The sequence below is a fragment of the Mchenga conophoros genome, linkage group LG14, assembly GCF_057382185.1.
Source record: "Mchenga conophoros isolate Kocher_MC1m ecotype Shallow Benthic linkage group LG14, M_conophoros_male_GT1.1, whole genome shotgun sequence".
NCBI classification, from domain to species: Eukaryota; Metazoa; Chordata; class Actinopteri; order Cichliformes; family Cichlidae; genus Mchenga; species Mchenga conophoros.
The window spans coordinates 8,503,093-8,564,040 of NC_140539.1; the positions used below are offsets into that span (position 1 = coordinate 8,503,093).

A 60,948-nucleotide genomic window follows, 5' to 3' on the forward strand; every position below is an offset into this window, starting at 1 on the left:
GCATGAAGGCAGACGGCAGCTGCCCAGTGAAAACATACAGTTGCACATATCAAACACACATCTCAAATACAGGGTCTGCATAACATCACAGCCCAGCCGCTTAAATGAAGCAATGTTGGGAAAAGTAAGTGCAAAGCAGAGCGGTGATGTTTCTTTTGTGGGAAAATGCCATGTCATTATCACATTACCAAGGCCACTGTCTGTGAATGAATGTCCTAATGCGGTTGTGTTTACACACATCTGATAGGACGGGAGGCGTGCATGCATGGGTTATCGGCATGTGTCTTGCAGGGAGGGAGGGGTGTCCCCGTTTTCTCCCAGTTTGACTCCCACATGACAGACTTTCCATCTCCTGCTTCTGCTTTTTGTCTCTCCGCCGCACTCTGACATATTTAGGCAAAGGCGTGACGAATCGTCTGCTTGAGACATCAGCTGAAAGGGTGTAAAAGCTCAATATCGAAAAACAAAGAGGCGGGGTGGGTGGTGGGGGGACGACCCACCAAAACAGCAGCAACAGAGTTATATTTGGATTTAGTGTTAAGACAGGCTGAGTGTTCTTACCCTCCCTGCTGTAAGTGCTCCATAAGTATGTAGATGTCATATTGGAAATTGTTTCCATTTATAAGACGTGAGCTTTAGCAGAGATAGTTCCTGTAAAGACAGATAATCTGCTTCTATATTGGGCAAAAGGGGTCTTTTTCTTGGCTCTCTCTTGACTTTTTATTAAATTGTGTTAAATGGACCTTTAAAATGTACTCACATTTTTTCCTCTTTTTTATTCAGAGCACTCATTCATTCAAAAGCAATAATAAGCAGATCTTAGCAGTGGCTCTTATTAAGCTGTGTGTGTTAAGAGTTTGAGACACCAGAGATCTGACGTGTTCTGCCCTATTCTACACCAGCACTCGAACCACTCTGATTCATGAGGCGTAGCTCCTTGAGCAACAGAGTAAATGCTCACCTTTGCTGACAAGAGTGCCCACAAGCCCTGTCAGATATACTCTGAATAAGAACAGCACTCAGTGTTTGCCACCATTCTCAGGTCTGCCTGAATCCTGACATACCAAATGATACATCCCATCAATTTTATTTACCTTCTCGGTTAGCGGATAACGTTTTGGCTCATGGTTTGGTTTGTAGCTTTTGGGCACAAGTTTTGGGAGCTCAAAAGATGAAATCCCTTAACCTCAGATTCAGCTGATTGGGGTGACCGTGGTTGAGGTGGTTGGGAAGCTCATCTTGTAACAGGAAGGTTGCCGGTTTGATCCCCACCTCTGCCTGTCTTGGTTGTTGTGTCCTTGGGCAAGACTCTTCACCTACTGGTGAGGGGCTGATGGTGTGATATGGCAGCCTCGCTTCTGTCAGTCTGCCCCAGGGCAGCTGTGGCTTGCCTCCACCAGTGTGTGAGAGTAAATGAATAGTGGAATTGTAAAGTCTCAAACAGTGCTTTATAAATGCAATCTGTTATTATTATTTTTCACTAAGAGTGACCTCCACATGCACTTGTGGATCATTTTTAGAACATCTGCTATTTAAAGTCCAGTTACATCGTCTTTTATTTGTGCCTCTGTGATGGGATCTCATCCAGTGTGTCAAAATGGTGATGCTGTAAGTTGTTTTCACAAAGCATTAAACAAAGTCTAACCCTGTCAATATTGCTTAAACTACTCCTTGGGAAACTGTGGACTGCTTGATTGTACCTACTCAGCTCTCACCATCAGTCATGATGCTTCCAAAAAGTGAAGTTGATTACAGCAAACGTGTCAGATCTTTGATAAAATTGCACATCGCGAGTGGTAAATGGACAGGAATCGTAGGTCTATTGAGCTTTTGTAAGCACTTCAAACTTTTTTTTTTACTGAAAGCCTTATTCACCCTTTCACACGCACATTCATGCAGTGGCTTTTTATCGTATGCCTTTGAGCTCTTTGTAACTGTCACACACATTCACACAGGAGTGCATCAGGAGTTCAGTAATTTGCCCAAGGATGGTTCAACGTGTACCCACATAGCAGACAGGTCGACGCCGGATTTCTGGCATACTAAGTGGTATGTCATCCAGATATGGGCCAGGTCTGGCAATGGTGACATTGTTTATGTGATGGCATGCCACATCTGGTCCGATTGTGGTTTGGTTTATGTGGCCCAGGCCCATAGAAAACAGGTCTGGCCCAGATCGGGCATCAAGCTGGCACTTCTGACTGACTGGTGTCATGGGAGGGTGTATGTCAACCAGATGTGGGCCAGGTCTGGAAGTGATGACCCTGTTTATGTGTTTATGTGATGGTATGCCACATCTGGCCAAATTGTGGTTTGGTTTATTCATCTCAGATCTGTTGCCTAAGCTCCCTAAAAATACCAGCTGTGCTGAAAGCAACGAGACCACGGCTGAGAAGATGACCCCGAACAGGAGATCACCTCATACCTACTGCATATATATTATCACAGGCATTTAAAGTAAAATTAAATGATTCATTTATGTGTTTATGCAGCATGACTAATTACCAAATATTTCATAATTTTCATATGTTATGATTTTCTTTTTTTACATTAACGCAGCAAGAAATATGATAGCAGTGTTCAGAGTATTTCAATTAGGCTTGCACAGGTGTTTCAGAAAGAAAAATGTTGCAAATCTTTTATTATATCTGGATATAACCGCTTGAGATCCAACATCCCTTCTGGAGGGGATTCCAAAAATCAAAAGCTGGGAGTTAGTCTTTCTTAATTCCTGAGATTATACATAAATTAGGTCAAAACGGAAAAAACGCATATTTGATCTATTTGAATGTTATTTTAAAAGAACACTGCAAAAGCAGGTGGGCAGGTAATAGGTAGGATTTCCTTAAGTAGACATTACAGAATAACATTGACTGATGTAGAAAGATCATTAGACTCCGCTTTGAAATACATAAAAAAAACAATTAATGTTCCATCAGGGAATACAGTTCATGTTTATGTTTATTAATTGAAGATTTCTATCCATGCTTTTATTTCACTAGAGCTCCTCCAATAGTGTAATGGCAAACATATTTGCTTTGCAAGCAAAAGGCTGATGGCTCAGTCCCCTTCAAGTTCCTTTTGCAAGTGTGTCAGCAAGTGTATCTGGTGCACAACTTAGCAGCTTCCATGGCATTCAGATTATTGGTGTTCACTTGGAGCCTCAGAGCGCTGCCACATGACCCCTAACACTCTCTTTCACATGTCACGCTGATGTTTTTTATGGTGCATTTTAGCATTCTGATTCTGACTTTTAGAGCCCTGCATGTACATCTGTGAACTTTTACATCCATACATCTCCAGCAGGATCCTAAGGTCATGTGACCAGGACCTGCTGGCTCTATGGACTCTGTGGTCTTTAAACAGAACTTCTCTTTTTAAGCTTGCTTTTGGGAAACTTTGCGCCTTTATGATTTTAGGATGTAGGTTGCAAAGTATTTTGTGATATTTACATTAAAATGTTATATATATGTTTTTTTATTTTCACCCTGTCATTAAGTGTATGTAATTAACTTCTACTTTTTTGGCTGCTTCTTTTAGGGCTCGCCACATTGGCTCATCTCCCTCTATCTCACCTGTCACACCATGTCTCTGCATGTCCTCTGACTACACCACAGCTTTTCTTGACTTTTTCCGTAATCAGACAGTAATTTTGATGATCTCAGGTCTGTTCTTTCATTAATTATAAATGAAATTAATGGGATGGTGTGATAAGAAAAATGTAATAGCATGTTGTGGCTTTCCGCCTTCATTATCGTGGTTTAGACATCATTTTGTGTCTGAAATTTTAGTCATGTGATTTCAGGTGGGCTCATGAGCCTGAATTGCGCAGTTACAAAAGGTGAACAGTCCTTAAATGCTGCTCTCAATAACCTCATGTCATCATTTTATCCACCTTTTATCACAAAAAATATTGTTGACATCAAAGAACGCTGTGAACACATGAAGTTCTGAAGAAGAACAGACAAGTGCTAAAAAAAGGCTCCGAAGTTGAGCTCTGATGAATGCAAATTATCCCCCCGACACACACTCCTTAATTGAGTCTTCACGTCCATTTTACCTGTGACACATCTTCATGACAGTAAACCCCAGGATGGGGCAAGTCAGAGGTGTGAGGCGGGAACACCCTTGAAGCACACTTCCAGCAGCCTGGAATGAGCAGATAAGGCAAAGTAAGTCGGCTAAAAGTGAAATATGGGAAGAGCTGACATGTAACCTGAGCGCGCCTCGCTCTCAAGAGCCCTGCTGGATCACTGCCCCAGGGCTGCATCCAACAAGGTGAATGGGAGAATCCTAATGAAGCTGTGAAGGCTCAATCAATACCAACTCGGTACGGGGGGAGGGGGGCATTTGCAGAGCACAACACAGGAAAAGTGAAGTACAAAGAAGGAGAAGATGGATGAATGAAGGCAGAAGAGGAGAGTTGAGAGGAGGGGAAGATCACGACATGAAGAGGGGGAAATAAAGAGAAAAAAGATGATAAAGGGAAATGGAAAGAAAGAAAAAAGATAAGAAGAGAGACAAAGAGACTGAAATAAAGTCATATCATGTAGGGGAGGAAAAGGGAAGAAGGTAAGGATACAGAATGGAAAAGTTGGTGAAAATGAGTGAAGTATATGGCCATATATATATATATATAGATATATAGATATATTTAAAGAGAGAGATAGAAAGAAAGATGGAGAATGAGATTGCCTTGGAGAGAGGAGTGTGAGTCTAAATCGAAGACACTTAGAAAAAGCTCATTGATTGTGGTCATGGCTGGCTGGGCCCTCCTATTTGGTTAGTCATCTATTTCTCATGTATGCTGAGATCAAGCCCTCCTCCTTCTCCTCCTCCTCTTTTATCTCTCCATCAGAGATGACTGGACCAACTAGACCTGCAACTTTCTTATGGAGAGGAGGGCAAACTTATAATTACTCCCTCCAACTTTCTGTAAGCATTTCTCCCGAGATCAGCACGGGTGCATCAAAGTGAACAACTCAGTCAACATTATAGCTGTCGAACAAGCACACTCACGAACTCGAAGAGACGTGCCGTTTGATGGAATATCGGCCGTTCTGACACAAATGTAGTCAGCTGTTAAAGGGGGAGTTCAACCCAAAACAAAAATCAGGAATTTTTTTTCATTAGTACTATTTACCCATCTAGACTCGACCCATGTAACTAGTAGCTGAATGTGGGGCTATTGTAGTACTGCAGGATTACTATTGCCATATTACTACATATTTACCCTGTATTAACCAGCTAATTAATATATAAATACTTTTCAGTTAAACTGAATTATTTCCACCTGGAAGACAAGTAAAAAAAAGTCAGCCAGGTTAACCACATGTAACAGTTTTACCCACGACTACATGAGCAGTCAGCTGGGCAAAAGTGGATAATTCTGGAATTATATTTGTGTCAAAAGTGGTCTGTGAGATAAAAACGTACCCAAGCACAGATAATTAGATTTCACAGGCACGACTATTCACCAACACTGGTGTGAGGAATTCAACAATCCATGTCTTTAGAGCTCAGCACCCAGGTACATGTAGATACCTCCTTTCGCTCACACATTTAACCTGCTGAAGCTTTTATTGATTTTTGGTTTTTTTCTTTTAGGACATCAGGAGCAGTATGTTTCCCATGTGTGTGTACTGTGCAATCCACTGACTGCTTAGCTACTCTTTTTAACATTTGTTTTTAACACATGGACTGTATTAAAACGCTGAATAAAACTGCCAAACATGGAAACATTTGAGCAAGAAAGCAAGCAATTTATTTATATAGCACTTTCAGATCAGCCACCAGCTGAACACAAAGTGCTGTACACTTGACATGCCAAAAATGATACATTGAACATGTTAAAAAATAAGAAAATAATATAATAATAAAATAATAATAATAATATAAGATAAGTAAAATATATATATAAAAAATGGTTATTAAAATGACATTTAAAATAATAAAATTAGCACAAATAGCAAAAACAATAATAAAATAGTATTAAAAAATGATGATGTGAATTACATTTAAAACAATAAAATCAGCACATTAGATTTGAAAACTATCTATGAGTGTTATCATTTACTTATTCATAGCCATCAATAAAATGGGCTATGAATATTCTAGTATGGGTTTCCCAGTTTGGAAGCATGAGAAATGTCTGCCAGTTCTTAAAGATAATTGTGGCAGGGCGTGGTCTGTGGTGCCGCTCCAGGGGAGGTGAACGCACCCGGGCGGCATCCGGAATCACACCTCGCCAGCTTAAAGTGTGGGCTAACTCCTGGGTTATTGTTGCTGTTTGTGTGTATGTTCAGTTGCGAGCTGGAAAGCTGCAGCCGTGCGTTTGTAGCAGCAACCGGAGTGTTAATAAAGATACTGAAAAGCATAAAAACCGCATCGGGTCTGCTGTGGTTATGTTGCAATAATGAAACCAGGTAGCATTTGTTTGATATTGCTCAAAAGTAATGATGTAAGCAGTAATGTAATGTACGCAGGTTAAAGGATTGCACCTGCTAGTTGGTTAGCTAAACAGATAATGCTAACAGATATTGTTTCATTATGTAGCCAACCCAAAGCTAAAGATGGCAGAGAAGAAGAGAATTTGGGACTGAAAGCAGCTGCTGCAGATCAAAAGCTCACCATAAAAATGTCAAATCTAACGATATCTTCACTGATAGTGAAAGACATTTTTTATGACTCTACTACCACGAGAAGCTAGCAGCAGCAGTCTAACGACATAGCATTACAAAGAAATGTAAGCACAGAAGTGGCCTAGGTAGTGTTTTCCTGGACATTTTAAGTTAAGGTATACTATAACTGCTTAAAACTTTAGATTAACAATAACATGAGTCATTTAACCTTGTAGTTCATCAGGAGGCACACAATAAAGCTGAAAATGACATTTTCTACCTGGAATGTTCTATCTTTGGTGGAGTTTTTCTAATGAGCTGCTTTACTGCCATGTAACTGTATCAGCAAGTTTTCCAGCAATGCTCAGTCGGCTCATTTGTTTACTTTTAGCTTACAGGTCATCAGCTGCTAGCGCCGTACTCCTTTTGCATGGCTTCGTAGCCTGGCCTCAAGTTTGTTGTTTCTACCTGTAGTGGGAACAGTTTTCCTATATATTTTACAAAGTATTGTGCTTTGAAGATGATCCGAGCTTCTTGTTGGAGGCTGACAAGGCTCGAGCTCTTGGACATGTTTGGGCTTATGTCACTGTTGGACCTGGTGAGGAACGTGGTATGGTATGATGTCGCACATCCCTATGGTTTCGCACCATCACAACATCACCTGCTCATCTGGTCTTGCCAAGATTTTCCTGCAAAACAATGTAATTTGAGACAGAAGAAGTGGGTAGATAATATCTCTGAATGGATCGTACTCTAGCTGAGCGAGATGCTACAAATAGCTAAAGATCAGGAGGGACGGAGAGCAGTGGTTTATTAAAGATTTCTAATGCTTATCTTTTGTTCACAAAGCTGCCACTGAAACTACATGAATGATATCCAAGCATTGGTGAAACTTTTTATGGGACCCAAGTGTTTGGCTCACCACCAGACGTCCTAAGATGGACGTTTCTGCAGCGCAAGCATGAGCACACACAAAGTAGGACAAAGAAAGGAAATCAATTATGAAGCAGAGAACATTTCAAAACATCTACGGACCCTGGAGGGAACATAATCAGTGTTTTCCTCCTACCGTTCAGCAAAAGTTCATAAAAACAAATTGGGATCAAAGCAGCATGGTTGGCTATTTCCCATCACGAAATCATCCAATTAGCACCAAAGACTTGGTGATCATGACAACAGGAGGAATATACATGTTGGGGATGGGGGCTGGAACAATGGAAATAAAGCTGTGTAATGAGAAAAGACAAGAATTGTTAACTGTGTAAATACAGCAATGGAAACCTGTCAGCAGATGAAGTTAGATCAGATGTGGCACAATGGGAGAAAGAAATCGAATGAGAGAGACGATCAATAGAGAGAGAAGCTGCCAGATTAGGGAAGAGACGGAATCAGGGGAGGAGGGAATTCAGCAAGGTCAACGAAGACGAGGGAGAGAGAGTGAGCTACAGACTGAGAGAGAAATAGAAAGAGGGTGGGCGAGCAAAGAGTATCAGCCAAAAAACGAAATCTGTACTTTCAGATATGAGGACAGAAAAAAAAAGAAATTCACTATTGGTTTTTACTGCAAAAGAAAATTGAAGCGGCAACTATTGGGGTCTATCAATTACAGATTCCATCATGACTTGACAAGGTTGAGGCACCCCAGGCGCTTCAACATACTAACACACACTCACACTGTACGCTGGCTGGATGAGCTTGACACCTTACCGCTGCCGCCCTCTGCCCCGTCACACTAATAAACCTGTTGATCCCAGCTGAATAGATACGTGTTCATAAACCCATCATACTGTGTCATGTGATTACAGAGGAACTTAACCTCCTGAGCCATGACTAAATCAAGCCTCACAGGTCTGTGGAAAATATGCGGACAAAACATTTGAAGCCCTTCCTTCCGGTCTCCATGACTACGCAGTTAAACTGATACCACGGCACTCTTTGGTAGTTTTTGTACATCCTGTAACTCATGCGGACATGTCTCAGTGACTGTAACCATTAAACGTCGTCACTTAAAACTGCGTTCACCACAGTGCATTAGCACGGCTTGTGGTGGGTTAACACCCGGCGCTGTGGCATTAAGTGTCGATGAGAGATCATACGACTAATACGTGTTTATATTCTGTCGGCCAGCTTGCTCTGTGAAAGAGAGCGAATGGGAGGGGCGTGAAAGTGCTCCATCAAAACTATGTCAACTATTTAATTCCGCGCATTTGAGAGCTGCGGCAGCTGTCAAACAGAGACTTCAGCTGTCCTCTGCTTCTCAGGCTCTCCCAGAGTCCCCATCTGTGGCTCTCTGTATGCTGTCAGAGCTGCAGTTAGGCAGTATCCCCTTACTCAGTAACACATTAGACTAATGAGGGTTTTTTTGTTTTCTTTTTTTTTTTTTTGATTAATTAAGTATTTGAAAGTCATTAACTGCACTTACAAACCTTGGTATTGCCTTTCTTTTACATGTTCATGGTTTTAGACCAGGAAAGGGGTATTAGTGTTGATACTGCTTCCCTTAAACCAGGGGTGTCCAACTCCAGGCCTCAAGGGCTGGTGTCCTGCAGGATTTAGATGTGTCCTTGATCCAACACGGCTGATTTAAATGGCTAAATCAACTTGTCTTGAAGTTATCCAGGGGCCTGGTGATGAAGTAATCATGTCATTCAGGTTTGTTGACCCTGGATGATATCTAAAATCTGCAGGACACTGGCCCTTGAGTCCTGGAGTTGGACACCCCTGCCATAAACCAACCTTACCCCGTCCCAAATGCCTCCTCTTGTGACCATCTTGTGTTGTTCGAGGCCATGATGGTCTAAGTTGCTATTTCCCTTTAAAAGATGTTCATTTACAACTAAGATGTCATAATTAATGTAATGTTAAAAAAAATATCATTGGTTAACTCCAATTAAGTTTAACTCATTCTTTTTGCTTCTTGGCAGAGAAGAACTGGGCAAAACGTCTGCCAGAGAATCACGAATGAATTTGCCAAAGCCAACGTAAGCTTAAACAGACAAACATCTCTGTCCAGAAGAGCGCAGTCCTGGGAACAGCTAAGATACTGCGCAGGACCCTCAAGCTCCCAGGCCTCTGGTAGAGGACCCAAGCTTGAAGTATAAACCACCAGCAGGGGCGTGCTGGGTGTTTTTTATATATATATATATATATCTTGGCATCTGTAGTAGATGAACATGATTTGAAAGTTACTTCCTGAAAAGTGATGGGAAAAACATTCAGCAAACACCTGACACAGGAGCTGAGAAACATATCAGGTCCTTATGATGATCCATCCACTGTTCCCCAAACCATCAGAAATGGGCTCAGTTGAAGGGTTGCTGTCAAGAAGCTGTTCTTAAGAAAGGGGTGAGGTGTATCAAATTACACAAAAACTAGCCTTAAAATTAATGGTAACAAATCTATTAGAGCAATGAATCGAAATGTGAAAAATGTGGTTTAAAACATTATCAGTATGTAAGCAGGAGGTCACAAGATATATAGAATAATGAGTATCTACACTTGTATGTAAAACATGACACATGCTCTTACAGGGTTTGGAGATCCAAGCATACTCCCAATGCAGCAAAATCATACTGGGATAGAAAAATAGAGTGAAACCCTATCATTCATGTATTGGTATCCCCAGTATTTCCAAGGATGCTTGTCCACGTTTCAAGTCACTGCAACTCTTTCCCAAATGAGGGGTGGCTCGAGACTTTTGCACAGAAATGTATGAGTTAATATAAGAGATTTAAATCATGAAGCTTTATCATGAGTAATACATTTCCCATTCCACAGAGAAACAGGCATTAAGTAAATAAAGATTTCTCCAGGAAACATGGTTCTGGTTCATATTCCCCATGTTAGTGTCAAAAATGTGCAACACCACATATCTACATGTACAGCATGCTGATAGTGTGCACATGTACAGTGTTAATCTAGGGTGGCCATCTAAATGACCATAATTCCTTCAAGTCAGCTAAGTTTACACAGAGATCAAATCATGTCATGTTTCCATTGTCAGGGCAACATGTGCGCAGTATTAACTCCTCTGTGTTTGGACGTTTACGTTCAACATCACCTTCCTATACGCTTAATTCACCCCTAATGTTACTGATGTGTGTATATCTGTGTTAATGGTGTTATGTCGAATATCGGTGATTTGTTATGATGGGGCTGTAAACCAGACGAGGACAGAACGGGAGGAGGGAAGTGGAAGCATGGTGTTGAGAGAGGCTTTGAGCATGTGCTGAGAAAAATCTGCCTATGTGTGTGCAGTCTGTGACCAGAGTGACAGGCGGATGACTCACCATCAGGACACAACGGGGTCAGGACACATCTACCGGGAGATGATGACTTCATTACCTCTTGAAAGATAGATAGAAACATCCCTCCATTTCCCCTCAAGCCACTCGGAGTGTAAACTACTCAGAGGAGCCAACGGAGGAAGAACTATTGAATCATACTAATCATAATACAGCAGTTCTTTTTGGTTTTTTTGGGGCTTGACCTATGCTGGGGGCTCCACGGGATGTGCTTTGTTTGCAATAGCCATTGATCTACTCTCATTGTTTCAACAAACTCCCACCCCTTTTAGCAGGGAAAGGGAAAAACAAGAGCAATGGATTTGTAATAATAGTTCAAAACAGTGCTATAGATTTATGCTGTAAAGCCATGCTCACTAGCAGAATTGAGACTTATTGATCTTACACCCATGGCGCTTCTTATCGGCAGAAAAGAGCATCAGAATTTATTTGGTAGCGGGAGGGGGGGGGCAAGCCATGCAGAGCAGTGCCATTATTTCATATTTTTAATTCTCATTTTTCCTTTCTTTCCATGTGCCTCCTTTTCTTTTTGACATTTGCTTCTCTACGCATAAATTACCCTGACATTTCTATCTGGACAAATTAAAACTGGTGTAATGCTTTTTTTCCTTATTCCTAACAGAGAAATATTACTGATTGTAATTCTATTAAATTAATAGCACTTTCCATGGAAAACACGGGTATATTCTACATTCAGTTCAATTCAATGTAATTTTATTAAGATAGAGCCAAATCCCAAAAACAGCTGACTCGAGGCCTGTTATGTTGTGGAGGGCTTTAGGGTTTTTTCCTACTATATTACAGAGAAAACCTCAAGAATGAGCAAGCACTTGTTGGCAACAGTTGGAAGAAAAAACTCCCTTTTAACCGGAAGAAACAGCCGGTGGAACCAAGCTCAGGGAGGGGCAGCCATCTGCCGCAACCAGTTTAGACTATGGAGAGGAAGACTGCATAAGATAAGATAAGAAACACCGTGCAAGCCAGAGTTTAATCATTAAATGCAAAGTGGTGTATAACCACATAGAGAGTAAGCATTTTTGCCATCATCATCTTAGTCTTTTGAAAGTGTGGCACTGACATAGGTTGCATTGCACTATGTAGGCTACATCAGCTTGATAAGAACGATCTAAAATCCTCATTATCTACCAATCTGTAGCACTTCGTGACAAAAGAAGCTAAAACCCATGTGCCCCTTTGATGCTAGCATACCTAACAAGACATGCACGCCAAACACATAAAATCTGCGAGAATATTTCATGCATTAAAAATATTTTATGAACTCACCTATTAATGAAGCACATTTTTTGAGGACGAAAATGAACCAAAAAGGCAACATTTTTGGTATTTCTATACGTTACATGACAAGTCTGCATCTGAAAAAAATCACAATTTTGTGTCAATGTGTAATGGCCCTAGAAGTCTAAATCGTAGGTAATAGTAAAGGGCTTAATCCTAGCCTTATAAACACACATCATAGATCAAAAACCTGATGGAACAAAACAATACAATGTTGTACACACCCTGACTTGCTAACACATTAGCCATTAGCTCACCAAGCAGTTCACAAACCAGCCCCGAAGTCACGATATCACAAAACTTTGAGAAACATACATTTCATGATGACCTGCAGAGTTTTTTCTTTTTTTTGTCTCTTCACCAATATGATTCATCTTCCCTTGTTGTCATATGACTGAAGCAATGATTGTTACTCAAGCTTCATAAAGCACAGAAACAGAATAAATTGAGGAATTGAGACAGAGACAATAAACAGTGATTACATCGCCTGAGTTCAAGGTGAGTCTCACACAGCTGAACTATCAAGCATGTAGCTCGGAAATGATTTCAGAGTGAAGGGGCTGTTGTCTCTTGGTGAGTGGCAGACTCATTAAAGCGCTGTCTCTCTTTTGTTTAGTCAAGACTGAAATAGTTTGGGCCCCATTAGCCTGCTGGTTTGACGGGAGATTATTGCTTTGGAGTTTTCACTTTGTTCTCTCTTTTATTTGACCTTGAATTGATTTTTACTTACCTAATTCTCCTTTTTCATTTGTGCCTTTCTATTTAAGCGTTACACTATTTAGCAATTTGATGCAAAAAGCTAAACAAGATTACAGACGTTGGATAAAAATGCAGATATCAAAGTCTAACAGTTCGTCTTCACTACCACCTCCCTTTCTTGTTCCAATGCAGTAATCTTGGTCTTCTGAGGCTTTGTTACACTGCTGATGCATTCATCCTCCTCACTCCACCCACAGTGGTAGAAGTGAACTTTTGTTTCAGTGCGCTGCTGGTGAGAAAGCCATCTGCGGGGAGGCTGTTCCTCACCAGGGTGGGAGTTCTTCTGATGTGTTTTTGTAAGGCCACGTCGGTGTGAAAATACCACAGTAGCCTCATGTGTCACAGTCTCTGTTCTTTGTATTTTGAATGCTTAAAAGGCATACTGTGATTGAAACAAAGTGTTATTAAATCACATCTGAAAGCAAACATGTCTTCTGCTGTTAGGCGTGGAAAGTCTGTTGTCTGTTATATTTGTAGAAGTTGGATAAAGATGGACATTAATTTTAAAAACATAAACTGTATATAAAAGATTTTTGAGTGTCCAGCTATCAGCTAGTGTGAGCTGACTTAGTTAGAAAGCTGTATCCACAGTTATGCACTGTTACACTTTCACAGTTGTTGATACAATGAAACATACAATGAAATAAATAATTAATCACTGCCTTTTTTGGGTACCTGTTGAAATCCAGGCTCTGGCTGCTGAGCTGGGGTCGCCATTCACTCAGCTTTAACATGACTCCGGGTTCTTGGCTAGCTTTGTGTTAGCATGTTGTTGTTTCTGTCCTACCTGCGGTTTGCATTACACCAGCAACATCCAGCTGTAGGATGCTCCACCATTTATCTCCTCGCACACACGAAATGAAATTATTACAGTAACATGTTCACATAAGTGAAAATAGCGCATTACTTTGGAAGCTCTTAGAGACTTTTACCCACACACAAAGAGAAGATGTTGTATTCTTTTCCCAGATTAAATATAAATTAATTAATTTCCATGTAACACGTGGATAATATCTAATAACCCACGAGAGTCCGTTCAGAATTGACCAGCTCCTCTGGGCCACCTTCTATAATCATATACAAGGTCAGAAAGTATGAGGCTCCTTGCTCCCCCCTGTCTCTTGGATCTCTCTCCCTGCTTGTCACCGGCTGGCTGCATGAGAATGAAATCACGGTGGCTGTATTGGCTTTCTGGAACATTCCTCAGCTCTGAATGGGAAGGTCACCCACAGCGCGGACAAGAGAGATTCAATTTAAAATCTGTGCAGCTCGCCTGTGCAAATGTGTGTGTGTGTGAGAGGGGGAGATACTGACATGAATCCTTCCCCACGACAAAGTGATTGCCACCTCACACCAAAATATAACACCACTGTTGAATTTCTGCTATTACACCAGCAGGAGTGCAAATAATGAAATAATGTTAGCAAGAGTTCTATTTCAGGCCACAGAAAACAAACTGCAACTTCCTTTTTGCACCATTTTAACAAACACACACACACACACACCCTTCCACCAGCCCCACAGTGGCGCCATCCAGGGCCGTGGCAGAACAGGTAGTGTCACCCAAGGGCTGCATGCTCAATTCGCCAGGGGCCAGTGGGGAGATTGTCCCTCTCGGCCAGGAACCTGCCCACAAAGACAGGAAGTGGAACTCTTCCACCTGATACCGCAGCACCGCAGGGCCCTGCGGGAGAGAAACTTTTCAGCGTGACGGCCGTGATGGATTAACTGATATTCACAAAACGTGTTTACCTAGGCACATACAGACGGTACGCAGCACGCTGCTGTGCATACAATGGAGACAAACAAGGCAGAGTGTAGCAGAAGCAGTACGGCAAATAAAGCCACGCATCAGGAAAAAAGAAAAAAAGTGAAACAGCGTGAAGGTATGGAGGGGAGTGGGAGGCTTTGGAGTCATTACTCATTGTTGAGTGTTGTCAAATGATATTAACCCTTTCATCTGTTCAAGCCAAGCAGCCGCGGAGCAGTTCTCACTTCAGTGACAGCCTGGCTCGTTTTCCTTTCTTCTCTCTCTTTTCTTTGATGCAGTTCCAGTCCACCAAACAAACTCGCCCGCGTCCTTTCATCAGGCGAGCAGCGTACCATAAAAAATGACTGGCGCGGCCTGAACAGCAGCCGGCAGAACCTCATTCAGCATCGCGGGTCAGAGTCTAACGCGAGGCTCTTTTAGTCACAGGTCAAAACCAACTTCCTCCTCGTCCCGTCAGACCCGTCATTCGGAAATTTAATGACAACACATGAATGAAAAAGAACTGTGGTGTGATCTTGAAGCTAAAAGCTAAGGTTGTCTTTTTTTAAAATACTGTCCAGCAGATAAAGAAGCAGGTACACTGCTTTAGTAAGAACAGATTTCATCTTCTTGTACCTTTGCCCATGAAAGAATACCTGTCATCAAAATTAATCCAACTAATTTAAATCTGCAAGAAAGTAAAAATCACAGTGGTCATTAAAATGTGTTCAGAATTTGCAAACTGATAATAATTAACCTTATAACTCATTATATAAGCTGCCTTTATATGTTAAAAGTATTGATATCAATATTAGTATCGGCAATAATGCCCTGCCCTTGGTATTGGATTGATACCCAGATGTACAGTATCACACAGTCACCTGACATCTCCACCATCCCCGCTTCCCACGACTATACAACTGCCAAAAAGGTGAAAACTGAGAGTTTGCTGAAAAATCACACAGCCAGTGCACAGTGAATACAGCAAAGCTGCAGTTCATCAGCTTTCAGTCATTTGAAACCTCCTGCTTCGCCTCATCAAAATGACTGAGTGCTTTCCTGTGTTAACGTCCTTAACCTGAGTCCTGCGAGGGTGCCACTTCTGAATTGAAGTACTTTGTTTTCCTGGGAAGACGTTGTTCTTGGTGTAAACGGAAATCTCAGAGATCTCAACGTGCACAACAGATAAACAGAATCACTTTAGCCTATAGCGCTATAGGAAGGCACGTAAGAACATATTTTTGTGTGATTTGAGTGAACTGCAACTTTCATATCTGAGCTCATCTCTGTTTCCATGTCTGTTTTTCTGTGATCCTTCTACTTCTCCCTCCCCTCCTGCCGTCTCTCCTCTCGGCAGCATGTTGTACAGTCTGGGTCTCTCTCTCGGGGTTGCACACTGTGTGTATGTGCCTGGTATGGCAGACAGGCCTGACCCATTTTACTGAACGCTTTTATCCCCACCATCCCATCCCCTCCTCCTCCTTCACTCTGTCTCTGAGTCCCTCGCCGTTGACTTGCTGTATATTTGTATGCGTGTCTATCACTCGACTGTGTTTGGTGGTCATTCGTCTGCCTGTCTCATTTCCCTTCTCTTCCTGCTTTTCCTTCTTGAAAGATGCAGAGGGGGGTTGTTAGCCATTTACATTCGAGAGGGTGTTTCCAGGGATCTTAGACACACACATGTAGTTCACGATTTTTTTGGCCTCATGGTAACATAATGCATTGCTTCATAACTAAAAGTCTAACCCCACACCTAACCTACACCTGACTTTAACCTGAACTGTAAAATGCGAGCATGACCTTGAAATTTTTTGTCTCTAAAAGCACTAAAACACAGAGTACTTTCCAAAAAGTCCCATCATACGAGAGCTGTACCAATAGACTGTATATAAAAGATGGAAGTTGTTACTGTGACATCACATTGGTTTCTGAAAGTCTGAAGAATACTGAAGTTGGAACTAAGAGTTTTAGTCGCTGCTGTGGTAGGTTTTTTTTAGCACTATAACTGGAAAAGAAGGGGGAGTGTTTAGTTAGCAGCTAATGCTAGCAAACTTGGTTAGGCAAACTTCCACGTTCACCTTGGCTGGAGATTGCTGCCTATCACCTGGTGAAATTGTACACATAAAGTGTGCCAACCCAAAAATCTCCTTGTAAAAGCTTTGGTTGCTAGCAGATTAACCCAGTCACCTATAGTCTGCATGAAAGATGCTGCTTTGTCTGCAAACACCTGTCTTCAAATTGAAAGCTGTGCCTTACTGCTCGTTTTTAAAAATTGTGTCACATTTTTCAGTTTCACTACCATTTGGTGAGCAGTTTGCAAATCTTTGCAGACAAATCAGCATGTGCCATGTAAACTACCGCAGCAACCTGCTAGCGAACAATGCAATCGCAAGGAGGTTTTTGGTAGAGCACGGTATCAACCACTTGCCAACCAGTTGTGGAATACACTTTTCTCCAGCAACCTGCAGTTCCCAGTGTCTATGACATGTCTTTAGGCCTGAGTAAATGAAGGTTTCATAGTCAGCGACAGGAGTGACAGCTGCCTCCAGCAACCACTCACCAACTGATGAGAGAAATCACGTTTTGGCCTACTGGTTGTGCCTGGACTAAATCTCAAATTGGTCGTTATAGAAAAAGAAATACTACACCTACCCTCCACACACAAACACACACACAATGACCTGGTTTGAGTAACAGCTAACAGTGGAAGACGATACAGACAAATACAGGAGAAGATAATAAAGTTGCAAACATCACAGACGGGCAAATGATGTCAGCATGGACATCAGGGGAAGACTAGCGCGAAGACAAACTGCTCATGCGGAAGCCGGGAACACTTTAGACATGCTCAAAGAATGTGTGTAGAGAGAGAAAAAGTAAAAAAGCACAAATTACTCTAAAGTGTGCGTAACTGATGAATGATTGACTGAATGAGCCTCGATGGAGGAGCGAGACAGTGATGAGCAAACTCGGTTAGCCGGGCTGTGTGCGCCAGTGTGGGGAGCAGCCTCCGGCCTGTCGCTTACAGCGCAGAGAGACTCATAAATCCTGATTATTTTAGCTAATGAGAACTCGCTCCCATCTCAATAAATCACAAACAGGTAAAGTGCACACACAAGGAGCATAAAATACAACGTGCATTTAAACTGTACAAAGACTACACACACTCCCCTCCCATGGACAAATACTTCGTTGCTGTGTTGTTTGCGTATCTAAAGGGCGTAACACAGCCTCCCATCTGAGAAAACATGGAGGTGGCACAGTCTAGACAGTGACAGACAAACCACACAGACTGCAAATTAGCTAACTTTTAGCCCAACACACAAACTCTTTTCACCTTACCCCCCCCCCCCCCCCCCCCACCAATAATACCTTTTATACTCTGCACAATGCTGTAATTTTCTTTGTGTGTATTTTATGAAGAATTTAAAAGGAATATAATTTCTCTTCGCCAGGAGATATAGCTCCCTAACACTTATCTTAGATTAGCACAAAGACTATAAATCCTGTGTGTTTACTGTGCAACTTTTGCTAGCTTAGTGGGTATGCATAGCATCAATATAACTTAAAAGGGGGTGAGGATTTCCACAAGAAATCCTTCAATTCCAAGATCTATTTTTTTTACAAGAAAGGTTGCTGCTTGACTGCAAAACCCTTTTTTTTTTAGAAAACCCTTTAATATTCTCTTTTCTCAGTGGCTTTAACATGCTGATAGTGTGGAGTTTGACTAGCTTGTACATTAGCACACTACACTACGTTATAAAACTACCACCTTATGTAGCGTACCTCATAATAACCATTAAGAGATTATTTAGATGTTTGGGGAAATCTATTCACTTCCTTTAAAAGAGTTATATTGTTTTCAAACCAAATCGTGCTAGAGTTTTTGGACCCTAACCCCCAAGAGAAAGCGGAGTATAACCTCAACCTGAAGTAACAGCAACATGGTAAATTGACTAATTTGTATATAGCACTTTTCTACTCTCTCAGAGTACTCGAAGCACTCTATACAACATGACATAGTCACCCAATCACTGTGTTCTATGTTTCGTAGTGCTTCCTAACTACCATTCATACTCCAATGGACGCATCAGAGCGCAATTTGGAGTTAGGATCCTGCCCAAGGATACTTGCAGACTGGAGGAGCCAGGGATCGAACCACTAACCTTCCATCAGCAGGGGTGGGCAACTCCAGGCCTCGAGGGCCGGTGTCCCTGCAGGTTTTAGATGTGTCCTTGAACCACCACAGCTGATTTAAATGGCTAAATTAGCTCCTCAACATGTCCTGAAGTTCTCCAGAGGCCTGGTAAAGAACTAATCATGTGATTCAGATATGTTGACCCAAGGTGAGATCTAAAACCTGCAGGACACCGGCCCTCGGGGCCTGGAATTGCCCACCCCTGCATCAGTAGCTCACTGCGCTATCTCCTGAGCTACAGCCACCCCAACACGTTAGCACAACTTAGGACATCCTATAGTTTCTTTTTTTCCTCCAGCTGCCTATAGAGAGAAAGCTAGCAGCCAATTTCCCAGTGTGTCTTTTTTCCTGTCTTCCTTGATTCAGCCCCCAGCCAGTTGCAGCAGATGGCAGTCCCTCCCCGAGCCTGGTTCTGCTGCAGGGTTTCTTCCTGTTAAAATGCAGTTTCTTCTTCCTACTGTTGCCAAGTGCTTGGTCACAGGCGGTCATTAGATTATTGGGGTTTTCGCTATATATATAGTGACTTGAGGTTGTTGTTGTCTTGTGCTATATAAATTTAAATCAGCTGAACTGAGTTGAATTTCTGATTGCTAGTGTTGTTAGAAAAATCAACCGTTTATGAAAGAATCTCCCCCTGTTAGACTTTCTAAGTAACCTTGCCACATAAAACTCCACTTTCTGGTTGTTCTGAACAAACTGTTAGAGTAAAAAGCTCAATACTGCTCTTAGTCATTTCTTTACAGAAAAAGCTACAACTACAGTGGGGCTAAAAAGTATTTAGTCAGCCACCGATTGTGCAAGTTCCCCCACCTAAAATGATGACAGAGGTCAGTAATTTGCACCAGAGGTACACTTCAACTGTGAGAGACAGAATGTGAAAAAAAAAAAAAAAAAAAAAAAAAATCCATGAATCCACATGGTAGGATTTGTAAAGAATTTATTCGTAAATCAGGGTGGAAAATAAGTATTTGGTCAATAACAAAAATACAACTCAATACTTTGTAACATAACCTTTGTTGGCAATAACAGAGGTCAAACGTTTACTATAGGTCTTTACCAGGTTTGCACACACAGTAGCTGGTATTTTGGCCCATTCCTCCATGCAGATCTTCTCGAGAGCAGTGATGTTTTGGGGCTGTCGCCGAGCAACACGGACTTTCAACTCCCGCCACAGATTTTCTATGGGGTTGAGGTCTGGAGACTGGCTAGGCCACTCCAGGACTTTCAAATGCTTCTTACGGAGCCACTCCTTTGTTGCCCGGGCGGTGTGTTTTGGATCATTGTCATGTTGGAAGACCCAGCCTCGTTTCATCTTCAAAGTTCTCACTGATGGAAGGAGGTTTTGGCTCAAACTCTCACGATACATGGCCCCATTCATTCTGTCCTCAACACGGATCAGTCGTCCTGTCCCCTTGGCAGAAAAACAGCCCCATAGCATGATGTTTCCACCCCCATGCTTCACAGTAGGTATGGTGTTCTTGGGATGCAACTCAGTATTCGTCTTCCTCCAAACACGACGAGTTGAGTTTATACCAAAAAGTTCTACTTTGGTTTCATCTGACCACATGACATTCTCCCAATCCTCTGCTGTATCATCCATGTGCTCTCTGGCAAACTTCAGACGGGCCTGGACATGCACTGGCTTCAGCAGCGGAACACGTCTGGCACTGCGGGATTTGATTCCCTGCCGTTGTAGTGTGTTACTGATGGTGACCTTTGTTACTTTGGTCCCAGCTCTCTGCAGGTCATTCACCAGGTCCCCCCGTGTGGTTCTGGGATCTTTGCTCACCGTTCTCATGATCATTTTGACCCCACGGGATGAGATCTTGCGTGGAGCCCCAGATCGAGGGAGATTATCAGTGGTCTTGTATGTCTTCCATTTTCTGATGATTGCTCCCACAGTTGATTTTTTTCACACCAAGCTGCTTGCCTATTGTAGATTCACTCTTCCCAGTCTGGTGCAGGTCTACAATACTTTTCCTGGTGTCCTTCGAAAGCTCTTTGGTCTTGGCCATGGCGGCGTTTGGAGTGTGACTGTTTGAGGCTGTGGACAGGTGTCTTTTATACAGATGATGAGTTCAAACAGGTGCCATTCATACAGGTAACGAGTGGGGGACAGAAAAGCTTCTTACAGAAGACGTTACAGGTCTGTGAGAGCCAGAGATTTTCCTTGTTTGAGGTGACCAAATACTTATTTTCCACCCTAATTTACGAATAAATTCTTTACAAATCCTACCATGTGAATTCATGGATTTTTTTTTCACATTCTGTCTCTCACAGTTGAAGTGTACCTCTGGTGCAAATTACTGACCTCTGTCATCATTTTAAGTGGGGGAACTTGCACAATCGGTGGCTGACTAAATACTTTTTTGCCCCACTGTAGGAGATAGCTTGCTTAGCATAGCACACAGGCAAACAGCAAGCTGGCTCTGGCCATATATTATAAAGCATAGATGTAGCCAGCATGGTATCATCCACTAATAAGTGAAGTCCTGTTGTAAACCTTTGATATGAGCATTTTTGTCATTGCTATATTCGTGTTTTGAAACCAGATATTAACCTAAAGACGCTGCACACTCATTTGTTTACCCAATTCCTTTCTGACGCTAATAAGGACCATCACTGAAAAAAATTATGTTTTCATCAGTATGGCCTTATCCATAAACTCATCAGTTAAATGTCCACCAACATCACAGAGAAACTGAAAAGTTACCCCATTTAAAAAAATGCGCATTTAAGGCACTCTACTTTTATAACACATACCAGCGACTCCAAAAATGTAGCCTGGGTTTGGGTGAGGGGGGTTTACAGTAACGGAGCACTTTGTAAAATGTCAGACTTTTCTTTTGAAAAGTCTTTATCTCAGCATCAGGACAGTATAGCATCACAGCTTCCCAAATCACAATCTCCCCCCGATTTACAGTAAATTGTTAAACTGTCCACAATGAAACATGTAAAGATAATATCCTTGAGAGCATGGGACATTTATTTCTCTTATGTATTCTTAGTGGCTCATTTCTTATGAGTTACAGTGAATGAAACCGTGGGAAGACAGAGGAAGTTGCTCCCTTCGGTCTGCACTAGGCCTCCTTCAGCCCTGAGCCTGGTAGCTGTTGTTCCCGCTCTGAAACCTCTTCACAACATGAAATTTAATATCTCTCTTTAATTCCTCCAACCAGTGGCTGGTAAACTGTGGTTTTGGGAGCGAGCAGAGTCCGGGGATAATTCCATGAGGTTAATATCTAACCATGACCACAGCCTCTCCCTCTCTTCCATCTTCCCTTCTCCTTGGCGTTGACCGCAATGCTCCTCTCCTACTGTCTGAGCTGTCAGTCAGCTGCTTTGCCCTCATCTATCCAAAACAACACACACACATCCCAGTTTTCAGCAGCCTCTGTTACTGTTCTGGGTCTGTTTGGAAATCTATACAGCAGCTTTTGTGTCAAGTGGACATTGTTGGTAGGTCAACACACACACACACAAGGTTGGAACTGAGATACATTCACCGTGATCTGTCTATGCGTGCGCGCACACACACACACACACACAGAAGGGTGATAGACACCGGTGTATAACCCAAAGCCGGAGGCAGCGTAGCAACATCAAAGATTAAGCAAGTTGTGGCAGGAGGAAATTGCTGCTCCACCTCGCTGTGGCAGGATGACATCAGTGGCGTGGGTGGCAGAGGGGTGTCAGGGCCTGGAGGGAAAGGCGTCGGTGAGAGAGGGCAGGACAAAAGAGGGAGGAATCAAGCCGTCCAGAGGAGGTTAGCTCCTATCATTAACAGCCCTGACGTCATGGTATAAAATGGGAAATGGCCTCGGAGGCTTGGGGAAACGTTTGGGAATAAATTTGCATAGACTTTTGCAGTTTGCCTGAACTTTGGGATTGAGACACGAAGTGCCAGGATGCAATTTGAGTGATTTTTAATCCGGCGTTGCTGTTCAAATGCCGGAGTGACTCCTGTCTGACAATAAGATTCAGCGACTCAATGAAACTGTTCAATACGCTTTGAGAAACTCAGCACAAACTCGCACGGCTCCTGAAAACGACAGCAAGCCCTCCTCCCCTCAGACTGCAGCGTGGCTAAATAAAAAACTCCTGCTAGAGCACATGACATTTGTAATCTGTCCTCAGCATCAATTGTGCACGCTTTTATTCACTACCAAATAGCCCTCTACCGCCAGGACAAATATCACATCCATATACTGCAAATGTAATTTACCGACTCATTCATGTTATTGCATTTTTCCAGTCAATACTCTCCTGATTCAGAGGATTCGGAAAAGACTAAAAAAAACACAGCGAACAAGCTGAGGCACTTTTGAAAATGAGCTGTACAATAGATACCTTGTCATCAATGTATTATGCTCCTAATGATGATGACACATGACTCGTCCGGTGGTGAGGAATAGGCACACATTTATATAAATGGATTGCCTCTGTGGTGTGGCCCTGCAGCTCTGCTGACAAAGTGGATAACTGATAGCAGCAGATGGGTCAGACTGCATAGGTATGCATGGTCTGTGGAGCTAATACGCCACCTAGTGGTGTCATTTTACTGTCTATGCAGTACAACCCGCTCTTATCACTTCAGTACTGAGCAAATTAGGCACAGAGTGAAGGAAAGCACCTTCAGTTCAGTTACTTTTCCTACATGTGAAAGTGTTTACTCCAGATTTCTCTGACGGTAGTAATTTCAACTTTATAAAGCAACAAGGTTACAGGGCAGATATTTTCAAACTAAAGCCACCCAAAAGTATCTAAAATAGCTATAATTAGCACTTGTAATTCAGTACAGATATGTAGGAAACCAACAGAGCCACACATAGAGGGAGATAAAAAGAATTTAAACAAGACAGCAGATCAGTCAAGACACACTTTTTACACGACTTTAGGTTCAAAACAATAATAATCAGGTTTTATAGGTTAGGCGTGAATGATAGAAAACTTCCTTATTTCTCTTTTGATATCCATGAGGTCGTCACCCATGTAGGGATGGAACTGGGTTTTATTTTAGCTTCATGTTGTAGAGGCACACCTTCACTCCATCCATCCATCTTCTTCTGCTTATCCGAGGCCGGGTCGCAGGCGCAGCCCAAGCAGAGAAGCCCAGACCTCCCTCTCCCCAGCTACCTTCTCCAGCTTGTCCGGGGGAACAACAAGGCGTTCCCAGGACAGCCGAGAAATAGAATCTCTCTTCACACTTTACATTTCAATACATTCATACATTTATTTTGCCTTTATTGTTAGTTTATTTTGTCAAAAGCCTTTTCATGTGGGAATTACAAATAGGAAACTCTGTAAGTGGTTGAAGATTAAGCCAAAATAAAACCCAATCCCAACCCTAGATGGGCAACTTGTGACCTGGTGAATGTCAAATATAGCGACTGTTGTCTCTTCACTGTCAGTGTGGGGCATAATCGTGCCAAGATCCAAAGCATTATCTAATGTTTGTAGATGTTCATGTCTGACAAGCAATTTTAGAAGATCTAATACAGACTGTCCATCCCAGAATCAAAGGGAAACTCCTGGAACTGTCTTTATCTAAACGTGTAGAAAGAAAGAGGTTTGAGCTTTGTGAACTGTGTGCCATCCACACACATTCATGCTCCATAAAGACTTTAAAGCAACAATTTGCCTTTTGGGAGGATCTACTCTCACAGATGAAACAAAGAGCCGTTTGGCTTCATTAACACAGGACACATTTGGCAGCTTGAAGCATATGCTTGAAGATAATTCAAGTTATCAGTCAGAAAGTTGGACCTGAGGGAGCCATTTCAACAGAATAATGATCCTAAACAACAGAAAATCCACCAAGTAATGGGCCGAGAAGTGGAAATCCAGGGTGTTGAAATGGCTTAGTCAAAATCAGAGACAGTATTTTTTTTTTTTAAAAAGAGTGAGTTGAAATGGAAGATGGTGGTAGAAGGATCAGCTAACACCTAAAGCAAGACATTTTTACAAGGGTGACAAAACAGGTGTATGAAACGACATCTGTTGATATTCTTGCAGAAATGTTTTTAACGACTTTTAATATAACTGGGTACATTTTAGATGCAATGATTTTATATCATCGCTTTACAAAAAATCACCAGTAAGACAAAGTAAGATTAGAAACAGCTTTTATTTGTTTATTCAGTATTTAAAATCCAAACCAAATGGGTCATAGCTGAAAAAAAAAAAAAAACACTAAGAACAGAGCATTAAAACATGACGGCATTTATTTTACTGTTTTACAGTAACGTACGTCTGTTCGGAAAAATGTTTATTAGACTCAGTAGAAAGACCAAAATGAGAAGAGGGGCGTGATTACTAATAGCACCAAACTGTCACTATTAGAGTATCGCAAACAATTTGAATGAAGCCAAGAATAAAAAGACACACGGCAACGTGTGAGAATGTTACTGCTAAAAACAAAGCCTGCTGCAAAGATTAAATGTTAAAACAAAACTTGGTCATCTTGAGTTCTACAGCTCAAACTGGCCCAAAGTTTTGACTGAAATACATTATTATACACAAAATATTCCCATCATAGTATTTCCAGCTTCAATATTCCTCTTTCTTACAGGCATTTGGAAATAATGAAATGTTGCAGTTTCAAGTTGTCATGGAATGTTGGAATAAAGTGGCTGAGTGCTGTTCAACTTCCCTTGAATTGTTTGTGTTGTACAGATAGAGTCGAGAACAGATCTTTATAAAATGATCGTACGCTTGTAGAAAGGTTATAAAGTGAAGGTCATGTTGTGTGTGATTGTGTCACACTTCATGCTCAGAAATGTAAAAGGACTATGTTATAAAATGTGGAGACACTACGAGCAGAGTAAGAGTACACCGTCTTCAAAAACATTCTAAATGAAAGTACAACCATCTGCCATCAAGCTTTACTCAGTCGCCCTCCTCTCAGTCTGTCAACCAGGGCGCCTGTAGCAGGCCTCCTTGTAGGAGGTGGCATTGACAACGCTGAACATGTCTCTCCTAACAAAAGACAGGAAATTTTTCAGAGGGCAGAGAGGCTGGCTGACGTGGCGGTCGTGTGGGCGACAGAAGGAGGTGTGAAATGTCACGTCCTCGCCGTTGTACAGCACCCGGATGAATGTTTCGCCGTATTTGGCCTTTGACTTCTCACCTTTTCCACCTCTCTTTTTTACTTGGCCTTGTATCATCGAGGGACTTTTCCACAGTTCAAAGACAATTCTTGCTGCAAACCTTGGGAACCGGGCTTCTTCGAGACCCAGGGCACTTAGCAATGGAGCCACTGTGACATCATGGGCTGAAGAGAGAGTGAAGACCTCCTCGCCCCCGGAACGAGGCTCACGACCAGCCTCGATGCTCTTAGCGATCCGCTCCATCTTGGCGGCGGTTCGGTTGAGGTAGGGATACATCGCCAGGATGGCGTATTTGTGGTACAGCCCCGCTCTCCTCCGGTGCACCTCATCGTCCAGCTGCTGCCGTCGGATCACGGCAAACTGTTCCATAGTCAGGCATCCGCCGGCGCCACTATCCCCTATGGGAACACATGGGAACGAAAGGCCATGGCACAGGTGGCACAGCAGGGAGTCTATGGGGTTTGCAGCTCGGAGCTGCCGAGTGGGAAGACCCAAAGTTCGTGCCATATCCATGTAAGTTCTCTCCAGTTCAGTATCGGCCGCTCTGAGCTGATACTGCCTCCTCTGCTCCTCCTCCAGGTACCTGTTCCTGGCAGGGCAGTCGCAGGCCGAGCTGCAGAACAGCGTGCTCCACTGGTGACGCACGGTCAGCTTCGTCCAATCAAAGTCCGGAAGGAAACCGTAGAGGAAGGCCAGCCCGCTCTGAAGAGTGCGACTCTTCCCTGTGGTCTCCACCCAGATCTGACGGGGCGCCCAATCAGAAGGGAAGAGACTGTGTTGTTTGTAGGCGTGGTGGAGGAGCTGCCCATTGCGAAGGTGCTGCACCACACCTGGACAACGATGGGAAAATGAAACGTGGCATGAATGATGTAGAATAAATTATGTGAGTACTCAACACATAACAATGTCTGTAAGAGTTCGGTTCAACTGCTCTTGTCACCTGTCTGCGTGAGTTCTCCCATCTCACAGGCACTGTGGCTGGGCAGACGAGGAACCGAGCCCAGAGGTGACTCCCAGTGGCCGCGACCCCCCAGGCCCATGTGATGGATGAAGGGGTCCAGCAGGGGGTGGGAGGGTTTCCTGAGGGTTAGTAGAAAAGACAAGAGGAGTTAAAGATGTAATCCATGGTCTCATGTTCACATAACACAGACTTAAGCCTCCGTTGCTGCTCAGGTGGATGTGGTTTCCCCACACAGCTGAAATACGTGACAGTTTAAAAGCTGCTCTTTGTTTCTGAACGGAGATCAGCTTTTTGATCTTAAAGACATCGTTAAATTGATCAGAAGTGTCACAGTTGACAAATGATGATAAATGAGTTTAAATCATTTAAAATGACTTAAAAAGTCCAATTACAATATTTCAAACTAATCATAATATTTTCAATCATAAGTGACTTCAATGTAACATCTAAATAACCAAGCAGAGCTTCATTCTCAGCAACTCTACACAATACCCGAATCAAGTTCAGTAAAGGGTGACAAACAGAGTATTTGAATGCGATTAATTGTTTCAAATAGTTCTGTTTATAGGTACTTTCGGCTGCTGCCACAAGGGGTCGCCACAGTGGGCAGTGCTGCATGTTTGGATGCCCTTCCTGACACAGCCCCACAGGGGATTTGTGTCTCCAGCTGGAACTGAACCAACAACCTTCCACTTACCAAGCAAATGTGTACAGCAATATTTGTGAGGACAGATTAATTAAACTGTGCTCAATCTTAAACATTTACTCAGCGTTTTCTTACTAAAGCTGCTTTAATGTACACACTTTCTTTCTTTCTTTCTTCTTTCTTTAAAAAAAAAAAGTCATCCAGTAGATCCACACATGGAATAACCTTTAGCTCATGTCATTACACCATATAACGCAGCATTGCAAAGGCAAACATTAACTCTCTAAACTGCTTCTAACCTTTCAACAGAACTTCCTGTTCATATTTCAGCTTTAACCATTGGCAGGCAGCTGTGTGACCCCTGAGTGTCTAACCTTTTTGCTAACATGATGCTTGCTCATTTTAATCCTGCTAATAATACAAATTAATACAAATACTCCCTTTTAAATCTTAATGGAAAATCTGACTTACATAATGAATTGTTTATAAAATCCTCAAGGTTAATAAATTAGTAGGAATAATACAATAACTAAAGAAAGGTATTAATATAATAATGCTTTTTCCCCCTCAAAACATGAAACACTCGTAAAGCTGAAACATCCATCATTGTTCTCTTTATCAAATTCACAGTCACAGGGTCTCCCTCAGGTGTCATGGGACAAAAAGTTAAGTACACTCTGGACAGGTTGCCAGTCTACCACAGGACCAACACACATCTACGGCTAATTTAGAATCACCAGTTAACCTAACGCGTCTTTGGACTGTGGGAGTCTCCCTGTGGACCGGAGAGAACCAAAGCTGCCATAAGGAGAACATGCAGACTCCACACAGATGGTCCCAGAGGGCCAGTGAATTCAGACCATGGACCTTCTTGGTGTGCAGTAAAGCTAAAACAGCAAGCCAATGCATCACTTAAGTCTATGTATTGAGGCTTTGCAGTAATTTTTATGAAGCCTGCTAGTATTATCCATCCTCTTACACTTATTCAAGTCAGATCCACACCATGGACAGACTCCCACACAGGGCCAACAGAGAGACAGACAACCATTCACACTCACATTCACACCTAACCCCACTAACTGCATGTTAGGAACCTAGAGTACCCGGAGAGAGCCCACTCAGAAACGGGGAACAAATGCAAACTCCACACAGAAAGGATGGTGGATTCAAACCAGGCCCTTCTCACTGCCTTGCCAGTATTATGTTTGCATTATATTTAAAAAATAATAAAATAAAATGTACAGCGCGCTTCCAAAATGTGAGGATGTTTTTGTATTATACAATTTCCATAATCTTATAACATCACACTGGGGTATGAAAAAATTATGAAATTGTCATTTGCCATCTTAGAAATCTTAACAAAGCTGATAAGATAACCTGTAATGAAAATAATCATCAGTCGCAGCATGTGGTGCCACTCCCCACATTCACCACCAGGTGTCTCTCCAGCACAACACTGCTCTGCAGCAGCAGCACTGTTCAATATGTGTGGGAGGCAATACGGGAAATGGAGATATAAAAAGATGAAAGAATTTGTTGCCTTGGGAGAAATGCACACATGTACACACGCACAAAGCCTAACACCCACTCGAGCACGCATACAAGCACGCACAAACACGTAGGGATGAGGGCAGCGAGAGGAGCAATCCAAATTGTAGTAGATTAGAGATGATTGAAGATTACAGTTCAATATAACAAATCTGAGGGAGCTGCAGTTCAGCTCACTCAGATTAAAACGGGTCATGCGCACATACACAGTTTCCATAGTGATTACATACTGGTTCGGGAATGAGCAGTTTTAGAAAAAAACAAAAAAACAACACGCACACAGAGCCGTCATTACCCTTAAATCATGCCTGTGATTGTGACGCAGCTCTACAGCTAGCAGCTACATTACAAAGGACAATTGCATGATGACAATGGGTAGTTTGTGCTTTTTATGCCAAAACAAAGGCTTCACAGCACTAAACTCTTAGTTTTTTAATCATTATTGCCTTTTCCTATCATGCTGCATCAGCAGCTGTTGTCACCATTTAACCAAACCTTTCTCTGCATTATCACAAGTTAATACTCCCTTAAACGACACTGAATATGTGCTATTCAGTGCCCACAAGTGCTCCAGTTCGGTGCCATCAACTGATGACTTTGCTTTAGGGAGTTTGAGACAATTCACATTTTAATTGGCTACACTGGGAGACTGGATGTCAGCGGATGGGGACACTAGTGCAGACAAAGAGCCAGCCAGGCTGTCTATTAGGCTGATTGTTGCTAACCAAAGATTACACAGCCCAATTACATTAAGCAGGGATTATTATCACTGAATGGGATGGGGGGAAAGATTAGTGTGGCGGGAGGAAGGGATGGAGAGATGAGGAAAGAAGAGGTAGCATGAGTGGAGGGGGTGGGGTAAATAAAAAAGGGAAAGAGATGGTGTGGTCAAAGCTGGGATGAAAGCAAATCGGATGACTGGTTCAGGGAGACAAAAACCTGGACAAAGACTGCATTGGTAGAAGAAGAAAAAGCAGAAGAAGAAGAGAAGAGATGTTCCCCGATGAAAGAGCTCAGTTAACCACAGACGGAGACAGTGGGTCGACAAGCTGGTGCCAGGGTACACACACAGAGGCGCACACACACAAGGACACACACTGCTGAGCTCTCTGTAAGGATCCTGCCCAGGGCATATGCTAGTTGAGATCCCTGTAATTACATGCTGGTCTAAATAAAAACAGAACTACCTATGTTATTACCAGAATAAACCAAGACATACAACAGACTCACCAAAGCAAGACAAATGCATTTCAGCTGGGTTATGAATCTTTCTGAGATCTACACCTGAAAAGAATTTTGAAGTGGTGACCAAGCAAGCAGCAATGTTTGGGACCGAAGCCAACAAGGAAGTGTCCAACCCCCCTTGAAACAAAGCTGAAGTTTGCTTCACAAGTGGATCATCCCCATGACCTCTTAGGTTAAAAATGCCAAAATTCAGCCATAAAAATGTCATGTTTACAACGTGGTTTTAATTTAAACCATGTTGTAAACGTGAGAAAATGTTAGCGTGACTATGAGTGCGAATGGTTTTCTGTGTCTACGTGTTAGCCCTGCGACAGACTGGCGACCTGTACCCCGCCTCTGGCCCTAAGACAGCTGGGATAGGCTCCAGCGCACCCCGCGACCCTGAAAAGGATAAGCAAATGGATGGATGGAGTATTTATTCATAAATCTTTAACAGATGAGATATTTCAGTTGGGACTAAATAGACTGAGGACTGACACTGAAAACATGGCCATCAAAAATGAAACACACTGTCATGATGGTCATTTAGTTACAGCCAAAAATGAAAAGAGGTGAGTGTTTATACAGAATATTAACGGGGAGATGCAAAATGTGTGGCGACAGAAGAGCAAGTTGATGGTTCAGCTAAATATATATAAGCATTAAAATGCCCCTTATAATGCTGAACTTTGCACAGAACGAGCTATTTCCCCACAAACTAATCCTGCATAAATAAAACTGAGGAAACTCATATTATTGTAGCATTTTAGTGTCTAGACCTTTTAAATAATGCCCACTCTCAATCAAAGGGTTGTTATCAGCAAACTCAGCATGGTTAGGAAACCTGTCCATTCTCAGCTTATCAGGTTTCACATGCTGGACTTTATCATATTCTGTGGTGTTCCTGGGCAGCCTGAGCGGCACCGTGGAATTATGGTCATAAGAGAGAAGCACTGCATCCATAAGAAGTTGTTCCTGGGCCTGTAAAGTGTTGTCACTGGCTGCTATATCACACTGGGCGAAGATAAGAACCAGGCAGTTTTGTGCAGGCTTCTCTGTACATAACTTTACATTTAAAGAGCTTCTATCTCAGTCTGCTGGTATGTATACATGTGTGCATGAAGCTTTTTCTGCTTTTTAGTTGCTCCTCTGTGAATATGTATTTGCAAAGTAGCTTTGATGATTCCGTAGCAAAGAACCAGTCGTCCTGCTTAGAGTGGTCGTGCAGCTCACAAGATCAGAAGGACTAACCATCTGCAATCCAAGACGGTGGAGGTGGAGAAAAATCAAGAGAGATCCACTCAGAGGGGTGTATCTGAATGATACAGAGGGCCTCAAAACAGCAAAACGCACAGCACTGCAGCCAGCAGGGAGAATGTGACGTGATGTAATGAGACGGGAAGAGTCAGGATTAGTCAGGACCAGTTGGTCAGCAGCAAAACAAGAAGAGTGGGGATGCTCTCAGACCGATAAACACGAAGATAATGGGACACTTCTGTGTTGGTAGTAGTATTATAGTACAAGACTGAGTATTGAGACTTTTTACACAATACGCAGTCTTTTGCACATTTCTAATTACACTGTTGTGACTGCACTGTCTTGTGTCTGTATCGCTCTGTTCTGTCTGATGTTGCACCATCTTTGGGGTTTTTTTTGCAATTTTTGAACATTGCACTTTATGTAGTCCTGTGTTGACTGTCTGTTATATGTCATGTGTAGCACCATGGTCACTGTGTACTGTACCACTGCAGACGGTTGGACTAACAATGAACGGAAGTTAGGGTAGTGGTGCAACTTGAGATATTTAGCAAGTTGAGTCTTGAATACAAATAACACTAAATTCTTCCACAGTGAAGGCAGTTCAACACCAAACAACAAGACAACGCATCAAATCCAAAATCTGCTGCTATATGCTAGCTTTGCTATGGGCATGGCCATATTACTAAGTTGATGTGACAGTGCTTTTTAAATATATTTTTACTTTTCTGTCACAACTAGTCATGGATTACTGTTTATGCTCTGCCCGACTCTGCTTAGATCAGCTGGTTGTTGATTTTGTAGAGTTGCCAACAGGGAAGTCCTGCCTCTGAAGAACAAACTCCAATAACCTGGTGGAAGGTGTTTCCTCCATCTCTTCTTTACTCATTTTAAATTTCACTTTAGACACAAATATATAATCAAATAACAAACATTGGCTCATATATGTGGATCTACATATCTTTGTGAATGAATTTATGTGGTAAAAATACAATCCAAGTAGAGAACTACTTTATTAAAGACAAAACAAAAATCTTTGAAAGTCAATATTCAGTAATAAGCACTAAAAACAAATTGCCACTCCGCCTGATGGGAACGCTGTTATTCTGTATCTCATTGTACAACCGTATAGTCACAATAAAGGCATTCTATTCTATTCTATTCCTGCAGGTACTTGATCATAAACCGCCTAAACCAGAGCGACGCTTTATATTTAATAATCAAATGTTCATTGCATATCAGCTGCAACTAACTAATCTGAAATGCAACCCTTTGTTTCAGCCTGAGAGATTGGCATGTGGCCTGCACTGTCCAGATGTGCAGAGCTGATGTTGCTGCTTTAAAGCTTGGTGCAGAATTAAGTTAAGAAGTGACTGAATCTGAAGCCAGGTACACAGCCCAAACACACGACCGGTCACAGAGAATTTATTGACCATATGGTCCAAAATCCCACAGAGTGTGAGTGCACAAAACCCATCTGACCGAATAACAAGAAAAACTGCCATAGCAACGTGCATTTGCAATAACTGAAGTGAACACAACCACACAGAAGCAGACCTCTTCTGAAGCTCAAGCACAGGGGAAAGCTGGCTTTTAATAACTTCCTATCAGGAAGCCTTGTCTAGCCCCCTCTTGACTGAGCTGCAGAGCCGGGAAGAGCAGACGCACTGTAAAGTCTGGAGAATGGAGCATAATGAATAAAGGAAGATAACAATATTAATTTCTGCGTGTGTGTGTGTGTGTGTGTGTGTGTGTGTGTGTGTGTGCTTCCACGCATTTCTATAGGGAGTTTCTGTCCTGCCGCCTGCAATCGCTGGAAAACCAAGCGACTGTCTGGGGTATTCATATGTTTAATGCTTATACAGGTCCTGATTTACCAACTGTGATGCAAATTAATTGCTGTGAGGCTCTTGAACATCACACAAAAAAAAAAATCTAAAGCTGCTTTCTCATTGAGCTCATTTTCTGACAGCTGTTATCTAGCCAGCAGTTTTTGTAGGAGGATATCAAAGCCTGGTTCAGTAATTGGTGTCTCACTCTCACCCACTTCCCATCAGGTCTTCCTGCCAACCATTAGACAAAGGGGGCCAGAGTTCATAGCTGGGAGATTACTGCTAAGGAAGCACTATTCTCCAATCTGGTTTAATTAAAACAGTGGGCACAAAGCCTTCATTTTCACACTGTAGAAACCACTGTAACACTTTAGTTATGCCACTCATGCTCTTGCCCTTCTGTTAAAAGAGTAAAACACCACACTAATCAGCTTCCGCTACACTTTTAGATCAGTCCAGAAAACATTTCTTGAGGTTTATTGTAGCATCATGTTAGAATAAGAATGTGATTAATAAAAAATGCTGCAGGTTGTATTTGTTCATCTAATGGGAAACGTGAGTGTACCTGCTAGTGGACAGGGTGCAGTCAATGGCGGGTCGCTTGGTCCTGGGAATGGAATAAAGCGGATAGCGATCACCATGGCGAATCATCACATGGACAGACAGCAGCTTGTAGTCAGCAGGACTGTGACCTGTCAGAGGAGACCATCTTCAGCAATTTTCCAATGCATGCGGTGGAAAAAGGCACCATTATTCGCCATTATTCTCCCTTTTGTTAGCAGATATCAGATTACTTATCCAAGCATCAAGACTGTGGTTAGATTAGGATGTAGCAGGAATATGATGATAAGAAATTAGAGCAGGTATGTTCATTTCTTTCTATCAACAATTCAATCACTTTACAAAGTGTGACTCTTAGCGACAAGTACATCGAATTATCTCCCGTAGAGTTTCTGGCAATCTCCACAGAGCTGTTTCCCCAACTATCACTGTTGTTTTTGTTACATAGTCCAACATGTACTCATTCTGACACACAAGGGAGAAATATTTTCAGTTTTAAAGTTCTCATAAATTCACTGTTTTAACCTAGTACCAAATTGAAGGCAGAGATAGTTAGCATATAGTGCACTATACAAAAAATATCACAAGATTTGAGACAATTTGAAGCAAAAGTGCTCTGCTCGGGGCATCAACTAAGGCTGGAGTTGGCAGCAACACGAGACACATCAAAGAAATTGGAGCACTGTCTGTGAGTGTATGACTGTGAGTGTAAGTGAGTTATTTAAAAGTCAAATCAGAAGATAGGAGATGCAGGGAAATGAGTGTGTGTCCTTGGGAACATTTCACCACCTTAAAACAAAAAAAACACCACTGCGCATGTTAATAACTTTGGATGCACAGTGTCTGTCAAATCTAGCTTTATGCCACAGATGCTATAAATCAACACAAGTAGCAAAAATACTTTTTATGTTTCCGTAATGGTTGATCCACAAGTATGTGTGGAAAAAAGAAAAATATAAAAAAGAACATTAATTTTTGATTAAGATGCAAAATGACACTTATTTACTTGCATAGCCAAACAGGAAAATCAGTATTTAGTGATTTATTGTCCAGTGTCTGAAACTGTCTAAAAAAATATATGATTATTTATTATTTCTTGTTCTTATGACAGGTGGTCTAATAAATCTAAATGATGAACGTGATTTATTTTCCTCCGGTGAGAGAAACTACCACGCAGTGAATTAGCGGTTGCTTGTGTAACTCATCTCAAGCAGTGCAGAATATTTGTATAATTGCCTCAGGCTAGAAACAGAGCTGTGCTGTAGTGAGATGGAGCTGCAGCATTACAGATGATGCAGTCCAGGAGAAGTGACGTCTCCAAAATTAACACATCCCTCGTGCCCTGACACACTAAAGCTGACATTATTACTAAATTAAGCATTTTTTGTGCTGTCCATCAAATCTGCTTCTGACTCGTGCAAAGAGAGAGCCGGCCTCAACAATATGTCTCTCACATAACCAAACTCACAATCACACACAGCATTAAGGTTTTTTTCAGATTTTGCTTAAATCAGATTTTGTGTCACTGTGCAGGTCTCACCCTCCCAGGCCTGTTCAGTGCGGTTGGGAATGTTGCAGTACCCATAAGCCTCAAATATGGGGTTGGGCTCCTGGGTGTGAGGCTGTGGGAACACTCGCTTTCTGCTCTTCCCCACAGCCACCCCGATACCTCCATCCGCAGCATGGAAAGGGCGCTCCTCCACTATCGGTGTGGTGGGGATCAGGTTCACTGTGGAGAAACAAAGTGGCATGAGAACAGGTAGAAATACAGTATATATATGTTTTTTAAGTTAAAAGTAAAGGTAGAAAGAGAAATGAAAGAATTAGGAAAACTGAAAAACATCAATCTAAAGCATCATAGTGAGCAGCTTCACTGGCTTAGAACTCTAAATAGTACTGTTTTGTCTTCTGCCCAGGGATCAACATGGGACTTTACTATTTCATTAATCTGTGTACAACATTTAAAGTGTTTTCCATAAAACTGGATTCTATTTTTGGCAGTAGCTTACGTGGGTCCCTGCAGGATGTTGTAAAGCCAACTTTATGATATCAATTATGCTCACAACAGTAACCTGGTCCTGCCAGCTGACAGGGAAATATATAGTGCTGAACATGGTGCCATCATGGTACCTTCTTATAATAGTAATAATAATAAGATGGAGTCTAAAACCTGGCAGCACGAGTTTCAAAAGGTTTTCATCTAATGGTAAATAGAGGAGAAAAGTAAAACCACAAAATAATGGAGTAGCAAGACACAGACATCTGAGAAAACCATTTCCATCTCAGTTCATCTCCATGTCAACAGCTCTGTATCCTAAAACCCCCTCACTGCCACCACAGTGTTGCCTAGGCACTGGCTGACCTGTGAACCCGAGGAGAAATGGTCCAAAGAGAGTGGAGCGGCAGTGGGAACTGGAAGGATCATTTAAATGGATCCAACCCTGAAGAAAAAGAGGCTGAACCCACCCCCACCCTCACACACACACACACACACACACACACAATCCAGGCTGGCAAGTCAACTGTGTAAACATTACATCCTGCTGCAGAGAAGAAAAAGAGAGGCCCACTGTCTGCCTCATCATAAAAGACCTAATGAGTTTTCATTTCTCAGAGTGAAATGACTGAAAACAACAACAGAGTGTAAATAATGTTACACAGCGCCGTGTCTCCAGCGGGGCTCATCAAGACCGTACAGTTTGCTCAAATATATACTTCTGTTTGTACTTCACACTAGTATTTACACCTTTTTTATACAGTAACTTCAGATTGCCTTATGCCTGCTTTATATTTTACCATAATGCCTTTAAACCCTGAGAAAGCCCTCTGAATTTCCACTTTATTGAAATGTACTACACAAATGAACTGCCTTGCAGTTTTGCTCCAAGGATCGTGTTTTCCATTTGTTTAACTGCCACATGCATTGTGAGCTGTCTGTGAAAGACTCCATACTTTCTAATGTCCCGCTCTGAAAGGACATTAAATATCCTCATGGCCCATCAATGTAACCATTGTGCATATGTGCAAAATTAAATCTTGCCTATTACCTTAACCCGATTTAAATAATCCTTTAAAGGCATTTATCAATTGGAAAACCCAGACTGTTGCTGCTTCCAGCTATTCAAATGTGAGCTTTGGCTGCTGTTTTTAAAGCGCATGAGCTTTTGCTTTTAGGATCCTTGGTTTTAGAACAAACTGACTCGCAACATCAGTATCTTTTAAATCCCTTTTTTTCTGTTTTACTTTGGTGCATGTGCATTATGAGTTTTCCACTCAGTTAGGTTTAGAAGTAAATATTATCAAAAGGAAAACACAATAGTTCACTCAATAAATATTTAAAAAGTGAGACAAACAGCTCTGCTTTTAGTAAAAGTAGCTGAATGGAGCCATATCTCACATCTCCCTCAGCAGCACAACAATATTATCACACACAATCTGTGCAGCTGATGTACGTAAAGCACAACCTGTCACAGGTGTTTGTCAATGCTTCTTAACAGGTTTGTCATGATAATCCTCGTCTAAGAATTGTAGTACACAAATACTAGAAAAGCTGGTAGACTTTTAGAACATAGAACAAGCAAGAACATCTAAGAACAGTTATTTACCAAGACAAAGCCTGATGTCTTTGTCTTGGTAAATAAAAAATGAAAGTCTTCATGAAAAGTTTTGAATTTGGACATAAACTCACCACAAATGAGAAAAACGACAAGCTCAGCGACACGAGTGGAGAGCATTTTGACGACCGCTCAGTAGCTCGAGGTCTGACTGCACACACTGGAGCTCATTCATTACCATAACTTGTCCTCCTCCACTCACTGTGCCCCATACACTGCTACCCCCCACCACCACCACCACCACCTCCCAGCAACACACACACACACACACACACACACACACACACACACAGTCTGCCTGGACAAACCAAACGTTTGGAGGCCAGTTCAGTCACAGTTGCCTCCACAATGGGGCTTTTGTTACTCCCTGCCCGACACTGTCACGTGCATACACAGAAACGGCAAACAGAGCATTACGCACACGGGACACAACAAATTCATGCAGACATGCTAAATGTGGCTCGATTAACATGCCTTCCAAGTATCCTTCCACCTCCGTCAGACCTGAGAAGAGGGCTACCTGAGTGTTTTCAGCAAAGGTGACAGCATGCAAACATACACGCATCCTGACTCACAAACTCAAAGCTAAACAGTCTGCCCTGTTAATTCTCCCACCTCTGAGTATGTGTGAGGCCATCATTATAAACACGCAGCCTGATTTTTACCTCAAGGCAAACAGGCGGCTCTGCCTCAGAAATGCACACAAACACATCTGTGTCAAGTAGAGCACCGCTGTGATTATGGAAGTATAAAGATACTCAGAGAATGTGGCTTGGCCTCAAATCAAGAAGGTGGGTGCCCACTTATAGTACCCAATTTGAGAGCACACTGTACTGTCAGCACTGCTGTAACCAAAGCCCAGTGGAAAAGATGGAGCAAATATTGACTCATAGTACAGACATAATGAGCAGCTGGAGGCAGCCAGGACTTGTTGCATCCTCACCTTATGTCTAGTGAACGTGAATGGAACAACTCGTGACAGAAAAGCTCATCAAGAATGAAATCATTCACAGCTGGAGGAGGCAGCGCTATGGGGCTTTACAAACAATCCACAGGGACGAAACAGATTAACATCCTCGTGGTTCGCATTTCATTAATCACTAATGGTCAGTGTTACAGCAAAAGCACCCATAAGCTCCTGATTGCCCCCGATATAGATCTGAGTCTTTTAATACCCGGTATCTGGTCGGATTTATTTTGTCATTAGGGTGGCAAAGCAGCTCTTTGGTTAGAATTATTATATAAATGTTAGTGGAAACTGAACCATCTGGAGAAAACAAACAGAAAACATGGAAATGCTAAATCATCGTTAAATGCAAATATGAGTGTTGGGTTTCTACTCCACCTACGGTCTGGTTTAGCTGGCCTTGGGGATGCAAGACCCCAAGGCCAATTATCAAAATCATCAGGATACCTCATTTGATCTCTTACATCCAGCTCTGTCATCTAAGTCCTAGAAAGAGTTCAGGGCTGCAGGACAAAATGCATGTCCATGTCTACAGCATCTATATTAAACATCAATACCAACAACCTAATCAGCTTAGTTTTGTACTTAGGTTATGCCATTATCATGCCATGCACAGCTGCCATGTCCTAGCAACTGAACCACACTGATGATTTGCATGACCGTCACAGTTCAAAAGCTCTAAATGAATCTGTATGGTTAAAAGATTTACCAGAAAAAAAATTAGGCTATGCATGCACAAGACTCTGATTTTTCTGTATTTACAATTTATGATAAAACTCACATGTAATCTATACTACTCACTGAGATTGGACTACTTTGACTTCACAGGACAATAACTGCAGCACCTGTGGCAATTTTTACTCTTCCTTGCTTGACTAAGTGTGTTAACGCTGGGCCAAACAAACAACACCACATGGGCAAAAAGCCCCACAGGTCATAAACCATATGAAACACACAGGTAATGTAAAGCGTGGTAGTCTGTCAGTGTGTTACGCCTATGACAGACTGGCACCGTTCCAGAAGCCTGCATTTGGCAAAATGCATGCTGGGATGCATTTCAGCTCATACATCCTGGCATAAAGTAAGCACTAGAGAAAGCTGATGGATAGAGTGAGGGAATATTCTCAATCTATATTCCAGCTAATATGTCTGAACAGTGCAGACAGTTAGTCTACAACAGGCCACTTTAATAATTAGTGAAGCCATTTAATTTAGTATGCTTGACAGTTGAATAGCTTTGCATTAAAAATGTAGGCCGCACCACAATTTGTCTTTAATGCATATCTATACTACACTAGGTCTATTCGTATCGTGCTCTGCAGTATTTTGAGCTGTTTTGTTGAGGATGAGTAATAGCATCGAAATGTTGGCAGGAAAGGCTGAACATCTTCTCTAAAGTCATATTTTCAATACCCGTCTAAATGTTGTTTGTCATGCATTTGCAGCAAGCTGACTCTTACTCTGAAATCCAATCTCATCAAAATACATCAGCCTGTTTTACTTCAAGCGACTAAACAGCCCCACAGCAAACACTCACAAACACCACATCCGTATGTTCCGTATTTTCTATCCACCCAATGTAATGAATGTTTTTTAAGCGCAACACCTGTATTTGATGGGCTCTTACTATCAGTAAAGGCTAGTCTCAGTTGAGCCTTGTGAGATTATTATATTATCTTATGCCACATTATACCCCTAATTAAAGATTGTGAAATCGTTATGTAGTTTTACGTTGCATTTAACTCTTGACTTAGAAGAAGGTGACAACTATTAGATTTATTAGACCGATTTGTATTACGTTAGACTGCTGATTTATTGTGAATGAATTGCATTGTTTTATGATGCATTACACTGCTGATTTATAAGAAATACTGTTTTCAGAGAATAATGGCCTTATTTGTCTGATTAGAAAAGAACAGAACATACTACACAGGAAGCCATGGTCATAACTTAGGCTCACTGAGAGAGAAAGAATGTGGATGTTTAGGTTTTATGACTTTGGAGGGAGGCTGAAGCTATAAGAATGTGAGAAACTGTCAGACATTTCAAGATCTGGCGGACCCTCCTGTTCGGACGCTTTATGCTCAAAGTGTTGTATGGAATAAAGAGATTGTTGATTGAGTATTTAGACACCGAGTGTTGTTCTTCCTTCAGCCCAAAGATGAAAGAATTGGGGTATTTAACAGCCTATAGAAGAGGGGAGTCAAACGTAAGGCCTGGGGGCCAGAATTGGCCTGACAAGACTGGACTGCTTTGAAAAATGTGAAGGAGGCTCAGATGACCATACTACACCAAAGTAATTAATAAACAATTAAATGACATAAAAGTTCCTGTTTTTTCAGTCTATATTTTATAACACGTATATACTACTATGTTATATTAACACATCACTAGGATTAAATTGCAGAGAAACCTCTGTAGAATGACAGAAAGGGAAGTTTCACTGGGCTGACCCACTTAAGATTAAAGTGGGTAACGTAAAAGCAGTTTGACATTCCTGCTACAGAGGGATGATGCCTACTCTGTCCACGGTCTACCAATGCTGGGAGTTTTGGACACTCGGGTAGGATACACTCTAAGAGAGTGACTTTTGCTGTAACAATTTTTGTACTTTGGCATAAAAAGTCAGCGTCTATATGCCCCCAGACGTCTATAGATACGTTCAGTTACGCACCTTGTGGTCATGTCCGATGACTTCTTTAGAATACATGTTGAAAGCCTATAACCAATTGACAATAATGAATATAAAGGGCAGGTGAACAAGCTGTTATAAAAGGGAAAACTATTCAAAGAGGCTAAAATGTTTCATATACCAGTCTGTTAACTTGCTTTTATTTTTTCTTCTGCGTTAGCTTCATTTTTCAGCTCTGTAGGGCGTCACTTATTGTAAACCAATAACAGAACTGTGTCTAGAATAAGTAGAAGAAAAGTGTGGAATGTGTGTCTTCAGAGATGCCCGTACTGTAAGATATCATCATGTGGATGCAAATGATATGGTCCGAGACTTTAGCTGCATTGTGTTCAGTCATAGTGTAACGTGATATCACAGAGATGGTATCGCTATACAGGCTTCATTCATAAAATGTGTGCAAAAATAGCAGGTGAAGAGAAACTATGGGCAGCTTCTTTACATGATAATAAAAATGACAATGTTGCTAACAGCTGTCTTTGGTCTACTAATAAAAGTGCCAGCTTTACAGATGCTGCTGTTAGTAATGTACAATTACTGACTCCATTACTGATGTTTGTTTTGTTTTTTGTTTTTTTTTGGGGGGGGGGGTTGCATTTCAATTATGATTTCCAGCAGAAGAAAGACTTTTACTTGTTTGCACAGCTTTTCTTACACCACAAAAGTAATGCAACTGTATTCATACAGCCATGACTTCCACTCTATTTGTTCTGTTTTCCTTTTCAGGGAAGGGAATGATGATCAGCAGGTTACCATAGCAAAAGGGCAACGCTTTTATATAGTGCAAGAAAAACAGAAGACCACGAACAGAGCCTTGAGCCTCACCATATTTAACCTTAAATAATAAAGATGTAGACTAGCAGTTCTAACATTTCTAAACGAGAGCCAGACCACATACGTTCCAGATGGTTTCCAGCTAAGAGGATACCAAGATTGATGGTGTTGAAAACCACACTAAGACTCATGAACGATGGAGTCATAGTTCACGGTTTTCCGCTTTGGTGAGCTCTGCTCCAGCAACTCTGGAAATGGACTGAAATGACACGATTCTTGTTGCACATTTGGGCTAATAATGGCTGGAAAATAATTATTTGGAGAATAAATATAAAAAGAACAAAAAGATAGACAATGCTTTAATTATAGACGCTGGATGAAGGCGTGGTTTCTTAAGTGGAACTTCAATGGCCACAGAAATTATAGAGTAGAATCAGCTGTTCAGAAATGTTCAGAAAGCCAAGTGGGCCGTTGAGTACAATCCCTTCCACAAGATTTTTTTTTCCATAGCATTTTCACTGCATGTACTGGTAGCTCAAAAGCATATCCAGATTTTGCTCAGACACCATCACTGTCGCTGGTAGTGACTGCAAGGGAAGGAATGTGAGAAATGTGGAGAGAGGAATTTGACATGTGCTTGGAGGTATGCCTATTAAACACTTAAGGACACTCATTGGTAGATTATCATTTCCAAAGTAAAAAAAAAAAAAAAAGTCAAGTGATGCCCATGCCTGTTAAAACACTGAAAAGAAGCTTTCAGTCTTTTTTGATCCGTCCAAACAGCACTTTGTTTGAAGGGTATACTTATGGGACTTTCTTTTATCGTTGTGTAAACCTCACAGACAACCTGCCTTTCTTCTTCTTTTATATCCTCCCATGGCAGTCCTCTCTCACAGAATCTGACACTCTAGAAGTGCTTGACTCTCACAAAGTTCTGCATCACCTTTACTTTCGCTGCTTACATCTCAAAATAGATTACTCTGAGTTCTCTGGAGTGCCCCAGAACACTGTCATCACCGTCCTCTGGGAGTTCCCTGTCAGTCCCTTCCCCTACCTTTGCCTGCCGAGCTCTAAAGCATGTATTGGTTTTTTTAATTTGAGGTAGTCTGGAGCCAGACAGGCTCATTTACTCCGCTATCAATAATCCTCAGTGACTCTGTCTCTCACCGTAATGATCAACAAACAACAATAAAAATAAGGATGGGCTTTTTCTTAAAAGCAGGCTGGGGATAAGAAGGAAGAGCAGCACTGGAGCAGATGAACCGAGCAATAGCAGAAAAGTGGAACAAAAACAGAAGCTGACCATCTATTAAACATGAGGAGAAAATCCCTCATGCTTTCGTACCATGCTTTTTCTGGATAATGGCTCAATTCTTTTTCTATTTGTGATGAATAAATGATGACAGCAGCTTTTCTTCAGCAGTATTACTGATCAAAAAAAGGTTTGTGAGGGCAGTTTTAAACATAAACAGTGGTCTTGGGAGGATTGCTACTTGTGAGCTTAACTACAGGTCTTTTTTTCCAGACTGTGTTTTGCTGCACTCCTCCCAACTACAACGCTGCTGTAATTTGTGCTTTGTCTATCTTTGTCTTGGTGGTTGTCTTTCCTCTGGTCTCCATGGCATGCTTTGTTCTTTCCCGGTAATCTGGCACATCTGCACAAGCACCATAGCACTGTATAGTTTACAAATTCAACCATTCATTTGACTGCTATAAGACTAAGCCATGGATATGCTGGTAAACCAGTTAGCCTGACATACTTTAGACTGCTGATTGATCTTAATAGTTCTAGTTAGCTATCTGAGGAGCTTGTGGATTTAAGTTGCTGACTTGACCTTCAGTGAGACTCCTCCAGTGAGTCCATGTTTGTATTCCTTCATGTTCAGATCTTTGAAGGTAGCAAGAATGTATCAAAAAGCAGAGACCTGATACTCATGTGTGCCAAGTGTTGTCCAGGACGAATGTCGATTTACCTCTGCACTGCTTCTGGCCAGCTGTTCTGCACCAGTAGGGGGGTAACGTTGGGCTGAACATTATTAGATCAATGTAGCTGGGTGTAGGAATTTCCTGCATTGACTGACTGAATTGTGGGTCAAATCTCCAATCCCACACTGAAATACAAGTCCTGATAAGCCACAAGAACTCTCTCTTTGCTAAGAAACCAGAGAATTTAATACTGTTAATGAAAAGGACGATATCAAGTAATGAGGATGCCATGAATGTGAAATTCTGGGCTGATCCCAATATTAAATGTACACTGTGTAAAATCTTAGTTACACTTGGTGCATAAAGTATCATACGATGTGAGAATGTGGTCAAACTGTTTATCAGAAGATACGTGTGATTTTAGGACACTCAAGCCTAATATTAGCTGGCGTCATGTTAGCCTATAAGCAGTTGTTATTGTTGTTTAGCTGGCTTGTTGTCAGGCGTCCGGAGACAGGAGGGCCACATGTCTAATCTGCTGACCGTATGTAATTATGACAAAATAAGCAAGCATGTTGATGCATGTTTTCATGTGTTAAGAGTTCTGAGTTCAGTTCAAGACATGAAGCTTGAGGTGGAGAGGATGAATTGGACATGAGGAAGGAGAGAAAGCAGTGGAGGCGGCAGATGATGAGGACATGGAGAAAGACATGATGAGAAAATTATACATGCACAAATATTAAACCTTTGAATTAATTAAAAGGCGTATTATGCATGTGCCCGGTCTCTAACTACATAAATAAAACCAGATTAGGGGGAACTTTGATATCCAACTGAGTTACTGTATTCCAGATGGTCGAGCAACATGGTGGTTTCCACACACTGGTGACCGCTCCTATATATTTTCAATAGAATAATTCTAAGTTAATAAGAATGCATCAGTTTGTTGGAAGACACATTAATCAATGTATATTTATACTTACAACATTCTTTTTGTCTATCAAAGAACCTCAGCAAATTATTCACTGTACCTTTAAAAAGAAAAAAAAAAGTGTCTTTTTGCTTGTTTATTTTTGTTTTCTACTGTTTTTTGTGGGAAAACAAAATGAAATGACCATTATGACCAAAATGAAATGACCCAAATCAACACCGGCAAGACAAAGGATCATAGACTTCAGGAGGAAGTCACCCCCTACAACACCGGTGAACATCCAAGGGAAAGACATTGAGATAGTGGACTCTTATAAGCACCTGGGTGTTCACCTCAACAATAAACTGGACTGGACTACAAATACAGACGTCCTGTATAAGAAGGGCCAGAGTCGACTCCACCTGCTGAGGAGACTGAGGTCCTTCGGAGTCTGCAGGACTCTGTTAAGGACATTCTATGACACTGTGGTAGCATCTGCCCTTTTCTATGCAGTGGCCTGCTGGGGGAGTGGATGCACGGACAGGGACAGGAGCAGGATTGACAAACTGGTGCGGAGGTCTAGCTCTGTGCTGGGATGTCCCCTGGAGTCTGTGGAGGTGGTTGGTGAGGGGAGGATGTTAGTAAAGCTGACATCCATCATGAACAACCCACATCACCCACTGCATGAGTATGTGAGTGGGCTGAGCAGCTCCTTTAGTCAGAGACTGAAACACCCTCGCTGCAGGAAGGAGCGCTTTCACAGATCATTCATCCCAACAGCAGTTAGACTCTATAACTCCTCAATCACGATGTCATAAGTCACTGGACACTGTGAACATCCACGGTCACCACTTCATGCATAATGGACCTTCCATGACCTTCCAAGCTATATAGTTTATGTCTTCCATATTTCCAACTATATCCATAATCACATACTGTGTATGCTACCATTGTATATAGTGTATTATCTTACTTTTTTTCATTGATTGTACTTAATTGTATTTTTGTATTTCCTTCATATATGTGTACCTAAGCTGGGGTGATGCAAAAATTTCCCCGTTGTGGGATCAATAAAGTCTTATCTTATCTTATTATAAAAATATTCAGCTAAACACTAAATGTCATATCATTTGCTAACACGCAGTCAACAAAGCTGATATTGGCTGATATATTAGTCCATCTCCACTTTATAACATTTTTAAATACACTGAGTTATAGAGGGGTATCTGGCACTTTTACAAACAAGAAAATTGCAGTCTAGGAGACAAGCATGAGACTGATAGCATGGCACTAATATTAACTTACACAGCAGCTTCCTCCAACATGCTCAACCACTTCTTATTATGTGCGAGAAGGGGAGAGAGCCAGAGAAAAACAGTCTGGATTTAAGGTCCCAAAGTGCAATAACTAGATGAGCAAGAGTCACAGCCAGCTTGCTCTTGCATTATTTTCCAAAAGATTAAACTCCAAATTTGTGTCATTCAAGGCAAAATATGAGGAATAATAAAGGAGCAGTAAATGCAGTCATTTCAGCACCCGATCTTACACTTGACTTTTTTTTTTTTTTATACGAGGACAAAATGTTAAAACAGCTGATGAAGGACAGCTCAGGAGATTTTAAAGTCCAAAATACCAGCATAATCCTGTGAGTGTGATTTATGGCAGTCTAATCCTATACGCTCGTCCAGACACAAGCTTGCGGTCGCTATTAACACTTGTGCTGCTTCGGGGGTATTCATGAAGCCAGCGCAAAACAGCTTTGCAATTTGTTCACCACACCCCATCTGCTTCATCAAGCAGCAATATTCCCTTTCTCACCAGCACGACTTGCAAATCACATCCAGAGCGGGGCAAGCTTGTCTCCTTTTACAGAGCGGTGGTTTCCTTGCATTCACTGCGGCCGGCCGGGATATGCTATCTAGACAATACCTGAAGGGGATGCTGAACAATGACTTGATTGAGAAAAGACACAATTGAGTTCACCTAGACATTCCACAGCAGATGTGAGGGCGACAGAGTATCAACAGAGGGCCACTGGTGCTGCTGGTTATTAATAGACAGTCAATGGGGGATTCTGCTTTGTTTAGATACAAATGGGGTCTCCTGAATGGGACAGCAATGACAGGATATGCATGTGTGAAGACAAAACCACAAGCAGAAGAAAAAAATAACAGAAGCAACTTAAGAGGAAATAGCAGAAAAAACACACTAGTTTATACCTCAGTGTTTCTTTAATAGCAACAAGAGTTCAAAATAAAAAATAAAATAAATGGTCCATGATCCCGACCCCTCCAAAAAAAACAAATCACTCACTTCACTCATTACATGAATGATCTTTAAAAATCGGACATCACACTTCAAACACACCGTACTTACAGAACTGGAGGCTCAGGCTGAGGATGGCCAGCGCTGCTCCACCTACCACCACCAGGAGGAGGAAGCGGTTACGAGCCAGCATCTTGTCATTTGATCATGTGATTGGTCTGCTGCGCCCCTGTCCATCAGCCATCCAGACCAAGTCCAATACCCTGCAGTCTGGACACAGAGCCAGGGAATCCATGTCAAACAGTATCTTTACCTTTGCCTGACACCCCTGAAAGTTTCATGCAATAAACTTGTTTCTCCTTGTGCTTCACAACATTTCAAATATTTCAAACATATCAGCAGATAAAGGTTTTCAACCCTTTATGTCATGAAGTTCACTGATATAATACATTTGCCCATATGAAACAAATGCTGATGAATGGACACCTCACGAAAGCACAGCTGAGCCATTCTGGCACAAGCTCCGGACTGTTTCAGGAGAATCAATTTGAGCGTGCATCAGATGTGTTGTCTCTGCTGGAAATACTCCAAGCGGTTCGGGCTAACTGGACAGCGTGTGCAGGCGCTGAAAACACCACGTCCACTCGCTTGATGTGAATTTACACCAGACAACCACATTTGTCTGTCACATAGATGTAGTACTAAGACACTTTTCTGAAATCGTCATCTAATGTGATCATTTTTCAACTCATTGACTGGAGATGTGACAGAATGAAAACACATTTAACTGTCCAGCGTTCTTGATGTCATGATGCATCTAGTGCTAGTTTGTCATTAATAAATCAGACTTTGGTTGCTGCAGCAGAAAAAAAAGACAAAATTTCATCGCACAAATCAGTGGTGCAGATTTACACTTTGCCTGAAACAGAGCAAAAGTGCAAATTGGTTTGCAAATGCAGGGCATCATTGTCACTTAGAAAGTGTATGAATCAGAATCAGAATACTTTATTAATCCCGAAGGAAATATGCTTATGCATATTTGCTCTCTAAATTGCTTAATGAATATTAAGCTAGTGATGAGTTATATTAATGAGCCTCCCAAGCCATCAGTCCTCTGGCTTATTGCTAGTTACCAGCCAGCGAGCTTGTGTACTTTATTATTTCAGCATATTGAAGATTGCTCTTCTTATTCTGGTCACACTTGGCTTCATTATTTGTTTACAGCACAGCTACAGTTCCAGGTGACTTCAAGTCAAATGGATGTTACATGTCACTGGCCAGCAGCAGCCTTTATTCAGTTTGAATTTTGCTGTAAATGAATATGGATCAGTCAGTATGGAGTAATGCTGCTTTAAATTCTTGACGATTTGGTGGACTACCTCTACTGCATGTGGTTAGGAGACTGAAACGGTGTCTGGTAAACATAGCTGATCCTTTGCCCTGGGTTCAATAACTAAAGAGTCCACCATAAAGCCAATGTATTATACTGAAATCTGTGATTATTCATTCTGAATTATACTTAAAAACTGCAACAGGTCATTCAACTAATGAGACTGTTTTAAGGCAAGACTGTAATGTGTAACCACCTAAATTACGGTTTGCAAATTTAAAAATGGTCGACTACCTTTGCAAACAGGATATTCAATTAATATTACTGCAAGGCACTTTTACGCATGGGCATTATGATCAGAGGCTGAGCCCACCTAAAGGTTTCCTGGAATCGACCCTTTTTTAGGTGGTCTTAAAAACAGAAGTATGACTGCATTTTAGGGTTTGGGGGGGGGGTACCGGATGTTTCGGCATACATACACTTATGTTAAGCCCGGGTTGTTTTTTCAGAAGCCCGGGGTCTTTTGGGGTGTGATTTTTTCATAGTTAGATGCCTGGCTGATAACTGTATAAAACAAAAACTACACACAATATTCGAAGCACATAGTGCACACTGTGGGAATTTACGACTGTGCGTAAATCCCCCCTAATATTGGTATGATCCGAGCTCAGACACTGAGCGAGGGGGCGGGGGGAGCTGCTGCCTGCGAGTGTGCTGTTGGAGAAGCGCAGCCAGGCAAACAGAGGAGAACTGAAGATACCAAAGCAAATCATTCATACTGTACAAATAATGTCAATATGACAGTGTATCACAAAAGAAATGGATCACTTAACCCATATTACGTTTCTTGCTCTTCAAGTGAATCAACAAATGGCGAAATGAAAAGCCGAACAACAACAATGCTGTTTCTTTAGAGAGTCTTAGCTTACATGTGTTTATTTCATAGTTTCAGTTGTTTCCCTCCATGGCTAAATAAATCTGTTTCAGTAATGCACTGATATACAAGAATGGGCATAAGGGGCTTCTTTCAAAGAAAAAACTCAGGTAGATGTTATTTTATATATTATGCTTTGTATGTTGTTCAGTATATTTCTATGCAAAACAAGAGGAATTTCAATACACAGCAGTATATTCACAGTTGAAACCAGATATTTACATACACTTTATGGAAAACACAAAAACATTTTTTCACTGTACAACATTAATTTAGAGTAAACTTGTTTTGTTTTATGTAAATAAATATTGAAATCCATCCATCCATCCATCCATCCATCCATCCATCCATTCGCTTCCGCTTATCCTTTTCAGGGTCGCGGGGGGCGCTGGAGCCTATCCCAGCTGTCATAGGGCGAGAGGCGGGGTACACCCTGGACAGGTCGCCAGTCTGTCGCAGGGCCAACACACAGGGACAGACAACCATTCGCACTCACATTCACTCGCACATTCACACAATGGCAATTTGGATTTTCCAATTAACCTATCCCCTCAAGCTGCATGTCTTTGGACGGTGGGAGGAAGCCGGAGTACCCGGAGGGAACCCACGCAAACACGGGGAGAACATGCAAACTCCACACAGAAAGACCCCGGCCTGATGTTGGAATTGAACTCAGGACCTTCTTGCTGTGCGGCAACAGTGCTAACCACCGTGCTGCCCCCCTAAATATTGAAATATCTTTTGAATTACTTAAATGTCAGAATAAAGAGACCGAGCTGTCTATTTTTATCACTTTCATCAAATTTAGGAGTACATATACACTAAGTTTATTGTTAATTAATAAGAAAACTCCAGACGATTCTGTTCTGAGCTGAAGAAGCTTCTGATAGGTTAGTAGAGTCCATGTGAGTAAATTGGTGGCACAGCTGTGGATGCATATAAGGCAAAACACAGAGCCCGTTTCTTTAAAATGGGAAACCAAAACACCAGGAAAAGAATTGTGGAGCTCCATAAGTGTGGCTCAATTTTGAATACAATTTGGTGCCATTTATAATTAAGAAATACAGATAGAAAGTTAACAAATATGTTTTTTATATTTATCAATCTAAAAAAAATAAACATTTAGTCTGATTTGATGTTACAGTTAAAAAAGTGTTTGTGATTTTATCTGAAGAGTATGTAAATATCTGGTTTCAACATATTTGATTATGTTGGTGTTTGGCTTGATTGTCAGCACAAAGAGGGAGAGAGAGGAACAGAGAGGGAAAGGGAGAGAGAATGAGGACAGAGCAGATGGAACAAGAGCAGGTGAGAAACACATGTTAGTCAAATGGTTGTTTACCAAAAGTATCACCGTATCATAGGTACTCGTGTATCTCATACCTAGTGTTTCTTTTTAGGTTTGTTATTTTTTCAAATTCTGTATTTATTAAGTTATGCAGACTTGTTTGCACAACAAGGCTAAATAATTATATAAACTTTTCTAAATAGTGGACTTTGGTACAATTAAAAAATAAGTGTAGTGCAGCTCTATGATGATTTTTAGTGCTACTATCATCTAGTTCTGATTCTGGTTCTGTCTTGATTAAGTCCTAAGTAGTCCTGATTTTGAACTGTTGTAGTCCTGCTTTAATTCCGGATCAGTTCTGGGTCTGGTTGAATTGGGGTTTAGTCCACGTGTCTTGATACAGCCCTGATTCTGTTCTGCCTTGCTGCCTAGTTTAAAACCTAGTTTAAGGTGTCCTGCATATGTGATATATATTTTTCGCTATATGAAGTCATTCTTTTTTTAACAAAACTCAAAAAAATCTTTCAGCCATTTCTAACCCCCCCCCCCCCCCCCATCCCACATGCATACTACCCTTTAGGGCTAAACCCCGGGTGTATCAAATGCCTGCCTCCGCCTCTGATTTAATCCATATGCTTGTGTAACGATGTAAAAGAATGGATATGGTTTTGTTGTTGTTAAATTCCTGTTAAACTTGGGATCACAACCATGGGTTTATTTTGGAACTTTTATTTTGAAAATCCGCAGCGGAAGTCTGCTACTGGTAAACGGGCTACCCCCTAAGCCTATCGTTAGTAGCAATGAAGCTTTCGCTGTGGTAAGTTCCTCTCCGTCCGCTCTCACAGAGCATGAGTTTAAAACATATTTGAAAATCCTCATTGAAGCTAATATGACAGTGCACTAACTGCATGAACTGCCCATACGGTAGTATTTGAGTAGATTTCAGGTTTATGACCGTGTTTTGCAGTTAATAGATTAGACGGTAAGAAAAATGGACACGTGGAGCTAGCAGCTAACAGCTAGAGGAGGCTGTCGTGTCTAATAATTTTGAAACTTCTCTCAATAGTTTGGGCGGAATCCTGTTGCTGAAACCCATGGTTATTCATGTCCCATGTTATTGCAGGTATGTGTACTTTGAAACATGTATATGGTTGAGCTGCAGGCTAATTCTGTTTAAGACATATTGCTTATTAAGTTTCCCCAGTAGATGGCAGCATTGTTCCATTTACTATTGTACGTAAAAGGGAATTTTGGCTTTGGTTTATTTATATTTACATGAATGTGCATTTAAGTGAATTAATTTTTCTTTTGTTATCTAAACCACAACGCAGTAATGTTTCTATTTTATTTTCCGTGATAAGTATTGTTGCCATTTTATTTTTCAATCAATATTTGTTTTTATTTATTTGGGAAAACTAAGAGTTCCACTATACGATCATAAGCCTATAGTTAGTAGCAATGAAGCTTTCGCTGTGTTTGGGCGGAATCCTGTTGCTGAAACCCATGGTTATTCATGTCCCATGTTATTGCAGGGGAATAAATCACGCCTGAGCTCTACCCACTTCGAGTCCAGAGAGTTTTATTCACACAGCGCTGGAAAGAGAAGCTGACCAGGGGTTACATTGGTGCCGTGAGCCGTCAATCGAGTGTTTGGACGGTGGACTCCTCTCAGCAACGTGGGCCAGTTTCAGCGCTGCACGTTTGTGATTCATTGTTGTTCTTTCTGACACATTTTTTTTTTAAAAAGGAGCATATATAGCATTTTTGTTTTATTCTAGTTGTTGTGATGGACATCACAGAGGAGGGATCGAGTACTCCTAATGTTGTTGGTAGGGGTAGGGGGTTGTTATGTTCCCCTTTGCGTTTGCGTTATGACACTCCTGTTAGTGGGCGTGGTTTTGTTAGGGGGGATAGTCAGGGGATCCCAGGGCCCCAGTCCAGTGAAGGGGTTGTTGTCCCTCCCCCTAGCCATGTGTCACACACGTCTCAGAACAACAGTTCACCTTCTCCTAACCCAGATACTATTGCCACGGAGATTGTGAGTCAGATGGGGGATGTGATCCAACTGGTTGGTCAGAGAGTAGCGCAGAGTATCTTAACCCAGCTCAGCCCGTCTGCTAGTACCCCCTTACCTGCACCTACGGCCACACCTTTCCATGCTGTGTCATCTACATCTGCTGTTGATGCTGCGCCGGTGCAATTTGTGTCCCACAGGAAGCTTAAGGACCCACCATGCTTTAGAGGGGATGGTTCTGATCTCATTTCTGTGAGAGAGTGGGAGGATCTGATGAGAGCCTTTATAAAGCTGGGGAGTCTGAGACCCGAAGAACAGGCTGAGGAGATTCTTGTTCATTTGAGAGGCAAGGCTAAGGATGTGGTCCAGGTTGGCATTAGAAACAGTGTCGTAGATGTCACACGTGATCCTGAGGCTATTTTTGGAATCCTGAGGAGACACTTTGACTCTGCTCAGTGCTCACCTCTTCCACTGGCAGACTTCTACACCACTCTCCCAGAGAAAGGCGAAAGTGCATTCGATTACTGGCTTAGGCTGCACCGTGCTGTTGATCTTGCTGTTGAGCGCCTGAAGGAACGAGGACAGGCATTGGGTAGCCCCAGCACTGAGGTCACCCGAATGTTCATCAAAAACTGTCCCTCCCCTGAGCTTGCCATGATCTTTAGATCAAAGACAATTGATAAATGGACAGCCAATGAGGTCCAGGAAATCCTGTGTGAGTCCCACTCTGGAGGAACGTTGAACTCAAGCAGCACGACGGCCGAGAGAGTTGCAGTGAATACGCAGCAGATATCAACAACGTTGCCTGTCCAGCCAACAGAGAAGCACATTCAGCCACAGTCGACAGATTCAGCTGCTTTGGAGCGGCTCATAGGCATGCTTGAGAAGGTTCTTCTGCAAAGATCCTTTCAGCCTGGTTTGACCACACGGCCTAACTCCAGACGTTCCAGGATTGAGGGCCTACATGATAAGCCCTGCTCCGTCTGTCATGATATGTCGCACACAGCTTTCATGCACTGCCGAGATCACAAACTCTGTTTTCTGTGCCACTCACCTGACCACACCAGGCGTGCCTGTCCTGGATCCTTGTCGTCTTCTGCCCCTCGACGGTCGGAAAACTAGTTGATCCACATTTGAGGGAGGAAAGTGTGGATCATCTGAGTGACTCTCCCACTTGCGACAGCGATGACCTGGGATCCATGTATGAATCTCTGTGCTCCACTTCGCCACCTGGTACGACAGTTGTCTTCCAAATGACGCAAAGAATTAAGAAATCTGACAGTTTGTTTTATACGACTGTGGGGACTGTGGGCGGAGTTTCACTGAGAGCCATGATCGACAGTGGCTCTATGTCGTGCTCTATTAGTGAGGCTACTGCTACGCGGCTTTTACAGTCCTGCCCTGATCTGAAGCTCGAACCAGCTAATGACATTGTTGTTGTTGGTGCTGGGGGCCACCAGTTCCAACCTAAAGCAGTTTGTGATTTGGAAGTGACTCTTTATGGTTTCAAGCTGCTCATCCCCACGCTGGTTATTCCAGGCCAAAGTGACGACATGATTATTGGCAGTAACGCTATTAAGTCGTTGATTCATGTAATGAAGAATACGGATGAGTATTGGAGGCTTGTATCTATTTCAGGTGATGTCACCAATGATGACTGTAGACAGTTTTTATCCATGCTTTCCAATGTTGAGCGTTGGCGAGGAGGGGCGGTGCCTGATAAGATTGGCACAGTGAAGTTGAGACAGCGTGTTACGCTGGAACCCCTTCAGGAACACCTTGTGTGGGGTAAATTACCTCCCTCTTCACCTCTATCAGCAGGCTGCACTGTTATTGTTGAGCCTACACAGTCACGGTGTAGACCCAGAGACATCCTGGTTGGCCGCTCCGTCTCATCATTGTGGGGTGACAAATGGGTTCCTCTCAAGGTGATTAACCCCAGCAACAAGCGTGTGATTCTGAGGAAGAACTGTAAAATCGCTGATGTCTACCCCTGTGTCGCAGTTGAAGAGCTGTCTCCCCCTGAAAAGATCATGTCTAACAGCCACTCTTTTGAACAGGGTTCTGTTCCCATAAGGTCTGTTGAACAAAGGAAGGAACTCTTGCACAGACTAGGACTACAAGACTTGGACTTAGACAGTTGTGAGGTGTCTGACAGATGGAAAGATCAGCTTCTGCAGCTTGTGGAAAAGTATGAGTCTATCTTTTCTAAGGATAAAATGGACTGTGGAGAAGCTACCGATTTTGTCCACAAAATACACCTTGTGGATGAGAAGCCTTTTCGTTTGCCTTATCGCAGAGTACCGCCGAGTCAGTATGAGAAGCTAAGAACTGCTCTGAATGAGATGGAAGAAAGGGACATAATCCGGAAGTCGAACAGTGAGTATGCATCGCCGCTGGTCTTGGTGTGGAAGAAGGATGGCAGCCTGCGCATTTGCACTGATTTCAGATGGCTCAATGCAAAGACTGTTAAAGACGCGCACCCGCTGCCACACCAAGCCGACGCCCTGGCTGCTCTCAGTGGAAATGTTCTCTTTTCAACAATGGATTTGACCTCTGGATTTTACAATGTGCCTCTCTACGAGCCTCACAAGAAATACACAGCATTCTCCTCGCCCTTTGGTCTCCATGAGTACAACCGGATGCCTCAGGGTCTGTCGAACAGTCCGGCGACATTCATGAGAATGATGATGTCGATCTTTGGTGACGAGAATTTCAGCAGCTTGCTTTGTTACTTGGACGACTTGATGGTGTTTGCGCCTGACGAGGCAACTGCCCTTCAGCGTCTTGAGATGGTCTTCTCTCGGTTGAGGAGTCACAACCTTAAGCTGGCCCCTAAGAAATGCCATCTTCTTAAGAGGTCAGTTAGATTTCTTGGACATGTCATTTGTGCGGATGGTGTGAGAACTGATCCGGACAAGGTTAACACCATTACCAACATCAGGGAAGAACAGCTTATGGAGAGCGATGGTGTGACTCCCTCCCAGAAGAAGATCCGGTCCTTCTTAGGAATGATCCTCTATTACCAACATTTCATCCCTGATTGTTCTGCGAAGGCCAAGCCCTTGTTCAGGTTGCTTTCGGGACGACAGGCAATTCCCCATGGCAGGAAAGGAAAGAAGCTCAGGAAGCAACCCTCTGCCAAACCATCTCTGACACCAAGTGACTGGACATCAGCATGTCGCACATCATTTCAAACGCTCAAGATGGAACTAGTTAATGTTGTCACCCTGGCTCATCCCAACTTTAGTGAGCCTTTCATCCTGGCGGTTGATGCCTCCTTTGATGGCATCGGGGCAGTACTCTCACAGGTTTCTCCTGGCGAGACAGTGGCTCGACCTGTTGCCTTTGCCAGCAAGACATTGTCACGGTCTCAGATGAACTACCCAGCGCACAGACTAGAGTTCTTGGCGCTTAAATGGGCCGTGTGTGACAAGTTCAGCCACTGGCTGAAAGGAAGGCACTTCACTGCTTGGACAGACAATAACCCCTTGTCCTACATCTTGACAAAGCCACGTTTAGATGCTTGTGAGCAGAGATGGGTGGCGAAGCTCGCGGCATATGATTTTGATCTAAAGTATGTGCCAGGGGTTAGAAATACAGTTGCTGATGCTTTGAGCCGTGAACCATTTGTCGAGTCATGTATTGGTCATCGTTTGCTGAAAGAACCTTATGTTGCCCTGCTAGATGAGGTCAACGGGGTTGTGAGAGGTACTGTGCAGGATGCTTTTCGGCTGACTAACAACTGCCACATTGTTCAAGACACAGAGCCAGACTCACCAGACTCTGTTTCTGAGTGCGACCTTCAGAGCGAGAGGGGTTCGATCGATGCTGATGAGGTGTCAGCTGTGCTGAGTGCGCAGTGTGACCATGGTTTGACCAATGTCAACCCACCTTTATCACAGCTCCCTGAGGTGGACCCGGTCGTTCCTCTTCCCCAAAGCCAGCTCTCGAGCCTTCAGCAACAAGATCAGGCAATAAACAGAGTCCTTTTCTATGTGCGAAGAAAAAGGAAGGCTACGAGGCGAGAAGCAGCTTCAGAACCAGGTGGTGTTGGTGGACTTCTCAGGCAGTGGAAGAAGCTTAAAGTACAGAACGGCATCCTGTACAGGGTGATAAGGCATCACCGCTTGAGTAGAAAGATTTTTCAGTTTGTTGTTCCTGATAGCCTGAAGGTTCAAGTCCTCCTCAGCCTTCATGATAATGCAGGCCATCAGGGCCAGGCACGAACACTTTCCCTCGCCCGTGAGAGGTTTTTCTGGGTCGGGATGGAGAGAGACATAACCAACCATGTTCGACAGTGTGAGAGATGTGTGGTTGGAAAAACACCTGAACCTCATGCCTGTGCACCACTAGAGAACATCCAGACGTCAGAGCCGATGGAGCTAGTGTGCATAGACTTTTGGACTGCTGAGCTCAGCGATAATAAGAAAGTGGATGTCCTGGTCGTAACCGATCATTTCTCCAAGATGGCACATGCCTTCCCCTGCCGAAACCAGTCTGCAAAACATGTCGCACGCAGGTTGTGGGATGATTTCTTTTGTGTTTATGGCTTTCCCAAGAGGATTCATTCGGATCAGGGATCAAACTTTGAGAGCAGACTGTTGAAGGACCTCTTAGAGATGGCAGGTGTGCAGAAATCGCATACTACGCCATATCATCCTATGGGCAATGGGGTCACTGAACGGTTCAACAGGACACTTGGGAATATGCTGAGGACTCTCCCTTCTACAGCCAAGGCTAGGTGGCCTCAGATGTTACGCACTCTCACGTTCTGCTACAATTGCACAGTGCATGAGACGACTGGTTTGGCCCCCTTTTATGTCATGTTTGGGCGAGTCCCACGCCTCCCTGTTGACATGATGTTCCAACATGTGCTGCAAAATGATGATGTGATCAGCCACCATGAGTTTGTCTCACAGTTGCGGAAAGACCTGTTTGATGCCTCACAGATTGCCCAGAACCACGCTTTTCACGAGCAAGCGCGCCATGCCAGACTCTACAACCGCAAAGTCAAAGGCTCACCTCTGGCTGTAGGTGATAGAGTGTTGTTGGCCAATCGTGGTGAAAGGGGAAAAAGAAAGTTAGCCGACAAGTGGGATCCCACGCCTTATGATGTTGTGTCAGTTAGGTCTGGGATCAATGTGTACAGGATAAGAGAGAGCCACACAGGCAAGGAAAGAGTTGTACACAGGAACCTCCTTCTCCCTGTTAACTTCCTGGGCTTAGGTGTGGAAGGGAGTCTGGCCTCCCGTGCTGACTTGGACGGAGGGAACCCGAACAGTGGAGATGACCAAGGGTCTGTGAGGTCAACACAGATGGATCATCATGACAGGACACTGGACTGGCTGCTGAAAACGCCAGAGATACAGGGTCTCGCTAATGAGCCGGTGGAAGTTGAAGGTTCCCTCGACGTGGGACACCATTCTCTCTGCGTTGTGGACCCCAGCAGTGGCTCTATCGCAGCGGAGGACCCACCCCCTGAAGTTAATGCTGAAGTGTTTGAAAACTCCATTAGTGAATTCCCCTTGCCTGCTCCCGTGATCAGTGATGCTGCTCTCCGTCAAGGCTCTGAACCTGATGCCGTGGCTCCTGTGGTTCCCATGGCTGATGTTGACTTAGATCTTGCTATTTGCACACAGCCTCAGACTATTCAGGCGGGCATGGATGGGCTAGCTATCACTAGGTATGGGAGAAGTGTTAGGCCTCCCAAGAGACTGATTTGTGAGATGGCAGCGCAGAAAGTTGAGGAAACTTCTTCTGTTTCAGGGTCAGTTTTTGCATTTCTGACTGGTATGTTTTAGCTCTAAGGGAATTGACTTGGTTTCATGTATCTTTCGACTTATTTTTTTGTGTGGTCCAGGATGTGATTTGGAGTATTATTTCGGGTGCTCTTATATGTGATGTTAAGGAGGTGTAGATGGCATCTTCTCTAGTCTGTTGAAGGTATTGGGCTTGGTACCACTCAATGTCTCGACACTTTTATATAAAAGGATTCTGTATCGACAATGATTAATATTAGTGTATCGATTTTACCCCGAAGCACCTGCTGTTCATAGTTCTTTTGTTTCTGGCCCTTGATACTCCCTTGAACTGGTTTGGAGTTTAACAGAATTTAAGGGGGGTGTATGTAACGATGTAAAAGAATGGATATGGTTTTGTTGTTGTTAAATTCCTGTTAAACTTGGGATCACAACCATGGGTTTATTTTGGAACTTTTATTTTGAAAATCCGCAGCGGAAGTCTGCTACTGGTAAACGGGCTACCCCCTAAGCCTATCGTTAGTAGCAATGAAGCTTTCGCTGTGGTAAGTTCCTCTCCGTCCGCTCTCACAGAGCATGAGTTTAAAACATATTTGAAAATCCTCATTGAAGCTAATATGACAGTGCACTAACTGCATGAACTGCCCATACGGTAGTATTTGAGTAGATTTCAGGTTTATGACCGTGTTTTGCAGTTAATAGATTAGACGGTAAGAAAAATGGACACGTGGAGCTAGCAGCTAACAGCTAGAGGAGGCTGTCGTGTCTAATAATTTTGAAACTTCTCTCAATAGTTTGGGCGGAATCCTGTTGCTGAAACCCATGGTTATTCATGTCCCATGTTATTGCAGGTATGTGTACTTTGAAACATGTATATGGTTGAGCTGCAGGCTAATTCTGTTTAAGACATATTGCTTATTAAGTTTCCCCAGTAGATGGCAGCATTGTTCCATTTACTATTGTACGTAAAAGGGAATTTTGGCTTTGGTTTATTTATATTTACATGAATGTGCATTTAAGTGAATTAATTTTTCTTTTGTTATCTAAACCACAACGCAGTAATGTTTCTATTTTATTTTCCGTGATAAGTATTGTTGCCATTTTATTTTTCAATCAATATTTGTTTTTATTTATTTGGGAAAACTAAGAGTTCCACTATACGATCATAAGCCTATAGTTAGTAGCAATGAAGCTTTCGCTGTGTTTGGGCGGAATCCTGTTGCTGAAACCCATGGTTATTCATGTCCCATGTTATTGCAGGGGAATAAATCACGCCTGAGCTCTACCCACTTCGAGTCCAGAGAGTTTTATTCACACAGCGCTGGAAAGAGAAGCTGACCAGGGGTTACACTTGTTATCTTTTTTTTTTTTTTTTAATGAACAAGGGAGGCCTATTTTAAGTTAACGGGGTGCTACTTTGCACAATGCTTTCACGTGGAACTCAACGAATCCAAAATAAAGGAGTCAAATAACATTGAGTTATCTAGAGTCACGCTTTAACTAACAGAAAAAAACGGAAGTACTTGAGAGATGCGGGACAGAAGGGTCTGTTAGCGTTAGTTAACTAGTTAGCTAACATTTAGCTAGCTGGCGTTCATTAATCTTTCATGTTGCCTCAGCAGTCCCGCTGACTGACAGCTTTATGGACAATACAGTACTGTTGCCAGTGTTATCAGGGTTACTGTGACTCGACTTCCTTTCACTTTATTCGTCTATACCTGTTGCTTCAAAGCGCTGGAAAAAGGGCAAGTTATTATGTTAAAGCGTAGCTTTGTGTTACCAAGCATGAATACATTAAGTTGCCACATCAACAATCCGACTCGCTCCAAAAAAAGACGAACAAGGAAACACTAGTTGCACACTTTCGAACAGCTACAATCATCAGCAAATGAATATTTTATTTTTTGTTTTCCTTACCTGTAAGAACTGACGCTGTCAGAGCCACGGACAACAGGGTCAAGCACTTGAATCCAGCGCTTCTGTGTCCGCGATACGACTGACTGTGGATAGTGTGAAGAGACCGGCGTCGAGTCAGAGATGATGTACAGCACGACTTCCTGTCGCAATTTTCAAAATAAAAATGACCATGGCAAATATCCTGCCACATTTCGCACATGAACGAGGGCATCAATTGTGTGCCTTATTTTTAGATATGCAGTTTTTTTCTAATTCGCGAATTTAAGCAGGATAATAACTACCGTGAATATAAATTATGAAAGAGTGAAGTACGACAAAACAAAAATAGTTCTCTTTTGGGTTTCCGGCTTTAATTGAGCACTCTTTCTCTAACTTAACAAATGTGTAAAGTCAGTCAAAAGCGTAGCGCGACGGCTCCATCTACTGGACTCTTTCTTTCATTCTTTCTCCCTGTCCTATCCCCCAGTCATGTCTGTCCCGTTTGTAGGAACTG

The 60,948-nt window shown here is 42.3% G+C and overlaps 1 protein-coding gene across 2 annotated transcripts; it reads right to left on the minus strand.

Moving 5' to 3' along the window:
• Nucleotides 1-25,035: 25,035 nt before the first annotated feature.
• pxylp1 (2-phosphoxylose phosphatase 1) lies at nt 25,036-60,573 on the minus strand. 2 transcript variants are annotated; one of them, XM_085245040.1, is made up of 6 exons: nt 60,456-60,573; nt 47,322-47,480; nt 35,606-35,794; nt 34,070-34,196; nt 26,977-27,116; nt 25,036-26,866 (listed from the first exon to the last, which is right to left on the minus strand). In XM_085245040.1, the coding sequence occupies exons 2-6, from the start codon at nt 47,401-47,403 to the stop codon at nt 25,839-25,841; spliced, it is 1,566 nt and encodes a 521-aa protein (XP_085101166.1). In that variant the 5' UTR covers nt 47,404-47,480; nt 60,456-60,573; the 3' UTR covers nt 25,036-25,838. The 2 variants fall into 2 exon arrangements, with proteins under 2 accessions (XP_085101166.1, XP_085101167.1); XM_085245041.1 differs by lacking the exons at nt 47,322-47,480; nt 60,456-60,573 and adding an exon at nt 37,754-37,889.
• Nucleotides 60,574-60,948: the final 375 nt, after the last annotated feature.

What these genes read in the sequence shown, in the direction of transcription:
- pxylp1 (XM_085245040.1), bottom strand. Translation starts at nt 47,403, where the DNA reads ATGCTGGCTCGTAACCGCTTCCTCCTCCTGGTGGTGGTAGGTGGAGCA. An exon ending in CACTGAACAGGCCTGGGAGG is followed by an intron (nt 34,197 to 35,605) that starts GTGAGACCTGCA and finishes CTCCTCTGACAG; the next exon opens with GTCACAGTCCTGCTGACTAC. An exon ending in TGCACCCTGTCCACTAGCAG is followed by an intron (nt 27,117 to 34,069) that starts GTACACTCACGT and finishes ACTAACCCTCAG; the next exon opens with GAAACCCTCCCACCCCCTGC.